Source organism: Ipomoea nil, unplaced genomic scaffold (genome assembly GCF_001879475.1).
Source record: "Ipomoea nil cultivar Tokyo-kokei standard unplaced genomic scaffold, Asagao_1.1 scaffold3100, whole genome shotgun sequence".
Taxonomy (NCBI): Eukaryota; Viridiplantae; Streptophyta; class Magnoliopsida; order Solanales; family Convolvulaceae; genus Ipomoea; species Ipomoea nil.
In genome coordinates, this window is record NW_017619528.1 from 164,685 (window position 1) to 236,773 (window position 72,089).

The 72,089-nt window shown below is 38.6% G+C and overlaps 2 protein-coding genes and 1 pseudogene across 2 annotated transcripts; all 3 read left to right on the plus strand.

Annotated features, from left to right (window-relative positions):
- Positions 1-16,970: 16,970 nt before the first annotated feature.
- Positions 16,971-17,981, plus strand: LOC109166456 (annotated as a pseudogene).
- Positions 17,982-27,794: 9,813 nt separating this feature from the next.
- LOC109166457 lies at positions 27,795-29,799 on the plus strand. The gene is made up of 2 exons (XM_019315410.1): positions 27,795-28,802; positions 29,710-29,799. The coding sequence occupies exons 1-2, from the start codon at positions 27,795-27,797 to the stop codon at positions 29,797-29,799; spliced, it is 1,098 nt and encodes a 365-aa protein (XP_019170955.1).
- A 20,915-nt stretch (positions 29,800-50,714) lies between these two features.
- Positions 50,715-53,779, plus strand: LOC109166528 (pyruvate dehydrogenase E1 component subunit beta-3, chloroplastic-like). The gene is made up of 4 exons (XM_019315469.1): positions 50,715-51,087; positions 51,962-52,065; positions 52,153-52,196; positions 52,640-53,779. Exons 1-4 carry the CDS (start codon positions 50,985-50,987, stop codon positions 53,610-53,612), a joined length of 1,224 nt encoding a protein of 407 aa, XP_019171014.1. The 5' UTR covers positions 50,715-50,984; the 3' UTR covers positions 53,613-53,779.
- Positions 53,780-72,089: the final 18,310 nt, after the last annotated feature.

A 72,089-nucleotide genomic window follows, 5' to 3' on the forward strand; every position in this document is an offset into this window, starting at 1 on the left:
GTGGGGCCACGGGTGGACCTCCACCCGCGATTCCACCTGCGGGTACATACACCCGAGGACACCGGTTCCCCGCGTGTGGGGCGGCGGGTAGGCCTCTGCCCACAGTTCCGCCCGCGGGTACGTACCTGTACTCTAAAATATCCCTTCGGGGATTTTCAACAACAAGGCCAAGTTCAAGTCCAAAACACCCAAAATCTCACACACAACAATAATATGACTTGAACCCAAGAAATAGTTAAGCAATGGCATTCAAGAACCCTAAGAACGACCTCTAAACATGCATCACCACAGGATAATGCAACAAATCTCACAAATCATCACAAGAATCACAAGTAGAAGCCAAGAATCATCATATAAGTAAGAAAATAGGTTTTGTAAAGCATGGGTTACCTCATTCGCTTAACAATCCAAAACCAATGCCAAACTTAGGCTCAACTCAAAAGCCAAACTACCGGGAACTTGTGAATCAAACCGGAACTTCACTAATTAACAAATAAACTAATTAAAACTAAATAAAACTAAATAAGCTCATGAGGGGAATTGAACTCTAATTCTTCCCTAAATCTCCTGTAAGTACAATCATCTAATCTAAGCATCCTATTATTAACTCAATCACAACACTAATGCTCTAGAAGCCAAGCTCATAACCAAGAATTAATAATAAAACTATTAATTAAACTAATAAACAAGGCTTAACTAAATAATGCTAAGGTGAGAGTCAAACCCTAGCCAACAACAATCATAATCACCCCTCTAACCACTACGTTAAATAAACACTTGTTAAATAAACCAACAACAAACCATCTAATACTTAACTAAGCAACAAAGCCAAGACAAAAGCTCACCTTCTTCATTTTCTTCACGTCGCTGCACCCGCGGGGAGTCCATCTTCCACCACCACTACTCGCGGGGTACACCTGAGCCACCATGTCGCCGGAGGATGGGGCTGCTGCGTTAACCGTCCGCCGAACTTGCTGCCTCGCCGGAACAGGGGAGGTCACGGAGCTTAGGCTGGGAAAGCTGATAACTTGCTGCCTACCCTCGCTGGAAGACAGAAGAAGGGAGAGCTGACGTCTACCGTCGGTCAAACCCGCTGATATGAATCTAGTCCAAGGTTCAAATAAAATGGAATATTGTCCCAAGAATGCTCTCAAAACTAAAGATAGAGATGGATCAAAAATACCTTAAACCTCACGAGAAGCACATAGTCCCGAATCCTCAAAGACTTTGAAGAATCCCATGTAGCTTTAAGTACCTCGATGAAGCAATCATCAATCAACTAGAGTCGGATCTAGTTTCCTTCGATTCAAGAACGAGTCCACGAACCTAAATCTAAGGTTGAAGAAAGGAAGATTGATTCGAGTCCACGAATCAATTTGCTAGTCGAGTCCACGACTAGCCACTAATTGAGTCCACAATTAGCCATAAGGTTTCTTACACAAGTGTAAAGAAAAACTTAAGAATTTTATTGAATTAAAGCCTGCTCAAAACTGATATGGATGTGCCCTATTTATAGGTATAGGGCAGCATTGTAATCTAAATACAATGGGAAAAAGAGTCCTAAACCTAATCTAGAAAACAAGTAAATAGAGTTTTATTTAGAAAAGGATTTAAGGAATCCTTTCTAAATACAACTAGTGTTTTCTCTTTTATGCCAAACAATTTAAATTAATGATGACCAAAAATAATAGGGCTGATTTGGGCCTAATTTAATCACCAAAATCAGCACTTAAACAATTATAAAAAAGCCATGAGTTATTCTTCATATTTTGCAAATGGGCTTGACTTGGATTTCCACCATCTTTGCACATCACCAATGAAGAGTTGCCTTAATTGATTAGACTTGGGCCTTGTGATTAGCCCAATTAGTACTCTTATTGGATCTTCATATGTTGGGCCGCATCATCCTCCCCTTCTTGAAAATGATTTGACCTCGAATCTTGTAAGCATTGTCTTCGATCCATGATATCACTTGAAATTGGCCACTATAATATTTTCCTCTATCGAATGGACTTATTATTGGTCTTTGTTGTTTCTTCCACCAATGATGTTTTAAGGTCGTCGTTATGGGCCTTGTGATGAGCCCACTATTTACCCTTTCTGGATTCCATGTGTACTGGTTCCTATTATTCTCCCATTCTTGAAAAGGATTCGTCCTCGAATCCAAATCTTCAGTGAAAGACAAAGTAGCAAGCTCACTTTCTGTTTTATCACGCTCATGGAACTTTTTCTTGGGATGCTTGACATGAGTCGCTCCAATCATCATCCTACAATCAACAAGTAAGGCAATTAAGTCTAATGACACATCAGGGAATTTAAACATTCTGGATGGTAATAATTCAATAAAATGAGACATATTAAATTTATGCATCTTGTTTGAATTGTCAATAAGCACAAAATCTTTCCTCCTAGAGCTTAAGGTAAAATCAAACAGAAAATTCATGGAAATATCAAGTAATGATTTAAATGTATTATGGTGGTAAGTAGCACAATTCTGAACATAAGATTCTACATCTTTTTTCTTCTTTGGCCAATGAAAATATTCATGCAAAACATCATTACTCTTTAGAAAATCAAAATGTCCCTTATGTGAATCAACAATTAAATCATTGCCCAAAACAAAGCAAAAAGTGTCAATCCCATTGACTTTGAACCAAAACCCCTTGTGCAAGTGGTATTTGCCATAAGAAGTTTTCAAATGTGCCTTATAACTTCCAAGTGATTCCTTATCTCTATCAAAGAAAGTTTTAGTAAAATCAAAATTAAGGAATCTTGGATGTATGGAGGCAAACAAATTTCTAATACATCTGGCAAGTAGGTCAATAATAGAAACATGGCAAACAAATCTAGAGAATTTTAATGCATTCTTTTGAAATAAAAGTGAGTAAATAGTTACTCCCTTTCTTTTCTCTTGCTTATTATCCTTTTCTGTTAGCAAGCGAGGCTGCACTTTGATAGCTCTGGCTGGTTCTTTCCACTGTACCACTGATAGCGGTTCCTTTGTTTGGCTACAATCTAAGTTAGAGGACTGGAGTGGTGACTCCAATTCTAAACGTGGAGGTTCCAGTTTGCTCTCTTTGATTTCTTCTTTCTTCAATGCTGGTTTGAGAACTTGCTTCGATCTCAATTGAATTTCTTCTACTTGTTTTGGAAGTAGAGGCTTAAGCACATGTATAAATCTATTATAGGTGACATTGCATGTGTTGTTGAGTGCATTATAATAAAAATGTCTATCATGTTGCCATGACCTTCCAAGTGAAACATGTGCAGTACGCATTGGCACAATATCGCATAGAACCTCATCATAATACTTGCCAATACAAAAAGGAATAAAAACTTGTTTAGTCACTCTCACATCCCCAGAATCAATAAGATTATATGGTTGGGGGTGATTGATAAGAGGTAACTTAAGGTAGTCCACCATGGCTGCACTAGCTAAATTCATACAGCGATCCGAATTGATAACGATAATGCATCCCTTTCCATAAATGTTTCCCCTAGTATAGAGTGGCAGTTGCACTCGCTTAGGGTGTTGCTCTAGATTAGTCATTCGAGTGCTTAAACCTTCCATGGCAAAGGCTAGAGCATCTATTTTCTGCTATAATCTCTTACGTGTGTTTGGAACCTCTTCAGACATCTGTAGATGAGAAACAAAATCTAAAAACAAGAAGATATGTGAGTATTGATATTAGCAAAACCAAAAAGTTGGCTCGCTCCCTCTCTATTCTCAGCTCGCTGGTAAGAGGTAGATTATATGGCTCTGGGGTGCACTACACACTCTTACAAACACACACTCCACTCGTGTATCGCTCAAGGTGGCAGATACTCTCACAAGCCTTTTTCCAAAAAGGAAAATTCTAGTCCGGAACTCAAGTTGATATGGATTCAACCTCAAAGTTCAAGAAAACGTACCTTGGAAAACTTCACAAGCCTTTGAGAGTAAGGTGTATTGTGAGGTAGGTAATAAAATTGAGAGCAAGAAGGAAATAAAAAGGACAATACAAGCAAAGAAACTAAGCAAGATTTGAAAGAAAAAGGGAAGCAAAGAAAGAAGTATGGCAGAAAGATACGCAGGACCAATATCAGTAGATAGACACAAATAGAATGTAATAGGGGTGCAAGTGTACCACAACCAAATAAGAATATATCAAGAACTCCTTCCAACCTTATACTTTTCCCCTTCCTTATTCCTCCAAATTTCTCCTACCAACCAGATTCTTTCCCCAACCTTATTCTTCTTCTTTATTGCTTTCTCCTTTTTTGGTTTTTTTTTTCAACTTTCTTGATTTTTTTGATTTTTTTTTGATAAGTAACCTCCAAAAACTATTGTAAATATCAACAAAAATTTCGGACCAAGAGGATCAACACAACCCCTTCAAAACAGAACCAAGAATTTCAAGAATCACGCAGAAAAACAGAAACGATGCCCTTAATTCGAAGATCAATATCTTAATGACCGTAAGGAATTAGAAAGTTTATAATATATCAATAGAATTCCCCAGAAGAGATATAAATCATATCAAAATTTCAGATAAAACTAACCAGTGGATCTCGAGATATAGGTCATTCATTGAAACTGGTCACAGAACGCGGAAATCTGGACAGGGTATGATTGCGACGTGATTGCGCGTAAATGCGCTTTGGATATAGGTAAGTGTGATATGGGGTTGTTTTATAGACAGAATTTTGGGTAATATGGTGCTTAGGAGGTGTGAGTTCTCGTTGATATTGGATAGGAAAAAGGGAAAACTCTTTCGGGATTGTTTTTCAAGAAACTGGAGAACATGTATCAAGATTCAAGAACACAGTCAAGAATACAAAGGAAATTTTTTTTTTTGGGATTTTTTAATGAATAAGACATGAAAAAAAAGTAGTATGTAAGATAAGAACGAGATAAACCTAGGGAACCAAAGAAACCAAATTTCAAATGATAATGAGACAAACCTAGGCTCTGAATACCAAATTGATATGAATCTAGTCCAAGGTTCAAATAAAATGGAATATTGTCCCAAGAATGCTCTCAAAACTAAAGATAGAGATGGATCAAAAATACCTTAAACCTCACGAGAAACACATAGTCCCGAATCCTCAAAGACTTTGAAGAATCCCATGTAGCTTTAAGTACCTCGATGAAGCAATCATCAATCAACTAGAGTCGGATCTAGTTTCCTTCGATTCAAGAACGAGTCCACGAACCTAAATCTAAGGTTGAAGAAAGGAAGATTGATTCGAGTCCACGAATCAATTTGCTAGTCGAGTCCACGACTAGCCACTAATTGAGTCCACAATTAGCCATAAGGTTTCTTACACAAGTGTAAAGAAAAACTTAAGAATTTTATTGAATTAAAGCCTGCTCGAAACTGATATGGATGTTCTCTATTTATAGGTATAGGGCAGCATTGTAATCTAAATACAATGGGAAAAAGAGTCCTAAACCTAATCTAGAAAACAAGTAAATAGAGTTTTATTTAGAAAAGGATTTAAGGAATCCTTTCTAAATACAACTAGTGTTTTCTCTTTTATGCCAAACAATTTAAATTAATGATGACCAAAAATAATAGGGCTGATTTGGGCCTAATTTAATCACCAAAATCAGCACTTAAACAATTATAAAAAAGCCATGAGTTATTCTTCATATTTTGCAAATGGACTTGACTTGGATTTCCACCATCTTTGAACATCACCAATGAAGAGTTGCCATAATTGTTTGGACTTGGGCCTTGTGATTAGCCCAATTAGTACTCTTAATGGATCTTCATATGTTGGGCCGCATCACCCGCCGCCGGAGCTTCACTCTAGACACCGACGTCTTCTCCACCTTTTATCAATGCTGCTTGGCCGTGAAGAAGGGAAGTCATGGCCTTTCGTCGAAGATGAACGACCGTAGAGAGCTCAGCTTGCCCAGAACAGAGAACAACACCGGAGCTCTACTGGTTGTAGAAGAAAAACTAGGACCACCGCCAACCTCGTCTACGCCGGAAAAATTAAAGGGGAAGAGGCTGAAGGTCCTCGTTCGATCAACACCTTCACCTCCCACCATTGTTGGCCGAGAAGAAGCTAAGAGAAAGGGGTACGGAAAAATGGTGTTTGGTTGTTGATCGAACAGGCAAGGGTGAGGGAGACAGGCGAGGGAGATAGGAAGGAGGCATGGCTGCTAGGTTTAAGGAAAAAAATGTACATACACATATACACTATTGCAAAATATTTCTAGCAAAATATTTAATATCGGGACTTTATTTTTACATTAGGAAAATACGGGGTGTCACACAAAGAGTCAACACCGCCTCTACTGAGGCTCGATCTCATGACATCCCATATAGAAAAATCCTAATATCTTAATTTAACTAATTATTTCTTTTTATACTTAAAGCTAATTCAACATTTAAATATATCAAATACTTTATTCTCAATTAGTTAGCTTATTAACTACTAATTTTTTAACTTTCAGCTAGACGTGTCAAACAGAGCCTTGAGTACATTTATGAAAGCAGCAAGATTGGTGACATTTAGGGTGCGTTTGGAAACCTGGAAAACGGCTTTCGAAAGATGTTTTCTGGAAAATGAGTCATTTTCCAGAAAACATTTTCATTTCTGGAGTTTGGCTACACAACGAAAAACTATCTTTTTGTGTTTGGTTCATTTTCCAGAAAATGAGTAGGTGATGCGGCCCAACATATGAAGATCCATTAAGAATACTAATTGGGCCAATCACAAGGCCCAAGTCCAAACAATTAAGGCAACTCTTCATTGGTGATGTTCAAAGATGGTGGAAATCCAAGTCAAGCCCATTTGCAAAATATGAAGAATAACTCAAGGCTTTTTTATAATTGTTTAAGTGCTGATTTTGGTGATTAAATTAGGCCCAAATCAGTCCTATTATTTTTGGTCATCATTAATTTAAATTGTTTGGCATAAAAGAGAAAACACTAGTTGTATTTAGAAAGGATTCCTTAAATCCTTTTCTAAAAAAAACTCTATTTACTTGTTTTCTAGATTAGGTTTAGGACTCTTTTTCCCATTGTATTTAGATTACAATGCTGCCCTATACCTATAAATAGGGCACATCCATATCAGTTTTAGGAGGCTTTAATTCCATAAAATTCTTAAGTTTTTCTTTACACTTGTGTAAGAAACCTTATGGCTAATTGTGGACTCAATTAGTGGCTAGTCGTGGACTCGACTAGCAAATTGATTCGTGGACTCGAATCAATCTTCCTTTCTTCAGCCTTAGATTTAGGGTCGTGGACTCGTTCTTGAATCGAAGGAAACTAGATCCGACTCTAGTTGATTGAAGATTGCATCATCGAGGTACTTGAAGCTACAATGGGATTCTTCCAAGTCTTTGAGGATTCGAGACAAAGGGTTTCTCGTGAGGTTTAAGGTATTTTGATCCATCTCTATCTTTCACATTGAGAGCAATTCTTGGGACAATACTCATCTTATTTGAATCTTGGACTAGATTCATATCAATTTGGTATTCAGAGCCTAGGTTTGTCTCGTTATCATTAGAAATTTGGTTTCTTTGGTTCCCTAGGTTTATCTCGTTCTTATCTTACATACTACATTTATTCGTGTCTTATTCATTAAAAAAACCCCCAAAAAAAATTTTCTTTTGCGTTCTTGATTGTGTTCTTGAATCTTGATACATGTTCTCCAGTTTCTTGAAAAACAATCCCGAAAGTGTTTTCCCTTTTTCCCGTCCAATATCAATGAGACCTCACACCTCCTAAGCACCATATTACCACATATTCTGTCAAGAAAACAACCCCATCTTACCCTTACCTATATCCAAAGCGCATTTACGCGCAATCACGTCTCAATCACACCCTGTCCAGATTTCCGCGAGCTGTGACCAGTTTCAAAGAATTACCTATATCTCGAGATCCACTGGTTAGTTTTATCTGAAATTTGGATATGTTGTAGATCTCTTCTGGGGAGTTCTTTTGATATATTATACACTGTCTAATTCCTTCTGGTTAGTGAGATATTGATCTTCAAACTCAGGGCGTTGTTTCTGTTTTTCTAGGCGATTCTTGAAATTCTTGATTCTGTTTTGAAGGGGTTGTGTGGATCCTCTTGGTCCGAAATTTTTGTTGATATTTACAGTAATTATTTGGAGGTTATTTATCAAAAAAATCAAAAAAAAATCAAGAAAGTTGAAAAAAAAAAAAGCAAAAAAGAGAAAGCAATAAAGAAGAAGAATAAGGTTGGGGAAAGAATTTGGCTGGTAGGAGAATTTTGGAGGGACAAGGAAGGGGAAAAGTATAAGGTTGGAAGGAGTTTTTTAATGATTCCTAATTGGTTGTGGTACACGTGAACCCATTTTATATTCTATTTGTCTCTATCTTTTGATATTGGTCTTGCATATCTTTCTGCCATACTTCCTTCTTTAGTTTCCTTTTTCTTTCAAATCTTATTTAGTTTCTTTGCTCGTATTGTCCTTTTTCTTTGCTTCTTGCTCTCAATTTTATTATCTATCTCACGATACACCCTTACTCTCAAAGGCTTGTGAAGTCTTCCAAGGTACGTTTTCTTGAACTTTGAGGTTGAATCCATATCAACTTGAGTACCGGACTAGAATTTTCCTTTTTGGAAAAAGGTTTGTGAGAGTATCTGCCACCTTGAGCGATACACGAGTGGAGTGTGTGTTTGTAAGAGTGTGTAGTACACCACCAGAGCCATATAATCCACCTCTTACCTGCGAGCTGAGAATAGTGAGGGAGCGAGCCAACTTTTTGGTTTCACTAACGTGATTACTCACACATCTTTTTTTTTTTTTTAGATATTTTTTTTTCCTATACAGATGGCTGATCAAGTTCTAAACTTTCCCCAGACATTAGAACAAAAGATAGACAGGTTACTCAAACGAATGAATAATTTGGAGCAACGCTCACAGCAAGTGCAACCACCACACAATGATGAGCGACACCTGCTACCAGTAGGAAGAGTGGGTCCTATATGTCAAAGGATCCAGCAGCGTAATGCGGAGTTAGGAAACATTAAACATGAAATTCCTAACTTCACCGGTGAGAAAGGACCTACCGAATACATAGAATGGGAGAATGCTGTTGAAACTCTTTTTTATTTAAAGCAATATTCTGATCTTACAAAAATTAGGATAGTTGCTACATCTTTTAAGGGGTATGCATTATCTTGGTGGCGAAAAAGAAATATAGAAAGAGTTGCTAATTTTATTCCCTATGAATCTTGGGTTCAAGTGAGGGAAGATATGCGCCTAACCTTTCGTCCTAAATCTTTTTTCAATGATCTTGAAAGAAAGTTGCAGGGAACGGTGCAAGGAAATAAGTCAGTTGATGAGTACTACCAAACTATAAGTATTTTGCTTAAACAGGGAGACATACATGAAGAAGAGACAAAAACTGTTGCTCGTTTCGTACATGGATTAAACTTAGAAATTCGGTGTGGAATGAGTATTCAGAGATATGACACCCTTTATGATGCCCTGTATGCTGCACGTGAATCTGAGGCAAAAATCAAAGAGATGAAAATGTACAAGTCCAAAAATGGTGCATCAAGATGGAACAACACTTGTTCCACCCCTCAAAGGCGTGATGAACATCCTCCTCCAAGAGATGATTCACGAGACAAAGGTAAGGAAAAGGTAAGTGAGGCAGTAAGGCCTCAACATGATAGAGAATTGATTTGTTATAGATGTAATGGGAGAGGCCACATAGCTCGTGATTGCCCTAACAAGAGGGTAGTTAAGATAACAACACAATCTGAAAATTTTACGTCTTGTCTTGAATATAAATCTGAGGATGAGGTTTGTGACCATTTTGAAACCCCCAATGAACATGTTGAGATGAGGTTTGTTTGGATTTGAATATAGATGAGGTTTGTTTGGATTTGAGCAATGGTTTAATTATTGATTCACATAAGGGACAATTTTATTTTCCAAAGAGTGATGATGTTTTGCATGGATATTTTCATTGGCCAAAGAAGAAAAAAGATGTAGAATCTTATGTTCATAATTGTGCTACTTACCACCACAATGCATCTAAATCATTACTTGATATTTTCATGGATTTTGTGTTTGGTTTAGCCTTAAGCTCTAGGTGGAAAGATTTTGTGCTTATTGACAATTCAAACAAGATGCATAAATTTAATATGTCTCATTTTGTTGAATTATTACCAACCAGAATGTTTAAATTCCCTGATGTGTCATTAGACTTAATTGCCTTACTTGTTGATTGTAGGATGATTATTGGAGCGACTCATGTCAAGCATCCCAAGAAAAAGTTTCATGAGCGTGATAAAACAGAAAGTGAGCTTGCTACTTTGTCTTTCACTGAAGATTTGGATTCGAGGACGAATCCTTTTCAAGAATGGGAGAATAATAGGAACCAGTACACATGGAATCCAGAAAGGGTAAATAGTGGGCTCATCACAAGGCCCATAACGACGACCTTAAAACATCATTGGTGGAAGAAACAACAAAGACCAATAATAAGTCCATTCGATAGAGGAAAATATTATAGTGGCCAATTTCAAGTGATATCACGGATCGAAGACAATGCTTACAAGATTCGAGGTCGAATCATTTTCAAGAAGGGGAGGATGATGCGGCCCAACATATGAAGATCCATTAAGAATACTAATTGGGCCAATCACAAGGCCCAAGTCCAAACAATTAAGGCAACTCTTCATTGGTGATGTTCAAAGATGGTGGAAATCCAAGTCAAGCCCATTTGCAAAATATGAAGAATAACTCAAGGCTTTTTTATAATTGTTTAAGTGCTGATTTTGGTGATTAAATTAGGCCCAAATCAGTCCTATTATTTTTGGTCATCATTAATTTAAATTGTTTGGCATAAAAGAGAAAACACTAGTTGTATTTAGAAAGGATTCCTTAAATCCTTTTCTAAATAAAACTCTATTTACTTTTTTTCTAGATTAGGTTTAGGGCTCTTTTTCCCATTGTATTTAGATTACAATGCTACCATATACCTATAAATAGGGCACATCCATATCAGTTTTAGGAGGCTTTAATTCAATAAAATTCTTAAGTTTTTCTTTACACTTGTGTAAGAAACCTTATGGCTAATTGTGGACTCAATTAGTGGCTAGTCGTGGACTCGACTAGCAAATTGATTCGTGGACTCGAATCAATCTTCCTTTCTTCAGCCTTAGATTTAGGGTCGTGGACTCGTTCTTGAATCGAAGGAAACTAGATCCGACTCTAGTTGATTGATGATTGCATCATCGAGGTACTTGAAGCTACAATGGGATTCTTCCAAGTCTTTGAGGATTCGAGACAAAGGGTTTCTCGTGAGGTTTAAGGTATTTTGATCCATCTCTATCTTTTACATTGAGAGCAATTCTTGGGACAATACTCATCTTATTTGAATCTTGGACTAGATTCATATCAAAATCTGCGACTTCCTTCTTCATGTTGGGCCACCAAAATGACCTCTTCACCTCTTGGTATAGTTTGTCACCCCCTGGGTGAACAGAGTATGGGGTGTTGTGTCCTTCCTCCAAGATTTTTTGTTTTAAGTAGGGATGCGTCGTGGGCACGCACCGCCTACCTAGGTAGCGGAGGCTGACATCTTCGTGTATTTCGAAGCGTCCTTCTTTCCCTTGGGTTAGGTCGAGGCGGATTTTATCTAGTTCCGGATCCTGCTGTTGTCCTATTTTGATTTCTTCGAAGAGTGTGGGTATGATTTGTGTGTTGAATAGGTGGATCTCGGGGTGGGTTTGATTTTGCTCTATTATTTCCAAGTTCAGCTTCTGGAAGTCTTTGAACAGTTGGTCGGGTAGGATCCAGGTGGCGTTGAGGGAGTGGTTAGCCCTCCTGCTTAGGGCGTCTGCCACAATGTTAGCTTTTCCCTCGTGGTACTGGATGTCTAGGTCATAGTCTTTTATGAGTTCTAGCCACCTTCGTTGTCTCATGTTTAGGTCTTTCTGGGTGAAGATGTACTTTAGGCTTTTATGGTCTGTTTAAATCTTGCATTGCACTCCGTATAGGTAGTGCCTCCAAATTTTCAGTGCGAATACAATGGCGGCTAGCTCGAGGTCATGGGTGGAGTAATTTTCTTCGTGGGTTTTGAGTTGCCTAGATGCGTATGCTATTACCTTGCCGTTTTGCATTAGCACGCACCCCAACCCCTTTTTGGACACGTCACTGAAGACCTCGAACCCTTCCACCCCGGAGGGGATGGCTAGTACGGGTGCCGTGGTTAGTTTATCCTTCAATTCCTGAAAGGCCGTGATGCAGTTGTCGTCCCATCGGAAGGGGGTCTCCTTTTTCATGAGTTTGATGAGAGGTTGAGCTATTTTAGTAAAGTCGGGTACGAACCTCCTGTAGTAACCAGCCAAGCCTAGGAAGCTTCGGACCTCTGTCAGTGAGCTTGGTGTGGTCCATTCCTTAACGGCATGGACCTTGGCGGGGTCCACCTTAATTCCCTCTTTGGTTATCACGTGGCACAGGAAGGCCACGCTGTCTTTCCAGAATTCGCATTTGGAGAACTTGGCGTATAGTTGGTGTTCTCTTAGAGTTTGCAAGGTTATGCGGAGGTGCCTTTCATGTTCTTCCTTGTTTCGGGAGTAGACTAGGATGTCGTCAATGAATACAATGACGAAGTCATCCAGGTGGGGTCGGAATACTCGGTTCATGAGGTCCATGAATATGGCGGGTGCGTTGGTGAGTCCGAAGGCATTACTGTAAATTCGTAGTGGTCGTAGCGTGTCCGGAAGGCCGTTTTCTGAATGTCTGGTTTGGCCACTTGTATTTGGTGATATCCGGACCTTAGGTCAATTTTCGAGAATACCCCTGCCCCTTTAAGCTGATCGAACAAGTCATCGATTTGGGGAAGGGGGTACCTGTTCTTTATTGTGACTTGATTAAGTTCCCTGTAGTCAATGCACAGGCGCATGCTCCCATCTTTCTTTTTAACGAATAGTACTGGTGCTCCCCATGGGGAGGTGCTGGGGCGGATGTAACCTTTATCTAGTAGTTCCTGAAGTTGCGTTTTCAGTTCCTTCATTTCTTTTGGTGCTAGCCTGTATGGTGGTTTAGAGATCGGGGCAGCGCCGGGTACGAGGTCTATTGTGAACTCGACTTCCCTGGCCGGGGGTGCCCCGGGAATCTCGTCTGGGAAGACGTCGGTGAATTCGTTTACTACTGGAATGGTTTGTGGTTTGGGTGTTTTGGCGTTGAGGTCCTCGACCGAGCATAGGAAGGCCTCACTTCCTTGGTTTAGGTATTTCTTTATTTTCACCATGTTTACAAGTTTGATCTCTGGACCCTGGCGGGTTCCACGGTACGACACCCTTTTACCGTTTGGTCCCCGTAGGACCACTTTTTGTTCTCCGCATAGGATTTGTGCTTGGAATTTCCCTAGCCAGTCCTTGCCCAAGATCACTTGCACCCCATCCAGTCTGAATTGTATTAAGTTGCTGGAAAATTTCACTCCTTGGATGGTGATCATTATGTTCTCGTACATGCGGTCGCACTTTATGATTTCGCCGGAGGCCACTTTGACCTGGAGTCGGACTTTGGTGCTGGTGTTAAGGCCGAGTTGAGCGGCGAATTCGGTTGCTATAAATGAGTTGGTAGCCCCCGAATCAAAGAGAATAGTGGCGGGGGTAGCTGGGGAACGGTAGTACTTAGTGCCTAGGCAATTTGGGCAAGGCGTTGCAGATTCTGAGTCAGGAATTCCTGGGTGGGGAGTTTCGGCGCTCCTACCTGTTTCCTTTTTGGCGCCATCCTGGTGTTCATGGGTTGATGTTATTTGCATTCTTACCTTGATGCGATAAGTGGAGGGGACGTTTTCTTTAAATAAGTGAGGGAGGGTTATGTGTAGGTTTCACAGTCTCACCGCGCGTCCTAAGGTTCCTGAGTCCTATGTTCCTAGATACTTAGAGTTCAAGCCTATTGTCTTAAAGTCTAGTCTTAAGAGTCTTATCCTAGGGTCAAACTTAGGCTCTGATACCAACTGTAACACCCCGAAATTTTAAAACTTTTGAAACTTATATAATAACAGTAGAATCTCATTAAATCCCAAAACATGATATAAAAAGTACGGGGTGCTATGCCACACCTGAGCTAGAGAACTCAGGTGCACAGGCTAACTAACTAATATTCTTAATAATGTAAATGCATAAGTGTGGCACGCAGGCCGAAGATGAAACTATCTACTTCTACGCCCCAAGACTCTAGCGCGCTCCAGTGTCTACTCCTCTATACCTGAAAGCTAAATATATCTGTTCAGCGAGAGATGCTGGTAACCCACTCCAACGCGTTGAAATACAATACATATAGATATATACATAGATATATAAAAAAACCATTTTGAAGCATGAAGATATATCCTGAGAGACTCTAGCTTTCAAAACAAGGAATAGACTCGACAGATAGGGATAAGCACAACCAACAGTCATAATCAAGCATGCACAATTCACAAGCGTAGGGAACAGATTCGACAGATAGAGATAAGCACAGCCAATAGTCATAATCAAGCATATACAGTTTACTAGCATGTATCCTATGGTCACACCTTTATAACAATCATAACCTCAAACCATCCATATCTCATCACATAGCACACTTTGTTGGCGCCACAGGACCAATCGCATGCCCATACATGAGGGTCAGCGCATATAACTCTGACACGGCCCCGCAGCACCCTGCCCCGTATCGCAACACGGAGGGGTCGATCGCAACCGACCGATGAACCGCAGCTCATCATAATGTTTGATCGCAACCAAACAGTGGACCGCAGCCCAAGAGTAGTCATCTGACCGCAGCCAGGAATATGAACCGCAGCTCATGTAAAACGTTTGATCGCAACCAAACGGTGGACCGCAGCTCGAGAGTGTAAATCTGACCGCAGCCAGCTTCTGAACCGCAGCTCAGGAATAACCAATTCGATCGCAATCGAATTGGGATATCATGCACACATAACACATAGCAAACACACGCAACTCACATTGACACATTGGGAAGGGGAAGAAATCGTATAACGAAACCTATGCGTGATCATTCACATACTAAGAATAATCCTAAGGGGTTCATATTTCTTACACCTAGGCCAACGGGATACCAATTCAACTAGCATGCGATATATAAGACTTATTCAACCTACGAATGGTACCCGAACATCAAACTAGACATAGGCACGATAGACGGAGTCCGTTGGGACACCACAGGGATCGGGGGAACATCAAACGGGGAAGCCGAAATCCCAAGGTGGGGTAAAATCCAGCGGGTAGCCGGTGGGTGAGGGGTCACCCGCCGGCGTCGTGGTTCCAGGCAGCGGGTGCCCGGCGGGCAGTCGCCTGCCCGCTGCCAGTGACTTCAAAGTTGGCCGCGGGTAGGTGGCGGGTCCCCTACCCCCCACTGACTCTTTCATCACAAAAACTCACCGGGAACCTTAGTGGAACCCGGAACCATGCTTAGACACTTTCAAACGCAATTGATAACAACACGTAGACAATTAATGGATCAGAAGCAGGAACATACGGCACATATCCTATCATGCTTTTCTAAACATAATTAATACCGGAACATGCAAATTCCCACCCAATACATCAAGAATAACACCACACGAATTTCACGGTACAGCCTAGGGCTCTAGACACATCCAATTTAACAAGAACACGATTCCTCTTTAAACATCAAGAACAATCAAGAATGGCACATAATCATCAAGAAACTAGGTTCCATCAAGAATCACACAATCATCAAGAATCCCTTTTCATCAACAAGATTATCAAGATCGCCCATGGAATCATAACACCAATCGTCAAGAACAATATAACGAATCATCAATTGCACAAGAATATGGGGAAATCCTAAGGGGGGAATCATAGCTATGAAAATAGGTTTTGTTGAGACATGGGTTACCTCTTAGCCTTAATTAATTTCCTTGCCTATGAAGGATCTTTCTTTAAGTCTTTCTTCTTTCTTGATTTCTCCTAGGGGAATTCTTGGAGCTCCTTGTGTGGTGAGGGATTATTGTGGTGGGGGTTCTAGGTGCCTCCTATGTTCCCCTATTTATATATTTAAGAGTCCTAATTAGGGCCCAAATACTATAGGCTTGCTAACTCTATTCCTTTTAGGACTAGGGGTTGGGTTTAGAGATGAGGGCCCACGGACTATGGTGGGCCTTTTCCCAATTAATTATTGTAAGGGAAAATGGCACTTCTTCCCCCTAAGTTATATACTTATAGCACTTTCTCCCCCTGAATTATTCAAGTGGCTATTTTTCCCCCTGAAATGTTAAATGGACATACTTACCCTTAAAATAAATATTTCATTTATTTTCCTTCTCCAACAAATTATGACAATAATTTGGTCCAAACCAAACAAACACTATAGCAACCAAACCGAAATATTCCAATTACAATTTAGAATCGAAACTCAATATTTAGAGTTTATTAAAATCGCGAACCGGAACGGACGATTCATGTACCGAATTGAAAAAATAAAATATATTTATTGTTGAATTTATACTATTTAAAATAAAAAATAAAATTTTAAAATAAAGACGGTTCAAAATTGGAAACCGGATCCAGAACCGCCGATTCACGGTTTAAGATCCAATTTTTTTTTATTCATAATTTTAATAAATTGAAATCCAAATATTAGGTTCTAGATCTGAATCATAACCGGAAACTTTTAATTCAATTGCTATAGTGTCCGGTTCAGTTTGATCTGAACCGTGGTCATCCCTACGTATACGCGATAATTTGTTGGAGAAGTAAAATAAATAAAATATTTACTTTAAGGGTAGAAATGTCAATTTAATATATCAGGGGGGAAAAATCACCACTTTTAGAATAATTGAGGGGGCTAATGTGCTTACCTAAATAATTGAGGGGGAAAAATGGCTATAAGTATATAACTTAGGGGGAAAAAGTGTCATTTTCCCTTATTGTAATTTAATTCTTTCTTTAGGTAATTGGTTAAGTGATTAATTGGTTTTAGGGATCGTAACACGGGGTGTTACAACTCTGTTCCCATGGCTACCACAGAGGGTTGCTTGGTGGCCAGCACCAATCGGGACTACAAAGTCATCCTTGCCTCCGGTGGAGCCACCAGCGTGGTTCTCCGAGAAGCCATGACTCGAGCTCCGGTTGTGAGATTCGCCACCGCGAAACAGGCGGGGGAACTCATGCTTTACTTACATGACCCAAAAAGTTTCGAAACCCTTTCCGCGACTTTTAACAAATCCAGCCGCTTCGCAAGGCTCCGGAGCATCAAATGTGCCATCGCCGGCAAGAATCTGTACATGAGATTCTCGTGCTCCACCGGAGACACTATGGGGATGAACATGGTCTCCAAGGGTGTCCAGAATGTATTGGACTTTCTCCAGACCGACTTTCCCGACATGGATATCATCGGCATCTCCGGCAACTACTGCTCTGACAAAAAACCCGCCGCCGTGAACTGGATCGAAGGCCGGGGAAAGTCCGTCGTCTGCGAGGCCGTCATCAAGGAAGACGTCATCAAGAAAGTGCTCAAAACCAGCGCTGCTTCATTAGTAGAACTCAACATGCTTAAAAACCTCACCAGCTCCGCCATGGCCGGAGCTCTGGGCGGCTTCAACGCCCACGCAAGCAACATCATTTCCTCCGTCTATATCGCCACGGGCCAATACCCCGCACAGAACATAGAGAGCTCGCACTGTATGACAATGATGGAAGCCATCAACGAGGGAAAGGACCTCCATGTCTCCGTGACCATGCCGTCGATAGAGGTGGGCACCGTGGGATGTTGAACTTGCTGGGTGTAAAGGGTGCGAACAAGGAGGAGCCGGGGTCGAATTCTCGACGGCTAGCAACCATTGTAGCCGGGGCTGTTCTTGCCGGGGAGCTTTCCCTCATGTCCGCCATTGCAGCTGGGCAGCTTGTCAATAGCCACATGAAATACAATAGATCTAATAAACCTCCGTCCTCAAAAGCATATGCCAACACAGGCTTAGCTCATTGATTTGGTAGACGTATTTTAAAGAAGAGACAAGGTTCAAAACTCTGCACCTATTTCCTGTGCTACTAAAATGTGGTGATTTACATCCTCACAAATGTTTTATCAATTGTGTTGCTTATTTAATTTAATTTGGCAGACCAATTTAATTTGTTATATTTGACAAATATGTTTTATAATAAATTCTCTACCATATATATCCCTTCAAAATGTTTTCTAGCAACTAACTCATTTTTCATAAAATATTTAAATTTTTTATTATTTAGCTAAATGTCAGAAAATATTATTTTCTATTTGACTAAAAGTTATGAAATTGTATTTTTTTTTATTTGGTTCATTTTGTTGGATATCCGTTGGTGAAAAACAAATAATAATCCAATAAAAATAAGATTATTAAACTTGCTACGGTCAATGTTTGAGCACCCAAACAAGGAATCCGACGAAGTAGAGCACAATTATGAACACAGTATGGCTTAAGAAAGGAGTAGAAGCAGAGAGTTTTGAGGCAAAAATGATACTTTCTTGTTGTGTGTAAATCTCTACTGCCCAACTCCTTCTTATATAGGGGTGGGAGATTAAATAGCTTTTAATTAGGCACTTAAGGACATCCCTACAACTCCTGTAACAGCAACCATTAACAAGGATTTTAATTCAAAATTTAAAATTGGAATTAATTTAAAGAATTAGTTCCGTAACAGCTGACATCACTTTCGGCCATATTACATGTAACACCCCAGATTTTCAGGATATTTAAAACTTATAAAATAAAGGTGAAATCTCGTTGAATCCCAAAACATAGTACAAGAGTATGGGGTGCTATGCCACACCTAAGCTAGAGAACTCAGGTGCACATGCTAACTAACTAATATCCTCAACTAGTATCAGTACTAAATCATAGCACGCAGGCCGAAAGGGAAAAACTATCTAAGCTACGTCCAAGCTTCTAGCGCGCTCCAGTGAACTACTCGTCTGTGCCTGAAAGCCAAATATATCTGTTCAGCGAGAGATGCTGGTAACCCACTCCAACGCGTTTGAAATACAATACATATAGAGATATATATAGATATACGAAAACCATTTTAAAGCATGAAGATATATCCTATGAGACTCTAGCTTTTAAAACCGGGAATGACTCGACAGATAAGGCTACACACAAGCAACAGTTATAACAGGCGTATACAATCCTCCACGGCAAGACAGATAGAGCTGAGCACAATTAATAATCATAACCCAATGTAAACAATCCCCAGCATAGATCCCATAGTCACATCCCCCAATATAATCATAAACACACTCATCCATATCTCATCACATAGCACACTTTGTTGGCGCCACAGGACCAATCGCATGCCCATACATGAGGGTCAGCGCATATAGCTCTGACACGGCCCCGCAGCACCCTGCCCCGTCTCACCTTACGGAGGAGCCGATCGCAACCGACTGATGGACCTTTGTCCTACATAATATTTATATACCTGACCGGTCTTTACCAGCCTGGTTAACAGTTGGGATGGTTCTCAGCCCATTCAACTGCCCGTATAGTGGACCTTTGTCCTATATAATATTTATATACCTGACCGGTCTCTACCAGCCTGGTTAACAGCCGGTATGGTTCTCAGCCCATCCGACTGCCCGTATAGTGGAACTTAGTCCTATATAATATTTATATACCTGACCGGTCTCTACCATCCTGGTTAACAGCCGGTATGGTTCTCAGTCCACCCGACTGCCCGTATAGCCCGATTGATCTTGAGTAATTCGGGGTTACATGCACACATAACACATAGAAAGTACATGCAACCCACATTAACACATTGGGAAGGGGGAGAAAACGTATAACAAAACCTATGCGTGATCCTTCACATACTAAGAATGGTCCTAAGGGGTTCATACTCCTTTCACCTAGGTCAACGGGATACCAATTCAACTAGCATGCAATATATAAGACTCATACAACCTACGAACGGTACCCGAAACATCAAACTAGACATAGGCACGATAGACGGAGTCCGTTGGGACACCACGGGGGTCGGGGAAACCTCAAACGGGGAAGCCGAAACCCCGGGTTGGGGTATTTTCCAGCGGGTAGCCGGTGGGTGGGGGTCCACCCGCCGGCTGCCCGCCGGCGTGTACTGTTCCGGGCAGCGGGTGCCCGGCGGGCAGCTGCCCGCTGCCAGGTCTGTCCGACTTGGCCGCGGGTAGGTGGCGGGTCCCCTACCCCCACCTACCCCCCCCCCCCACTGACTCTTTTCATCACAAAAACGCCCCGGGAACCATTGTGGAACCCGAAACCATGCTTAGACACTTTACAACGCAATTAACGATCAACACGTAGTCAATTAACGAATCAAATACGAGGAACGTACGACACATAACCTATGATGCTTTTCTAACATAATCAACACCCTAAACATGCAATTTCCCACCCGATAAACCAAGAATGATATCATACAATACAACCTAGGGTTCTAATCACTTTTATACCCACAAGAATACGATTCGTCCTCCAATTACAAGATTCGGTGCAAATAACACATAAGCATATACAATTATCAAGAATGACATATGAACATCAAGAACTCCACATAATCATCAAGGACATCATAATTATCAAGAATCTCTCAATATCAAGATCACCCATGGAATTATCCCATCAATCATCAATAGCAATATCGTGAATCATCAATACACAATAATATGGGGAAATCCTACGGGGGAAATCATAGCTATGAAAATAGGTTTTGTTGAGACATGGGTTACCTCTTAGCCTTAATTAATTCCTTGGCTATGAAGGGTCTTTCTTTAAGCTTTCTTGCTTTCTTGATTTCTTCTAGGGGGATTCTTGGAGCTCTTTGGGGTGGTGGGCGTTATTCTTGTGGTGGGGGGTTTTTAGGTGCCCCTTAAGTCCCCTATTTATATATTTAGGAGTCCTAGTTAGGAACTAATATTATGGGCTTGCTAATTCTATTTCTTTTGGAACTAAGGATTGGGTTTAGGGATAAGGGCCCATGGATTATGGTGGGCCTTCTTCCCTAATTAATTATTATAATTTATTCTTTCTCTTGGGCTATGGGTTAATTAATTAATTGGTTTTAGGGGCCGTAACACGGGGTGTTACATTACACATTTCGGCCAAGGAAGAAACAATGGCCCACGGCCATTAACAAGGATTTTAATTCAAAATTTAAAATTGGAATTAATTCAAAGAATTAGTTCCGTAACAGCTGACATCACTTTCGGCCATATTACACATTTCGGCCAAGGAAGAAACAATGGCCCAAGGTGAAACCATTATTATATATTGTTTGAGGCAAAAAATGATACTTTCTTGTTGTGTGTAAATCTCTACTACTCAACTCCTTATATAGGGAGGTGAAACCATTATTATATATTGTTTGAGGCAAAAATGAAACTTTCTTGTTGTGTGTAAATCTCTACTGCTCAACTCCTTATATAGGGGTGGAAGATCAAAATTTAAAATTAAAATTAGTTACGTAACAGCTGGCTGAATTGGATTCGATCTCATTTTGAGATTTGATTTGCACCCTCTACGTGCGAGAAAAAACCTCTATACTATACAATTCAATAAGCTTAAAAGGAGCTCTTGTATAAATAGTGGGGCAAATTCTCTTCCCAAATTAATGTGGGACAAAAGCTCACTTTTTCCCTTCATTTTCCAACTCAAATGGGTCTACATTGAGAATCAATATCTCATTCACCCATTATCCATTTTTAGCGTACAATATATCAATCTCTTCGTCTCACTACGAAGAACCCGAATCCACTTTGATCCGATCCAAATCGAAAGTGGACCGCACTGATAATTGTACCAAAAAATAGCCACTTAACATGCCATTTTAATCAATTTTTTCCAGCACATTTTCCTGAAAATGAATATATTATTTGTTATAATAATAATAATAATAATAATAACAATAATAATAATAATAATAATAATAATAATAATAATAATAATAATAATAATAATAATAATAATAATAAGTGGTAGTGGTGGTGGTGGTATGGTGTGGTGGTGATGATAGTGGTGTCGTGGTGGTGGTGGTGTGCTGTGGTGCTAATGGTACTGACGGTGTGATGGTGGTGATGGTGGTGGTGTTAAGAAAATCCATTTTTTTCTTAAGGTGTGGTTGTAACACCCCCTAAAACCAAGCTATTTAAAGCCTTAAAACATGCAGATAACTTAAACCAAAATACCAAACACAGCGGAAGACTGAAAGATAAGATATATATAAAACGAGAAAACGGGGTGTTATGCCACGCTCACCCAAGGGTGAACGCACAGGCTAAATCTGTATTGTTTAAAATCTACAACCATCCAACAGAGTACTACGTCTATATTGGCTCACAGGCCACAAAACACAAAGGGGAAACTATGCTAGCTGGCACTTTGCCGCGCACTCGTCTAAGCATCACCTGAAAGAAGCATATAAAACATGGGACGACGCCCGGTTAGCAAATAATGCTGGTAACCCACCAATACATGTGAAATATCATACATAGGTAAGATATAAGTTTGTAAAACCATTTTCGAAACGGAATACATATATATAAGTCAAAAACCAAGAGTAATAGTTAACACAAAACTCAAACACTCTCAACAAGAACACGGGAACACATCCCAAGACTACAAAGGACAACAACGACTTGCCTTAGGGTGGTGCTCTTGGAGACTTTAACCAAGGTAAACCGTTAAGCTTTAGTTCAGTTAGTAGACTTTACCTAGGTGTTAGTTTTGTTTAGTTCTTTAGTTGTGGTGTGCTACTATCTTTGCAAGCTAATCCTTGCAAATCCTACTATCTTTTTGAAAGCTTCCGTGTTGAGAAAATCTGTCCATTTATCAGAAGTTTCGAGGATGAAATTCTTCTAAGGAGGGTAGAATCTGACAACCCAAAATTTAATTTTCTAAATTCTATTTTCGAAATTCCAAAATAGCTATTTTTTCACCCTTCCAAAATTTATTTCGAAAATGGTGCATGAATTAAATATTTTGAGCTAAGTTTTTAAATAAATTCAACGCTGAAATTTATTTTATTTCAGAAATCCTAAATTTTCGGGTACATTTATGTACCGAGTTGTGACCCGAAAAGCAAATCTGAGTGAAACCGGAAAGAAATCTGATAAAACTGAACCAAGTGTTTAACAAGAAAACATTTTTGGGAAATTTATTTTGACCCCAAAGTTAACCAAAATTCACTTTTAGACTATGGTTCATGATGCAAGGTGGACCATAAGCCTCCAACCTTTGTGTGATCATTTAGAGTTCAAGCAAATTTCCCATTTCACCCACAACCAATCATTTGCCTCTTCACCTAGGGTTTTGCACCCTATAAAAACCAACACTACTCATTCTTGTTTCCTAATCTCATTCCCTTGCATCTCCCAAGTTGTGTCTGCTAAGAAAGAAGAAGCATTACAGTAAGTTTTCTCATCATATCTCCTCAATTCATTTCTATCTTACCTTAAGGTTTCCTTATAGTCTCCAATCTCTAAGATTCCTTAGCCTTAGTTTGTGTTCTTGTTTGGGGTGTTTAGGTGGTGAAGGAAGTGGTGGAAGTTGAGTGGAGAGGAGGCTGAGATCAAAGCAAGGAGGAAGAACAAGAAGAGGTATAAACCATGGACTCCCAAACTACCATTTTCATTCTCTATTAGGTGTTATTTTGAGACTTAGTTGTGTTGAAATGCTAAATAGTTGTTGTGGTCATTTGTGGTGGTTTATAAGTGTTGTTCTGTATTGGTTTTGCATTTACAGGGAAGAAGTTGCTAACTGGTGCACACAGATGGTGCACTAGTGGACTCAACGGAGCTAGGCAACGGACTGCGCCATGGTCCGTAGGATAGCCCAGTTGAGGGACGGTCAATGGCAACGGACCATGGCATGGTCCGTTGCCAGGCACCGCTACTTGGCGGAGACAAGTGGCGGGGCTTCCCAAGCCTCGCCACCAAGCTCCGCCAGGCTATTCTACGTACTGGCTAGGCCCTTTGAAGCTGAGCTACGCGTTGTTCAGACTGGGGCTAGTGGGCCCATGAGGCTTGGAAACTCGGGCCTGTTACAACTCACTCGTAGAAGTTCGTTTCGTTGAATTCAGAGTTGTAAAGCAGGATTTATAGTTGAATTTGCCAAGTTTGAGTATGTTGTTGTTGTTGCTATTGCCATTAAACCATTCCTCTGTGTGTGTCAATGCATCTGATTATATTTTATGAGTTGAGAAGCATGCCTAAAAACTTGTTAGTATTTATTGAGAAGTTTTGCTATGCCTTGAGAATTGTTGCATAAGCAGTACTTGTTTTTGAGAATTACAGTGAATGAGATTTGAGTTGGTTTATAGTGAAGAGTTCGTGTTAGTGCATTTCATTAATTTAAAGTGTATCATTAGCTCTAAATAAACCTAAGTTCACTTTCAAAAACCAATATCTATCTTGGAAAATCATAATCAATTTGCATAAGTAGAGTTTGTGGCATGAGAAAGATGTTGCATGATGCATATCTATATATGTATCTATTGTGAGGCAATTTCGTTTTCGGATGCCCGTTAGGACTATGTCCTTTCGGAAGAAAAGTGAAAGAAAGAAATTTTGAGAATGAAATGGGCATTGCGGTCCGATGTCATTAACGAAAGGCGTATTCCCACGTTACTAGGTTGGATACTACTCGCCGGCCTTGGAATCCCGGTTAGGGGGTGTATACACTGACAAGTACGATACTTGATTTCACCGAGTTTGAGTTTAGAACCCGAGAGAGTGGTTCTGTGAGCGAGATGGTTATTAAGCCGGCTAGATGCCGAGCCCGGATCAGGTCCACTCACAAGTGGTGAAGTTCTTGCCTCGCCCACATTTAAAGATGTGAAAGTGAGTCTGTGTGACTCAAAGAGAAAGTTGAGAAAGTGAGTGTATGTGACTCAAAGGGAAAGAAGAGAAAAATGGATTATTGTGATTCAACAGGAACCTCCAAAGAAAAAGTATACTTTTGCTTTGAGCGTGAGAGTATATATTGTTAAGTTGTATATCTGGTTGACTCATTTGTTTGCATGTGTTGCATTTAGATATTGTTAAGTTGTATATCTGGTTGTTGCTTATTGTTTGACATGATAGCAATGGTTTGTATATTGAGTTATGTTTACTTGTAATTATTGAAGCATGAGTGTTGTGTTAAGTTGAGCACTTGTGAAAGCATGACTATTGTGTTGTTTATATATTCACTAGTTTGCAAGCATATAGATTTGTCTATGAACTGTGGAGTTGTTGTTTAAGTGTTGAAATACTTGTAACTACGTGTGTATGCTAAATGATTTTCAAAACCTATATTCTATAGTACTTTACAGGGTTGAGTGGTTTTATACTTAGCATTATTTTGCTAACGGGTTTATTTTCAAACTGTTTTTGTAACCCCTTTCAGGTGGGCCGAGTTGTTGAGCGTGCACGAGTAGTTGTAGTGCGTAAATGAGTAGTTAGTTGCTAGATATTTTATGTTTTGGTGATTGAGTTTAGACTCTGTTGTTCATTTTCATATACTTGTTGATTTCTGACTTAGTTACTCTTTTGTTGGTGTTGAACACCGGGGTTATACCCCAAACTTTGCAGTTATTTTATTGAAGTGACCTGTTTAGTTTTCCCTTTTTAGCCTGTGCAGTCACCTCGAGTGGTGATTGTGGCGGTAACACCTGTTGGTTGGTTTTTAGTTGGTTTAAGTTATTGAAATATTTCTTTATTTCTTGTTTAGCTTGTCTTATTAAGTTAAGTATTTGGGAATTTTGATTAAAAGAATGGGGTGTTACACTATGTGCTTAGTTCTTTAATGCTTTAATATATTATTATTTGGGTTTTAACTTGTGTTGCAATTGTGTTTCATATTATTGTTGCTAGTAGTTTAGGGCCCAAATAACTTGGTTCATAACTTTGTTTGTGTCACAACGGGAGTTGGGCATAATTTATGGTACACACAATTGCACTTAACTGTTGCACCTTGGGAGAGGACAAATATGTTATGGAGTTTAATTCTTGATTGTTACACATCGGGAGATGGTAGTAATTAGGGACTTATTATGAATGCTTGTTCTTTTATTTTTGTGTGTTTATATCGCGGGAGCGAATATTCACTTAGGTTAGAGATTACGGGAGTAACTCTACACCACCTTTGCATTCTCACACTTGTTAAACCCAGATTTTAATATTGTTCTTAGGATTGGCATTAGGTGATTAAATACTTAAATCCCAAGAATCTCACTCTTTCTCAATTGTTTCCACAAACTTGCATACTTGTTCTTTTATTTAGTTTTGCCATTGCTCAATTAAGTCTTTCGTTAGGATTAGCTTCTCGTACATAAATTAATAGCTAGTGATTAATACTCCACTTCCCTGTGGATCGATAACCTGATACTCCATGTATTATTTGTTTGAGAAATATACTGCAATCAAATTGGCGTCGTTGCCTGGGAAGTGGCGTTAAGTATTAACATTAGTGAAAGTTTTATTCTAGGAGTCTAATCTATTTTTATTTTGTTCTATTTTTGCTAACCCATAATAAGTTGTTTCCATTGAGTTAGCAAAAATAGAACAAAACGGATTATTGCCTTTGAACCTTGGTTTTGTACTGCAATCTAAGAACTTGGTTTTGTATGCGTACACGATCTTTGGGTAAAGAAGGATTATTGCCTTTGAACCTTGAGATTGAGAAAAGAGCCAAGTTCCTTAGAAAGCAGAGAAGAATGACACAAGTACTAGGAAACCAAATCAATCTAAATCCTAATGGATGTGGAGATGACAATGGAGTCAATTAACCACCACCTGTGGGGAGATCCATGTCTAACTACATTGCTCCAGATGTTGAGGAGCATGACAGCATTAATGTGCCGGGTGTGGAGGCCAACAACTTTGAAATCAAGCCAGCCATTCTACACATGGTTGCTTCGGATCAATTTGGAGGGTCACTCATAGAGGATCCCAATGCCCATATCACAAAGTTCCTAAGGGTATGTGGCACCTTCAAAATAAATGGAGTCCCTCAAGAAGCCATTAAGCTACGTCTTTTTCCTTTCTTGGTAAAGGATAAAGCTCGTAGTTGGCTCATCTCACTACCAGACAACCATTTTGCTACATGGGATCAACTACATGGAGAGTTCTTGAAAAAGTTCTGCCCAATTTCCAAGACTCAAAGGATGAGGAGAGCAATTCAAAATTTTAAGCAACTGGCAACTAAATCTTTGACTGAGGGTTGGGAGAGATTTAAAGAGTTGAGGAGGCAGTGTCCACACCATGGCATTCAAAGTTGGGATTTGATGATGGCATTTTATGAAGGTTTGCTTGATAGTTCAAGAGTTCTAGTTGATACTTCTTCGGGTCGATCATTCACAGTTTTGGATCCAACTCCAGCCGATGAATTATTGGAGAAGATTGCTATGAATGGATCAACATGGTACTTGGAGAGATCTTCTCAAAAACCTGTAGGAGGCATTCATGAAGTGAGCCTTGTCAGCCAAGGTAGATAATGTAGCTTCCTTGGTCCAAAAGCTAGCCCAAATCACTCTCAAAAATCAAAATGTGAGTTATGTTTCTACTCCTTTGGGTCAAGTTTTGATGTGTGACCTTTGTGGTGGACATAATTTGGGGGAATGCCTAAATGATTCAAGTTCTCAATCCCTTATGGAACATATTAATTTGGTAGGATATAATAGGCTACCACAACAATCCTTTCAACCTCAAGGAGCCTATAATCCTAACACCGTAAGGAACCACCCAGATTTTTCATGGAGTAACCCAATGAGGCTGCAAATCCCAACACTTTGTTAATAGAGGTCCACCGAGTTTTCAAGGGCAACAATTTCAAGGTATGCAATCTCAATCTCAATTACCCGCTTTGAAGGCTCCACCACCACAAAACTTGGAGGCCATGATGTGTATGTTGCTCAAGTCCCAGCTGCAAAGTGAAGAGAGGATCGATCAAGTGAATGAGAGGTTGGATCAATTGAGTGCCCACAATAACATGCTAGAGAATCAACTTGCCAATCAAGCATCTACATCTTCCACCAAAGTCACTGGAAAGTTGCCCGCTTGCACCGAAAATCCTATAGCACATGTTAATGCAATTGTTACAAGGACTGGGAAGATACTTAGTGAGCTATCTCTTCCAATTGAAACATCAATTCCAAATAAAATTGTTGATGTGGAGATTGAGGAGAAACTTGATGAGGAAGAAGTTGAACCAGCTATCTTGAAGCCAAATCCACAAGTTCGTGATGAGATGGAGAAGCCCGTGAGAAGGTATGAACCACCTTTTCCCTTCCCTCAAAAATTTCAAAAGCAAGTAAAAGAGAGTAGGTGGAAAAAGTTTTTGGAGGTAGTTGAAAGTTTGAAAGTTTCAATGCCCCTACTTGATTTGCTTTCACAAGTTCCATCTTATGGAAAATTTTTAAGGGATATTCTTGCTAAGAAGAGGAAGTATGGGGAGCAAGAAATGATTGCTATGGCACAAGAGTACCGTGCTTTGACACCTGGTATAGGGAAGCCTCTTCGTAAGCATAGAGATCTGGGGAAGTTTACTATCCCTTGTGTGATTGGTGGCCGTCTTATAAAAAGATCCCTTTACGATTTAGGATCCAATGTGAATGTCATGCCTCTATCCCTTTGTCAAAATTTGAATTTGAGGGTTCCACAACCAACCCAACTTACATTGCAATTCGTTGATCAGTCTTCTAGGAGCCCCATTGGAATTATTGAGGATGTTCTAGTCCGTGTGGACAAGTGTTTTGTGCCTTGTGACTTTATTGTGATAGATGTGCAAGAAAATCCCAATGTTCCAATCATTTTGGGGAGACCTTTCTTGGCCACAACTGGAGCTGTAATTGATGCAAGGAAGGGGACAATGATTTTTTTTTTTTTGGGAAAAAAGAGTTGCATTTAATGTTCTTGATGAGCCACAATCTCTTGGAGTTGGAGAACGCAACATGCTCTACACCATGTCTTGGAATGAGGATAACCTCGTGCGGATCAACCGGGATGAGCACTCCATAAAGAGGTTACGTCGAGTTAGCGACGTTAAAGTTAGCGCTTCTTGGGAGGCACCCTATGTTATCTTTCATATTGCATTTTTATTACTTTTCTTTATTTCATCTAGTTAGTCTTTTATTTTGTTTTCTTTAGTTCGTGTTTTTTTATTCTTTTTACCTTTCTCTTTTCTCTTTTCCTTCTTTTCTTTGGTTTTGCATCAGGGACAATGCAAAGTTTTAAGTGTGGGGGAGGAGTTTACAATTTAGGGTAAATTTCAAAATTTTTGCTTAGATGACTCAAATTCTTTTGGTTAATAAGTTACTTGTCTTAGCATGTAGTTACATTTATTCTCTCTTGTTGGTTTGTGTTTTGTTTCGGTGGTACTTGTTACAATTCAATTTGTGATTGATGATTTGAGGTGTAACACGTGATTGATTTATTCTCTTGCCAATAGTCTTGTTAACCACTCATTAATTGAATTAGTTCTTTCTCTTGTGTGTTATACATTGCTAGTGAAGGCTTATGTAAGATTCCGCTCGTGGGTGTTATGCTAGAACTTGCCTCATTTCTCCCTAAGTGAAGTCTAAGTATTGCATGTTTTGAAGTGATTTGGGCCATTTTTGTTTAGCCATAGCCTGTAAGCCTACCCTTATACATGTTATTACCCCTTAGCATGCATTCTTTATTGATGGAAATGTAAAAAGGGAACATTCGTATTTTCCTTTCTTTAGTTGTTATAACTGTTGTTGCTACATAAGGTGGCAGTTTTCCCTTTTCCAGTTAATGAATCAGTTTTACGTACCAAAGGCATTCCAATGAGAAACTCTCTCCCTTCCCTGCTTTCGTAAAGTTCAGTTTACGATATGGTATCAGAGCCTCCGAGGCGGGGTTCGTACGCCGCCCCCATCTCCGGCGAGGCGAGTCAAGAAAGGAATTCAGCTTCACCGATCGCTCGCTTACTAGCTCACACTGCATCGATGACGGTTCCGCAGAGGAACTCCAATCCACAAACACAGAGAAGCTACGGAACAGATGATCTGGAGAATCCGTTCTTCCTCAACGTGAACGAGAATCCCTGTGCGATCCTAATTAATCCTCCCTTAATAGGCAGTTCCAACTACACTTCCTGGTGCATCTCCATGAGGATCGGCTTGGAGGTGAAGAATAAATGGTGGATCATCGATAACAATAACTCATCTCCGAATAGAGAAAGCAATCAGTATGCGGCTTGGAGGCGCTGTAATCTGATAGTGTGCTCCGGGATCTTCAAATCAGTACACACCTCCATTGCTCAAAGCATCATACACTTGGACAAGGCACGAGAAGTCTGAGAGGATTTGAGAAAGAGATTCGCACAATGCGACGCACAGAGGATTTCGACGCTACATAATGAGATTTATAATCTGAAGCAAGGTGTTCTTTCCGTGAGTGACTATTATACAAAATGTAGGACTATGTGGGAGGAGATGAATTCGATGAGGCCTCTCCCAATATGTAAGTGCGATCCGAAGTGCAGTTGCGATCTCATCGACGTAATCAGAAAAGAGCGGGACGTCGATCAAGTGATAAGATTCCTTCAAGGGTTGAACGATGACTATAATGGCAGAAAAGGTGGAATGGCAGATTGGCACAACAAACATCAACATAAGTGGCCTAGAAATTAACCAAGCTAATTCTATTCAGTTTTCTCAGCCACCTGCAGAGGAGGTTATAGCTGCTATTAATTCATACAATGGCAGACAGTATACAAATAATGGAAGCAACAAAGCTAAGTGTGTTTTCTGTGGCATAACGGGGCACACCATTGGCAAGTGTTATAAGAAGCATGGCTACCCCCCAGGTAGGTGCCCAACTACAAGTCCAAGATGAAGCAACAAAATGCTGCACCAGTGGTAAACAACATGGTTGATCTGGGAATTAGTAGTGATCAGTTTCATAAGCTCATGCTAGCTATGCAAAACCAAATGGGACAACCTTCCAATTCCAATACTATTGCTGCAGTCTCCTTATTCCCAGATTCACTGAGGAAAACAGCGAAGGAAAGTATTTCTCATCCCGTATTAATTCCCTTTCAATTTGCAATTCTACTTGGATATTAGATTCGGGTGCTACCGATCACATTACTTGCTCTATTGAATATTTTGATGAATATTCCACTGTTGAAGGGGAAAAAGTTAGTCTACCCACTGGGAACCGTGTTGCTGTGAATCATAAAGGCAGTGTAAAGCTTGGGAACAACTTGTGGTTAAGAGATGTTATGCACATCCCATCCTTCCAATTCAATATAGTATCAGTGAACAAATTGCTTCAAGACACCTCTTATAGCTTGATATTTTCTTCTGGGCAGTGTCTAATTCGGGAACCCCATGGGATGACGGTGGTTTAGCTAAGCAAGAGAGGGGACTATACTTGAAGAGGCCATGAATGAAACCTGCTTCTTACCATAGAAATTTGATCATGCAATGTAATAAAATTGAGATATGGCACCAACGTTTGGGACATTTCCCCTTGAATAAATTGCATTTGTTCAAAGAAATCCCGAGTTTATCTTCTACTAATAAAGCTTGTGATGTGTGTCATTTAGCCAAACATAAACGCTCTCCTTTCCCTTTGAGTATTACAACAACAAAAGCATGTTTTGAGCTCATCCATGCGAATAAATGGGGTCCTTTCCCGGTATGATTGATGAAAGGGGAACAATATTTTCTGACTTTGGTGGACGATTACTCTCAATTCACTTGGCTACACCTAATGAAGAAGAAGTCAGAAGTTAGAGAACTGATAAGGAGGTTTCACAGCATTCACACAGTTTGGGGCCTTAATCAAGACAATCAAAAGTGATAATGGCTTAGAATTTGACATGGCAGATTTCTTTGCCGAGAAAGGAATTATTCACCAAAGATCGTGTGTCAATACTTCGCAACAAAACGCTGTGGTTGAAAGAAAGCACCAAGATATACTTAATGTTGCTAGAACTCTTCGGTTTCAAGCCAATCTACCATTGGAATTTTGGGGGCAGTGTGTTAGGCATTCTGTGTTCATCATCAATCGTCTCCCATCACCTGTGATTGAAGGAGAAAGCCTCTATCTCAGACTACATGGTAAAGATCCTGATCTTAAATTCCTTAAAGTATTTGGTTGCCATTGTTTTGCTTCCACTCTGCCCCATTCAAGAAATAAAATGGAACCTAGGAGCAGAAAGTGCATTTTTATTGGGATGCCAGCTAACATGAAAGGCTACATTTTGTATGACTTGGTTGACAAATCCATTTTTGTGTCACAAGATGTGGTTTTCCACGAATTGGAATTCCCTCTATCTAACAGGTTACAAAGCCAACTGAGTTCAATCCTCCATTGCCAAACATTCCCACATCAACATCCTTGAATTTTGAATATGTGAATACTGGTGAATCAGATGCCAATCAATGGGTTGATGTTGATCGTCATGAGCTTATTTCTGGAGAGTCGCCTGCTAGGCAGTCACCACACGAAATCACTTCCAATAACACACCAGTGCATGATGCTGCTATGAATGGTCAACAGTCACCTAGGCCCATGTCTCTTGAACCACAAGAAGCTGCTGAAAATGATGTTGAAGCAGCCAGTGATACACACCCAGTTTGTATGCGTCGCTCAAACAGAGAAAGACGCATACCTAGCAAACTTCAAGATTACTACTATGATATAATAACAAAACAAGGGACATCTCCTCACGTTCTCTCTAGAGTCATCTCTTATGATAACTTGACAGATTCACACAAGGCCATCACCATGTTTGTCACTTCCATAACAGAGCCCCGCACGTATAATCAGGCTATTAAGCAAGACTATTGGAAAAACTCAATACAGGCAAAAATTAAAGTCCTCCAGGATAACAATACTTGGCAACTAACTGACTTGCCCACTGGTAAAACTCTTATAGGCTGCAAGTCGGTTTACAAGGCTAAGCTCAAGGTTGTTGGCACATTAGAGCGATACAAGGCGAGATCGGTAGCCAAGGGTTATACACAACAACTAGGGGTGGATTACATCCAGACATTTTCCAGGTGGCAAGACTCACTACCATTCGAACCTTCTTGGCTGTGTGGCTGCATCAAAGGCTTGGCATATCCATCAATTGGATATCAACAACGCCTTCCTACATGGAGATTTAAATGAGGAGGTATATATGGTTCTCCCTCCCGGAATTCAAAGTGACAGGCCAAATCAAGTGTGCAAACTGTTAAGGTCACTTTATGGCCTTAAGCAAGCTAGTCGTCAATGGAACGCCAAACTTACTACTGCCCTACTGCAAGAAGGTTTTAAACAATCCAGTGCTGATCCATCTTTATTCACCAAAGGTACTAGCAGCAACTAGGTGAGGATATGTGGTGTAATCCACACCATTCATTTTAAGGATTGCACGTATAATCCACACCATTCATTTTAGAGATTGCACGATCATGATTTAAGCTAAAATTAGTGATTGAGCTTGGACTAGAAACTGCAAAGACTAAAAACTGCCAAATAAATAATATAAATTACAAAAAATAACAACCATTAGATTTGCTAAAATCAAAGGCCAAGAAAGGACCACATGTTCTCACATAACGTAGTGTTTTCACGTGATTAGAAATATATATATATATATATATATATATATATATATATATATATATATATATATATATATATATATATATATATATATATATATATATATAGAGAGAGAGAGAGAGAGAGAGAGAGAGAGGGTTGAGTTCAAATGAGGACAACAATATATAGAGGACTGTGCAGACAAATAATAGGCACACAACAAATTAATATTACCTACACAATTTAATACATAATGACACACAAGAATACATGTAAACATCAGGTTTCGAACACACGCTCTATTAATTAATAAATCTAAGCACGCGACTCACAAACTGTGGTACACGACTTCAACCGGGAGGGGGGAAGGGTTTAGGTACAGGTATAGCTTTTCATGCGATTGTACGGTTGACGCACCTTAAGTACACAAACCACACGCGCCTTAAGCACACAAACAAAGCACCTTAAGAACACAAACCACGCGCACCTAAAGCCTTAGCCCGGCGCACCTTAAGTACACAAACTACTCACCTTAAGTACATAAACCACGCACCTTAAGCACACAAACCACGCACCTTAAGTACACAAACCACGCACCTAAGGTTTTAAAACGGCACACCTTAAGTTTCATCAACTCACACACCTTAAGCATACAAATCACGCACCTTAAGAAGGAAAACAATGCACCTTAAGAATGAAAACCACGCAACTTAAGCTTCAAGTTGACGCACCTTAAGTTTTAACAACTATTCACTTTAAGCACACAAACCACGCATCATAAGCACAAAAACCAAGCACTTACAAAAACCACGCACCTTAAATTTGACCTAGATGCAAAAATTACCAAATTGCCACCACGTTTTTTTTTATTTTGTTAATCATGGACATTGATTTAAACACGATCAATGACTTATATTGAACCGCACAACAACACCTAGGCGCACCAACAACATTTGAACCTTATTATATATATATATATATATATATATATATATATATATATATATATATATATATATATATATATATATATATATATATTGATTGCGGTATAATTTGACAAACAAATAAATACCCGCAGTATCGGGTTATTAATCCACAGAGAAGCGGAGCGTATCAAGCACTAGCTACTAATCTATTCACCAGAAGCTAATCCTAACGAAAAGGGTGATTGATTGATTGTAAAAGTAAAACTAATTAAAAGAGAACAAGGTAGCAGGTTGATGAAAACAATAGAGAAAGAGTGGGATTTCTGGGGTTCAAGTGCTTAATCACCTAGTACTAATCTAAAGTGTAACATTTAATTTGGGTTCAAACAAGTGTGAGAATGCATACAAGGGAAGGAATTACTCCCGTAACTCCAACCTAAAATAATGCGAGTGAATATTCTTTCCCATTATATAAACGCTCTAACAATTCAAGAACAAGCATTCAAGATAAATCCTTAACTAAAATGCCATCTCCCAATGTGCAATAGTTAAGGGCAATTGTGGGTGCTCTAAAATATGTCCCAACTCCCATTAAGACATAAAGATAGCATTGAAACGAGTAATTTGGGCCCTTAGTTACTAGCATCAACAAGATAGAACACAATTGCAACACAAGCTATAAAATTCAAATGTAAATATATTAATGAATTTAAGAACTAGGCACATAGGTTCATAAACACTTTCATCCAAAAATCCCTAAGTTGTTTTAGCCACTCATGACTAGAATAGCATTCATTGCAATAATATAAAAGAGTTTACAAGAAACAAAGAAAGTAAAAGAAAAGGGGAAGAGATTCTCCCGAATCTTCCTAGATTTTCCTCCTTCTTCCAAGGTGGCTTGTAGCTCTTGATATCTTTCCCTCTTTTTGTCTCCAAAAACGCAACTTATGTCTACGGTTTGAGGAAGATGGGCATTTTATAGTGGAGCCAAATAAGGGTAGAATAGGAATTTTTGGACAGTTGATTTCTTACACAGCACGCAATCTCGAAGCGTCGAGCCTTATCTTCTTTCTTCGCACTTCCTACTAGAAAGATTCGATGCGTCGAATGTGGACACTTGCTCAGAAATAGGCTATTGGAAATTTTCGACACGGGCATCACAGGTCCGATTTGTAGGCTGATTTTGACCATTTTCCTTTCAAAATTAGACATTGAGGTCTGCATAAAAGTTGTAGCCCTTCGAGTGTTCTTTCCAATGGCGCAAGAATCACTTGAATCGGACATTTCTACAATGAGATATGATCAAAATTCTAATATGTCGCCAAATTTAGCAAGAATTACAATTCTTTGGTATTTTGCTCCACTTTTCCCTTGTTTTGTTCTTGTTATCAAATCCATTGAAAGTACCACTCTTTTACTCTTTGAAGAATTTTAGCCACCTTGACTCTCATTGACTTGAGATTCGCTCAAAATGCCCCGAAAAGCATACGATTGTTTTCAATTCAATGGTTTATGCACCTAAAGATATAAACAAATGAGCTAAGGCACATTTTGCATAAAACCAAAGTATCTTTCACTCAAAATAGGTCTATATATGGTGTAGAAATATGGACATAAACACACTTATCATAGATATATATATATATATATATATATATATATATATATATATATATATATATATATATATATATATATATATATATATCAGAATTAGGCTTAATGGTCTTCATCAAAGTTGTTTCCCTTTGAGTTGTCTTTCTAATGATGCAAAATCCACTTAATTTGGACATTCCTAGGTTGAGATATGGTTAAAATACCAAACAATAGTCATGTTGAGCGAAAATAGCAAAGACACCATTTTTTTTGTTCTCTAAAGAGTATTGAATTCATCTTTTTGGCATATCATTGGTTACTAATGACTCCAACTATATCCAAAATATTCTAAAAATTATTCATTTCATCTCAATCATCAGGAATTACATCTAAGCACACAAATGAATCAAATAAAGAACATTTTGGGCAAAATTTTAACAAATGGAAAGCAAAATAAGGCTAAATGCAAGGTGAGAAAAAAAAAATTAGGCACTTATCAATGCTAAATCCGGACACGACCCATTAAGATTAACAAGTTAGAGTTCTAAACACAAACACGGTTTCTAAAAGTGTTTATACGATAAACACTTTTGTTAATAGGTTCCGGGTCCACACTACATGATTTGATACAATAACCCATTAGAAATATTAATATAATATTAATTTTTAAAAATAAAACTTTAGAAACAAAAAACATTTTTTATTAAATGTACAATTAAATCAACAAAATAGTAAAGATATCTAATTTTTAACATACCAAATGATGTTTATAAAATGATAAAATAATTTTTAAAAAACATAATTAATGCTAATATTAACTGGTTAAAGAAGTTGACTTGTTAAGATACGAATTTTAATGAGTCCACCCATTAATAACCCGTGACACATTAAGGGTACGGTGAACACTAACCCATTATATTCATGCCGGGTTTTGTATCGTGTTAATGATTGTGTCGCAAATTGCTAGGTCTACTTAAAGCTACTAAACATATATGCCATATTCAATTATAAGATTAAGGAATAAGGGTCAAATTATTTATTGAACCAGAGACGAAAATGTAATTAAGTCACTAAACTAAAAAAAAATATACAATTAAACTATTGAACATTCTAAAATCGTCCAATTCACTCCAAAATGACTGATTGTCACCTAAAAATGTTGGTAAATGTTGACATGGCATATTATGTAAAAACAATTATTTGAAATTTCAAAACAAAAAAATAAAAATTAAAAAAATTATTGTCATGTTAGGAGGTGAATATTAGATGGTAAAATTAAGAGAAAAAGTTAACACTATTCTTATTTTAATTATAGCTAAATATTTCATATGTTTTAATTAGTTATAGTTGTTCAATGCAAATGGATTGTTCATTTATTTGGAAAAAAAAAAAACAAAATAATAAAAATTTGTAGTAGTTTTGCTTTTTTTTTTTTTTGAGTACTACTGTCTCTATTACATTGTAGTATCTGTTCAAATATATTTTTTCAACCTATCAAAAAAAATTTGCAGCAGTTGTGCTTTAGAAGTTAAGAATTAGGCAAAAGCAGTATAGAAAAACAATAGTCTTGTTTGGTATCAATTTTTTAGATTATCTCGAAGTAGTTCTTAATTAATTATTTTTTTCTCAATTTAGTTGTTTAACTTGCTAAAAAAAACAATTAATATAAGTATTTGGTTACTATTTTTTTTTTTTTTGTATCATTTGTTTGCCACTGAACCTCCGATTTTGGAAATGTTGCAATTAGCAGTGGTTCCTTAGCATTTTTGTCAAAATGTTATTTTGTTCCAAGAATGCATTGGGCATTATATATATATATATATATATATATATATATATATATATATATATATATATATATATATATATATATATATATATATTTTTTTTTTTTTTTTTTTTTTTTTTTTTTTTTTTTTTCTACCTGGAAGGGGGAGACCCAAGTACACAATTACACAGATTCACTGGTATTACGCCACAAAGGGACTTCAGCCAAATCATCTTCTAAGATCCCTCTAATTATATCTGGAGGAATCGGTAGTCTATGAAATCCATCTCTGAATTGTCGCGAGAGTTTAGATAGTGCATCTGCCACCAAATTTTATTCCCGGTTGATATGTGATACCTGCCAAAGTTCAAACAGCTGTAGCTCTTTCCTGCATGCTAACAAGACATTATGTGCTGCAATACGTGGGGGTTTATTACTATTGAGAAACTCGACTACTTCGGCCGAATCGCTTTCAAATAAAGCCCGTGTGAAACCCAAAGCTGCTGTCAGTTGGATTCCTTTAAGTAGCGCCCAGGCTTCAGCTTCGAGCGGGGTGCAATTCGCTATGGTAGCCACAAAACCATGCTTCCATTCCCCCATGCTACCTCTAATGACACCCCCACACCCTGCAGAAAAGGACGATGGGATCACCGACCCATCGATGTTTACCTTAACCAGGTTGTCCGGTGGTTTCGTCCAGCTAAGTTTCCTCCACTCTAGAGAACTACTTGAAGGTTTGAATCCCCTAGCTTTATCGAAAGCACAAATTACTTCGTTAACCTGGGCCTTTATAATGGATGTCTTTGATTCGATCGGGATAACCTTGCCATTGAAGATAGCATCCTTTCGCCATTTCCAAATCCACCATGCCGTGATCGCAAAAACGGTGCTATTGTGGCAGGGGTGGTTACTGTTATTGTTCGCAGCAATTCCTTCGTCAACCCAGCTAACAAACGGACTATTTCTGAGCTTTTCATGTAATATAGGCAGAGACAATTTCCAGACTTCTTCCGTCGCAGGGCAGAAACGCATGACATGGTTTGAATCCTCGATGCAATCCTAGCATAACCAGCACTTGTCATTGTTGGATATCCCACGTCTAGACCTGTTAAGGTTAGTCTTTATTTTGCCATGCCTTAACAGCCAAAGGAAGAGGCGAATCCGGTTCGGCACATTAAGTTTCCAGATACTATTCCACTTAGTAGCATCCAAAGACTCACTTGCACCCAGTGCAATGTTGTACGCAGACTTGACAGTGAAGATCCCACTAGATTCAGGTTCCCAGCCGATTAAATCCGGGGCCTCTTGTTCCTCACAGAGGATAAAGGTGGCTAATTTTCTGAGTACAGAGGAGGGTAGAAGATGTTTCACCTGATCCCATTGCCAGCCCTCATTTGTAATCCAATAACTGGACATCGTCCTCCTTAGTTCGGAAGGACGCAACTCAGACGACAGTTCATAAAGAGGGCCATCTATTAGCCATTTATCCATCCAAAACAACGTACTTGACCCATTTCTTACCAACCGTTTGATGCCAGATTGGATTGTGGGGAGAGCCTTGACTATTCCCCTCCACGCATTTGAATTGTTACTTCTGAGCTGCCACGATGACCAGTCAGAGGGTATAATCCCATATTTTTCCATGAATAGCTTAATGCATGGACTGTCCTCATCTTGAATTATTCTCCACCCGAGCTTGGCTAAAAATGCCAAATTCATATGTTTAAGGCTCCGTATACCCATGCCTCCATTAGATTTGCTACGTGTGATGGTATCCCAATTAACAAGATGACATTTCCTTGCTTCAGCTGTACTCCCCCAAAGGAAATCTCTGATTAACCTTTCAAAGGTAGATATAACTCCAGCTGGAATCATCATGGTTTGCATAGTGAAATATGGGATTACCGTTAGGACAGATTGAACAAGGACGTGACGTCCAGCTAGTGAGACAGATCTTGATTTCCAGCCAGCTAGTCGAGATTGTACCTTTTTGAGAATTCCATAAAAGGTTTCATTCTTCACTCTCCCATGAATTGAAGGAACACTAGATATCTGCCCATATCCGTCACACTTGGGATGCCCAATACTTCCAGAATACACTGTTGTTGAGCCAATGTCGTATTTCCAAAGAAGAATAAGGTGGACTTTTGGGTACTGATCTTCTGGCCTGAAGCTGAGCAGAATAGATCGATGCAGCCCTTCATCTCCAATGCTTGAGGGACCGTTGCTTCGCCAAAGAAAATGAGATCATCTGCAAAAAACAGATGCGTCATATTAGGAGCATGTCTACTAATCTTGATTCCTTTCCAACGACCACTTACAACTGAATCATCTATAATGTGGCTGAGTCTTTAAACGCACAAAACAAAGAGTAAGGGTGATATAGGGTTTCCCTGTCTCAATCCCCTTCCCGGTTCGAACCAGTCGGTCTATTGGCCATTCCATAGTACCGCAAGTCTCGAGGCTGTAACACATTCGAGGATATTTCTCCTCCAAGTATTATTAAAGCCAATGTCCTGTAGAGTGTCTTCTAGAAATTCCCAGGATAGCCTATCGTAGGCCTTCTCTAAGTCCACTTTCATTACTACCCAGCCGGTTCTGCCTTTCTTTGTTTTCATCGAGCTAAGGATCTCTTGATAGGCCAATATGTTATCGGAAATTTGTCTACCCAGAACAAAGCTTGTTTGGTGGGGACCTACGATCTTTCTCGCGATGTTTTTGAGTCCTAAGGCCATGATCTTCGTGATTAGTTTATATGTCACGTTGCATAAACCAATAGGGCGAAACTGATTGACGCTGATAGGACTTGAAACCTTAGGGATGAGGGATAGAAATGTATCGTTACTGCCAGGGGGAAAGGAGCCTTGATCAAAGAAAGTCTTGGCAAACTTCACCAGACTTTCACCTGTTGTTTCCCATGTTTTCTGATAAAACCCCACTGTGAACCCGTCGGGACCTGGTGCTTTACAGGGAGCCATCTCAAACAATGTGATAGGAATATTTTTGTAAGTTTTGATGAGCCAAATGTACTTTAAATCCCCTTAGTTTTTAGGTCTTTTAGTATAAGAATCATAAATCAGAATATCGAGTCAAAAGGAATCTACCATAGGAAGAACAAAATTAATTTGGGAAATTAATTTTGGTCCTACGAGTATTCATCCGAGAAAGAAGCATAAAGGAATGGCGTTGCAAGAAATGACTGGATGAGCCTAACGGCGAAATGGTAGAAGTCTTTATTCAAAACGATCATACCCGAGATTGATTCCCCCCCCCCCCCCCCAAGGACTTATTTTTTGCAAGTCAAGAATTCGGACAAGCACAATGTTGCCAAAGGAGCACAATGTTCCAAGGAGCACAATGTCTGAAAGGAGCACGATGCGGTCAAGCACAATGTTCTAAGAAGCACAATGTGAACAAGCACGATGTGTCCAAAGGAGCACAATGTGACTAAATCGGTCAAGCACAATGTTCCAAGGAGCACAATGTGAACAAGCACGATGTGTCCAAAGGAGCACAATGTGACTAAATCAGAAAAGCACAATGTGACTAAATCAGAAAAGCACAATGTGACTAAATCAGAAAAGCACAATGTGACTAAATCAAAAAAGCACAATGTTCAAGTCAAACTAGCAAGAAGTGTCCAATTCAAAGGAGCACAATGTGGCAAAAAAGCAAGATGTTCAGAAAATGTATAAATTTGAAGGAATTTATTTTGGATCAGCCCACATGCCACAAGAATCCAAAATTGCCTGAAGATATTTGATCAGAACGGAAAAATATTTATGAAGACATGAATATAAAAACTTATCCTAGAAATAAATTCTATCAGATGAATTTATTTCAAAGATTCGTTGGATATTCAAATTGACAACAAAAATAATATTTTAAGAAACAACTTGAAAATCAAGTTGAGATAAAATATTATTTTGTCAGGCAAGTTGACAATCAAATCAAAATTGAAGATCTACTATTGTCAACAATATCAGGCTATGAAGATTCAAATTTCAAATATCAAATTATCCCACTCCAACGGATATATATGATTGCCTATAAAAAGCCATGAAGACTTGAAGAAAAGAGATAGAGGTGAATACACACGGATAAACAAGTGCAAAATTCGAAAAGTGCAAGTGCTCACATATTCATTAGAGACTTAGTCTGAATAATCTCAAAACTAGTTGGAGAGAGATACAATTACCTTTGTATTTGTAATTGTAAAAAGAGTATAGTTGTGTGCAAAATACTCTAGTGAGTGTAGTTGTGTGCAAAACACTCGTAGTTGCTAAGTGTAGCTGTGTGCAAGACACTTAGTTGGCATTGAGTATAGCTGTGTGCGAAATACTCGGAGTTGAGTGTAACTGTGTGCGAGACACTCGGAGTTGGGTGTAGCTGTGTGCAAGACATCCGGAAGAAGTGCTTGTGTAGCGCTTATTCACTATTGTAACTGTGTGTGGAAAATAGTGAATTACTCCTAGAAGTGAATGGAGTAAAGTGGACTAGGAAGATTACACCACTTCCGAACCACTATAAATTGCCTCTCTCATTTAGATACCGCACTTACATAATCTGCTCTATTTATCTATCTTATCCGACAAACCCGTTTACTATTCACAGTTAATCTTAATCATCTGGGTTTAGTGTGTTTTCACGTATGCATGTGACTCAAACTTCTCAAGCTTAAATATTGAATCATTCTAAGCAAGTTTGACGTGTTGCATGTAACGTTCGTTACACGGTCGACGTGACACGATATTTATTTACAATCTTGAATATTATTGTTACATATTGAGTGAACCATCTCCTTTAAATATCTCTGTCACTTTACATATCATCTGTACCCATCTTACATGCACATTTTAATTATTGGTTGGGCATAACTCTTTACATACTATTATTCCGCTGTGCAGTTCAAACTTACTCTATTTACTTGTTACTTAGAGTTGAAGTTACCAAAGAGTTATTTATTTTGAAAAAGCTTGAAAGTCTATTCACCCCCCCCCCCCCCCCTCTAGACTTTCACCACCCTATCGGGACCAACACAATGCAATTTTCACAATTTCATCGCTGATGGGTAAGTTAATGGACTGCCAATCCAGACTGTCTAATCGAGGAAACCGGCCCCGAGGTAGATAAATCTTAGCCATGTTGAGTTCTGCTGTGAAGAGGTTCATATAAAATTTACGAACCAGGGCTTTAATTGACTCTTCATCCGTGAGAATATTGCCGTCTTCATCCCTTAAGGACATGATTTTTCGATTGTTACCCTTTATTAGACATGGCAATTCGTGTATACGGGTCCGTTAACGGGTCGACACGATAAGGCTAAACACGGACACGACACGTTATGGTTAATGGGTTCAAATTTTTAACACGAACACGAACACAATTTGTTAACGGGTTAAACGGGTTGACACGATAGACACGTTTTGTTAACAGGTTTCAAGTCGTGTCGACACGATATGACACGAAACCCGTTTAAACTCGCTATTTCTATTAATATATTTTAAAAACTAAAATTTAAAGTTAAGTTCTATAAAAAAGAAATAAAACCTACCGTTCAATCCATCAAACAAACTAAAAAAATATTTAATCCATAACATTCATAAAATGATAAAATAACATCCAAAAATCATAATTAAAGGAGTCCATACTAGTTTTTAGAATCAAATTGAACACAATAAAAATTCAAATTTCAAATTGTTGAATGGTGTAGGATCTTGGACTAATGTAGTAAATTCATCCTTAGTCATGTTCATAATATCTTTTGTAATCTCATTCACTACAATGGTTCTTACCTAAATGACAATGATTCTTAGCAGATTATAAACAGGTTTGGTAAACGGGTTCGTGTTAACGGGTTAACACGATAATATTAACGGGTTCTTAATAGGTTTAACGGGTTGACCCGTTAAGACACGAAACATAACGGGTCCTTAACGGGTAACCCGTTAACGACCCGGGACACGTTAAGGCTAAACACTAACCCGTTATTTTCATGTCTGGTTTCGTGTCGTGTCCATAATTGCCAGGTCTACCCTTTATGGAGGTGGCTGTGTGATAGAATCGAGTATTGAGGTCCCTAGAGGTAATCCATTGCTCTCTAGATCGTTGAAACCAGATAAGTTCTTCTTGGTGCAAGGTAACCTCCAACTCTTTCCGTAGGCGTCGTTCAAGTCTAATGAGATCCGATCTGGCCCCCAGGGATAATCTACGTTATATGAGACCTAGTCTGGCCAGTAGGCATTTCTTTCTATAGAATATGTTCCCAAATGTGTTTTTGTTCCATGACGAAAAGAGCTTTGCCATTTCAGCCATGTTGTGGTCCAAACTTCGGTCAGTTGCCCAGCAGGATCTAACCAGACCTTGGAAAGTCGTGTGGTTCACCCAAGCCATATTGAACCGGAAACTTCTATCCGTTATAGCCGGTGGAGAATCGCATGTATTGACAAGGAGGGGCGAATGGTCAGACTGGGCCATTGGGAGGTGATAGACTGCCGCATTTGGGAAGAGATATCTCCATTCGGTATTGCTCATGGCCGGTCTAAAGGGGCTCCTTTGAATGACGAAGAGTCAATACCCCTCATCCACGTAAATTCCGAACCTATAAAACCCATGTCAATTAACCCTTCTCTAAAAATCCATTGATTGAATTTGGCACATCTTGCCAAAGAGAAAGTCTCTTGGTTATTGACCTCTTCGTGGCAGGTTATTGCATTGAAATCTCCCACGACTAGCCAAGAGCCTGGTGGGTCAAACAGCTGCCCTGAAAGGTCTAAGAAGAGCCACCTCTTTAAACTTCTATTGGGGCTTCCATATACAACTGATAGCAGCCAAGGTTCAGAATCGTTCTCTTGTACCTGCAAAGAAATAAATTGAGGGTGAGTGTATAACACCTCAATGAACACAGAAGACTTCCATAATATCCAAATACCCCCAGAAAAGCCAATGGCTTCAACCCTAACCCAATCATCAAAGCCCAAACTAGTGCAAATCTCGTTGGCTTGAGAGCCCAAGACTTTGGGCTGAAGAAGACAGACAAAGGATGGTTTGTGAACACATAAGTAATGTTTTAGGGCGCGCCTAAAAGATTTGGAGGCCGCACCCTGGCAATTCCAGACGAGAAAAATCATTAAATAAACAGAAAGAGGATAAGGAAAGCGCCTAGTGGCGCATGCGAGAATCCACATCTGGACCAAAATGGTCAACACAACGATCTTCCACACGCATCGCCAAATCGGGAGGGTCGGCCAAAAGCACAGGAGCCCGTGTCATATCGGGTGGCACTTCTTTGAAGTTGTTCCCAAATATAACCATTGGAGAACTAGATTGTGCAGCGGTTGGTTAGGCGGAGCTTGCTCCATATCAGGTGGAACCTCCTTAAAGGTGTTTTCAAAAGCAGCAAGCATTGGGGAGTCTGGATGCATATCAGTATGGTGGACTGTGGTATTTTCAATAATCGCTCCCCTTCTGGATCCTAGAACGACAGTGTGTTCTGTTGCGGCTGCCGCTCGATTGGGTTGAAAGCCCCTCCCCCCTCGACCTCTGTAGGCCTCACGACCAGGCGGCGGAGGCTGCCTATGGGGTGGCGGTTGTCTTCCAGATCCTGGTTCGACCTCCACATTATGGACTATATTCTGCCTCGCCCCCCGATAGTTGGTCCTAATTCTTGGGAGATTAGGCTATTGAGGAGGAGATAGAATGGCCTATTCTTGCTGATTCTGCTCACCTGCTGGATCATCGAGATCATAACAAAGCTCCGAACCGGGAATGAGTTGCTACATTTTCCTGAACTGGTTCACCATTGGGCTGAGCAACCTTCTACCTACCTCTCCCCATATTCACGTTGGATTGGTTCTACAGCTTCTGCTGATTTCTTCTGTTGTTTCTAGTAACCAACATCCAAGCCCCATATTTCTCCTTAGGTTTCTGGCCAGACCTTTCCAATCTCGGCTGAGGTTCAGCATTTCCAGAAGAGGTTTCGATGGGTGTCGTTCCAGTCTGGTCTTTGCCACACATCTCAATTCGATAGCCATAGATTCCACATTTGAAGCAGATTTGATGGATGCCTTCATATTCAATTGGCCATTCCTCAGAAGTCAAGACGAATCTAGATAACAAAGGTTTGGTAATATCAAGTTGAATACAAGCCCTTGCAAATTTCCCCTTTGAAATGAGATTGTCGATAGTCTATCTTTATAGGTCGGCCAATCACTTTCCCAATCTTCTTTATGAAATCGTCGTCAAAGTACTCTATCGACAGGGACGGGAACCTTACCCACGCCAAGATTGAATCGGTTTTATTCTTTCTTGGATTGAAATTGGGTCTCCATTCTTGAGCTATCAAGTAATGGTCCAAGACCATCCATGGACCTCCAAATTTCGCTGTCTCATAGTCGGACAGAGCATCGAATTTTGCCAAGAAGTAATCCTGATCTAGTGCTATCAATTGAAAGCCCGACTCGGGGTTCCACATGCGTTGGAGACGTTGGAGCAAATAAGAATAACTTACCGTTCATCCCAGGAGACGGAGTATTAGGGATCTACGCCATGGACGACGAAGCCTCTCCTTTTCTTCCTTTGTTACCCGAATGACTGGATAATCGTAGGTAACGCTATCTTTCTCCCTATCATCATCAGATGCTTCCACATCTTCCTGGGGTTGGGTAAAGATCCGCCAATTCCACGCTCGGTTGGGAGTTGCCGCCGGTGTCCTCCACTAGCTCGAATCTGGGGTGTTAGCCCCTGCTTCACCCATAGGGGTTTCTTGAACAAAAGATTGAGCCTGGGGTTGATTCGTGAGTTCCATCTGTGTAACACCCCGTGTTACGACCCCTAAAATCAATTAATCATTTGACCAATTATCCAAAGAAAGAATTAAATTACAATACTTAAATTGGAAAATGCCCACCATAGTCCGTGGGCCCCCACCTCTAAAACCCAACCCCTAGCCCTAAAGGGAATAGAATTAGCAAGCCTATAGTATTTAGATCCTAATTAGGACTCCTAGGTATATAAATAGAGGACATAAGAGGCACCTAGAACCCCCACCACAATAATCGCTCACCACACAAGAAGTTCCAAGAATTCCCTTAGGAGAAATCAAGAAAGAAGAAAGCTTAAAGAAAGACCCTTCATAGCCAAGGAATTAATTAAGGCTAAGAGGTAACCCATGTCTCAACAAAACCTATTTTCTTAGCTATGATCTCCCTCTAGGCATCCCTCTACATTCTTGTGTATTGATGATTCGTCTAATTAAGGCTAAACCACCACCCATGCCATTCCGTTCTACGCATAGAAGCCCTTCAAACTCCATGCGTAATTTTATTCGTTCCACTTGCGTCTTCGTAGCTTTCGTTTCCATAAGGAAAACGAAACCGGGTTTCTGGCTGGACACGAGGCCCAGCAATTCCTAAACTGTCTGGTCGCCCCCCAATCCCCGGCAGTTCCAGCTCAAGATGTTCATTGCGCGGGGCGAGCCTGGACTGCCAGACCCGCCGATCCCGAGTTTTTTGAGTAGTCGACCATGACAATATCCTCTCCTTCGCTACCCTCCCTGTGACGCTTCAAATCTCCGTGCAAGCCACTCGATGCTTCAAGTGCCTCCACTTCCTGAACTACCAATCCCGTATTTTGGGTTGGCGCCGGAGGCACTCTCGGGAGGTCTTGTAGTAACCACTTCGCCCCGATCGGACGCACTTGACGGCAAGCTCCGACTCGCATCCATGCCCTGTAGGGGTAAGCGTCCGGTTCCGGTCCCTCATCATAGGCTTTTTTGCAGTACTTCTCGGAATGCCCCAGCACCCCGCCACAGAAACAAAACGTGCCAAGGCGCTCATACTTAAAGTTCACCCAGTGCACCCACCCATCCTTGAGAAGCAGACGCATTCGACGTTTCAAAGGTTGCAGAACATCAATCCGAACCCGGATTCGAAAAAAGCTACGCCAGGTACCCTCGAAGTTGTATGGATCAGCCGCTTTGAAAGAGCCAATGTAATTACCTATGCGGGACATGAAATGTGCAGAGGCAAAAACTGATGGCAAATCGTGTACCTGAATCCAGAAATCCACAAAGCCAAGGTTGACGTCTACTGGATTCGTCCCGATCGGAACCTTGTCGAAGACCAGAGTGTGGTTCTCGAAGGTCCAGGGGCCATCATCAGAGATTCGTTGCAGATCCTTCAGATGCAGAAATTGGAACAGAAACAGGTTCTCTTCAATCGGGAGGATGTGCATGCCCATGACTGGCCTCCAGACCGAGGCTAAAACCTGCTGCATGTGTTCATGCTTGATCGGCCGATCAGTCAAGAACCGCCCCACCATCTCATGATGGTAAATCTGCGGTGGTGTGTTCTGTCCTTCAGGAGCCTCCAATCCGCCTGCTTCCTCCTCCGACAGTTTCATAATCGCACAAGCCTCCTCAATCTCTTGAGTATCCATGGTGGTCCGATGTAGAGCAAACTGGTGACAGACAGGACGATCGGATGAGATGCGAAGGGACCTGGATTTTCGATCAATATAAATACGGCTGGGCGAACCGGGAGAAAGATCTCGATCGTAGCCAACACCGTACGCAATGCGATCGTGAATGGGATCGTAGGCAACACTGTGCGCCAACCGATCGTAAAGGAGATCGTGGACAGCGCTGGTCGCAAATCGATCGTAAATGAGATCGTAGACAACCGTGAACGTAAACCGATCGGAAAGACGATCGTGGAGGATATGAAAGACCAGTATAATGCAGATCGACGGGATGATGCGATCGAAGCCTGGGGCGAGCACATACGTAAATAGCATGCAGAGAAGAACGTGGATGAAGGCATCGTGGGAGAGGAAAGAGCGCCATAATGGGATACAATCAGCCATAGTGGGGTAGGAACCCTAGAAAACTAGGGAGGTACTCTCCAAAGGAAACTTAGAGAGAGACCACAGATTAGATATTATGATAGAACAACAGCGGAGAGTGGATATGTTAATGTCTCTAAAATGTGAAAGAAAACTTGTGCACAACTACAAAGTGGAGCACTATTTGCAAATTATAACTATGGACCATACCATTTAGATGATATGATGATGTGTATGCAGTTAATATATTATGTATTGCAATTAACAAATATGTGCATGTAAATTATAAATTTAAAAAAAAAAAACTTAATTTGTTAACTATATACGTATAATATGTTTACTGCAAATACATAATATATTAGCTACATACATATAATATACTAATTGCAGACATATAATATGCAATTAACATATTATATAATTGCAATTAACATATTATGTATCTTTAGTTAACATATTGTGTGTCTGTAGTTAAAAATGATGTGTATATAATTAACAAATTAAGTGTTTTTAATTTATTTACAGACACATAATTTATTAACAGAAAGTATATAATATGTTAATTATAATCACATAAGTTTTAAATTAGAGTGCATAATGTAAAATGGATCAAGGTCCATGGTATAACAATTGTGGAGCATGCGACCGGGCTATGTAGGCACATGATTTCTTTACTTTTTTTTTTTTTTTTAATAAAATAGTCTCATTTTATAATTATTTACATTAATACTTTATAAATTATTATTGAAAAATAATTAGATAAAATATTTTATAATTAATAATTAACAAATATTTTTATTTGTTTGTTTAAATATCTACATAATTTATTACATCTTATTTTTATAATTAAGATTATTATATAATAAATAAAAGTTTATAAAATATATGCATGTTTATATACATCCTTTGATATGTTAATAACTAATCATAACCAATTTATTTTATCGTACAACTTTCTATAAACGATTAAAACAACTAAATTGTTACACCATGGACCAAAGGTTCACCTTACATTGCAGATCTTGATTCAAAATAACATTCAAATTATATGTCTGCAGTTAATAATTTATGTATTTACTACAATTATATATTATGTATATACAGTTAATATATTATGCGTTTGTAATTAACATATTATAAACAGTTAACATATACCTTTAATTTATTTATATGCACATAATATATTAATTACAAATACATAATAAATTAACTAAATCACATCATTTAAATATCATTTTGTATCAAAAGTTAAAATACAAGATAGACCATAATGTATGATATAATTTACCTAGAACAATTTGTTAGGCAAAATTGCAATTGCAAATTCCCAACTAAAGCGAATAGGATGCATGAGAAATCTTTAAATAGTACATCCAATTATGCTTCTACACGTAAGCAAAGTAAAAAGTCCATGGACAAATATGCCCTCACATTATAATCGATAGTGGGTTTTATGACAGGGACACTCAAATTCTACTCGTCAATTATATTTCTTGATATGATAAGTATGGATGAAATATTTTCATCTTGTGAGTTAAACGTTGTCTATATTTAAGATTTGTAAGAGAGTAAAAGTTGGAGTTAATACCATATGAGATTCTCCGAGTATAGTGATTTTGCCACGTTTAATTCTAAATTTTTAAATTGACAACTCTCATGGTCTTTTGATTTTTAAATTATTAGCATCCGTGATTCAACTTAACCAGTCATGGTCCTTTAACTTTCAAAATTTAACCAATCACGATCCTCCTGGAAAGACCATGAGTGGTTAAAATTTGATAGTTGAAAGATGATGGGTGGTTAACTTGGATCATGGTAACAATTTGAAAGTCAAATGATCACGAGTGAACAATTTAAAAGTTTAAAATTAAATATGATAAAATTACTATACTTAGAGGATCTCAGGTGGTATTACCTCGTAAAAATTGAGAGCATAATTTAGGAGTATTTTTTAATCCAGATGGCGTTACTTACCTCAACTTGAAACGTGTCACAATACAATTGGTTTGGTCAACTCAAGAGAACACGTGGAGTCGTAGACGATGAGCAGCGACGGAAAACATGTGGCTCACCGCTCGCTCTCAAATGAATCGCCGAAACTCAGAACAAAAATGAAAGTTTCTGCCCCGACCTCTCCTACACCTCGCTTTGTCCGCCGCCCTTCCCACTCTTTCTATCTATGAAACCACGCCACTTTCTATCAATCTCTATATACTTTCTTCCCCACACAAAGTCTGCGCTATTTCTTGAATGTAGGTAGTATTGCTGTACTTGGAATTCTTCATCACCAATTCAGGAAGCATAAGAAGAAGAAGAAGAAGAAATGGCTGCTATTATTCAAGCAATTGGGGCCGCTACTACTCTCTCCTCGCCCAATTCCTTAGATTCCAAGAAGTTTCACATCTCTTCTCGCAGATCTTTCCCAGGTAATTGATTGTTTTGGATGGGTTCCAAGTTAATTTTGTTTCTTACATTGAATTTATTATCATCTTTTTGTGTTCAGTCTTTGATTTTCGGCTTTAATCCTGCTTCTTGTACTTAATGTTTCGAACTTTAATTACGTGTTTGATTTGCTTCAGCGTTGGCCTCATTTCATTCCTTTTGCATGAACTCGACATCCACTTTTGTTTAATTCCTTAAAGTTTTCGCCTTTTTGGTGTTCCATTGTAATTTGTGGGTCATTTATTTTTGTTTCTCATACCCTCATATATATTCCCAGAATGTAATCTTAACCCATAGTGTTTGCATTACTTAGGTATAGATTTTGTGTATATTGCTTAAAGCTTTTGCCTTTTTATGTTGTGAGACGGGTTGGGTGGATCTTGATGGAAATGTAATACTTATGTTGTGAAATATATAATACTAATAAAGAAATAAATTGTTTCTTACGGGTACTTTATAAGGAGAAGCACTACTTTTAAATCAAAATTTAATATTTGGGGTTGAATAGTTAGTTATGAGAAAAAATGTAATACTAAAATTGTTTAATTGTTACTTATAAAGTGTAATACTTATGACGGAAAATGTAATACTTTTAAATCAAAATGTAATATTAAGAGTTGAAGGGGATGAAAATTGTAATAACTTATCAAAAACCCAACCTGTCTGTCTGATCCGTGAGATGGTCTCATAGGAGAATTTGGCTTATGTTTAATCGTTGTTGTTTCCTACCTAGAGTCACAGGCTTGCTTGTCTTTGGGTAAGTTGTAGTTACTCATTTCTTTGATCTCTTAGATGATGCTTGATTGGAGGGATTTATAGTTTGGTACTAATGGATTGGATGTTTTTTGGTTTCTCTAGGGAGGAAAGGAACCTTTTTTGTGATTAGATCTGATGGGAGATTAAGCTCTGGTTTGAGCTGGAATGGAAAGAGAGCTGAGCAATTGGTTACTAGTGCTGTTGCGGTTAGTGTTCCTTGTTTCTATGTCACTCTTTGAATGTCTATTCATAATCTCGAAGGTTGATGTGTAACCAACTCTTATATATTGTAGACGAAGGCTGATGGTGCAGCTGCTTCTACATCGTCCAAACCGGGGTGTGCTCACTTCTCTAGCTCTCTCTTCACAATCTATGTTGCGTTTTTATTTGGTTAACCGTTGAATGTTTAGCTCCATTTTGCTCTTAACTGCAATATCTTTAAGAAGATGCAAAATATTTCACTAAATCATTTTTTTTGGGCTGAGTATTTGATCAGTAGTTGCTCATCCAGGAGCTAATTCGATGGAATTGGTGCATTATCTCTTAGTTCATGCTAATTCCCCAGTGTTTGTGTTAATTTACTCTTATCATTCTTTAATGAAAAAATTTCTGGGAATTCTCGATGGAGTATTTGCATCTTATGTACACTCATTAATAGTTTCAAATTAATTTTGTTGTTATCCATACTGCTATTCTTTGAGCTTTATTCATCATACTGCCCTGCCATTCATTATTTGAGTAAACAATTGATGAATTAATCGTTTTTTTTTTTGCATCAAGGCATGAACTTTTGCTTTTTGAAGCCCTTCGGGAAGGGCTTGATGAGGAGATGGAAAGAGATCCGAGTGTGTGTGTGATGGGTGAAGATGTCGGTCATTATGGAGGTTCATACAAGGTCACTAAAGGACTGGCAGAAAAGTACGGTGATTTAAGGGTCCTCGACACTCCAATTGCCGAGAACTCTTTCACTGGAATGGGCATTGGAGCGGCCATGACTGGTCTCCGACCAGTTGTCGAGGGAATGAACATGGGATTTCTTCTTCTAGCCTTCAACCAGATCTCGAACAACTGTGGTATGCTACATTACACATCTGGTGGCCAGTTCAAGATACCAATTGTCATTCGGGGTCCTGGTGGAGTAGGCAGGCAGCTCGGGGCCGAGCACTCACAGCGCCTGGAGTCATATTTCCAATCGATCCCCGGAATCCAAATGGTAGCTTGCTCGACCCCCTACAACGCCAAGGGCTTGATGAAGGCTGCCATCAGAAGTGAGAACCCCGTCATTCTTTTCGAGCACGTCTTGCTCTACAACCTCAAGGAGAGAATCGCCGACGAGGAGTACGTCTTGAACCTCGAAGAAGCCGAGATGGTGAGACCCGGGGAGCACGTCACAATCCTAACCTACTCAAGGATGCGGTACCATGTGATGCAGGCCGCCAAGACCTTGGTAAACAAGGGATACGATCCAGAGGTTATCGATATCAGGTCATTGAAACCCTTTGATCTTTACACCATCGGGCAGTCGGTGAAGAAGACGCACCGCGTGCTCATCGTGGAGGAGTGCATGCGCACCGGAGGGATCGGTGCCAGCTTGATTTCTGCCATAAATGAAAACTTCCATGACTACTTAGATGCCCCAATTGTGTGTTTGTCATCCCAGGATGTTCCAACTCCATATGCAGGAGTACTCGAGAATTGGACCGTGGTTCAACCACCACAAATTGTTACTGCAGTAGAACAGCTATGCCATTAGTGGTAGGAGATCAGAACATACAGCTTGGTAACTATTTTTCTCATCCTCTCATGTTGCCTAATTCTGGTTTATTCTTATTTTGTACTGAACAATAATTTGTTAAGATGTCAATTTTTGTATTATTTGATGACTTGTGATGTATGTATGGTCTTTCCTTTTTATTCATTAATTGCTTATTTGTGTTTCTAGTGCATTAAAAATGAATAAGTCTTATAAGAGACGAATATAATAATATTTTTTTTAGCGGAAATATAATATTTTTCTTAGAGTTCATAGAAAAGTATTACATTTTAATGAAAAAGTATTATAAGTCTAATGTGAAACTGTTTCACACAAGACCTCTTAAAAAAATGTCTGACGAATTCAGTGGGATCGACTAGGGAAGCAAAGTGGTGGGGATCCTAGAGGCATTGAGTTGGCTGAAGGAGATGAATGACTGAGGTGGATGTGGAGATGGATGCACAGGAGGTTTTCCATGCGTTGCATGGAGAGTCGGTGTTTGATGTGAAAGAAGCTGCAGCTAGTGTTAACGGGTTGATATTCTTCTTTGTTAAACGATATGCGAATCGTGTCGCCTATTTGCTTGCTATGGGGATCGGTTCTTAGTCAGATTAGTGTTTGGGTTCATGTTCTGCCATTGTTTATTTTAGATGTTTGAGGTTCGATAATGAATATAATAAAGCTAGTTTTCCTTTCAAAAAAATTGTATATTCATCTGTTAATGAGTATAAATAGATTGTATATTCATTGTCTAAATAGCAATCATAGCATGGAGAAGGGGGAAATAGTCACATCTCAACAAAGGTAGAAAATGAAACATAGGATAAACGTGTAAATATTAAATTTTTTTAGAAAAAGTATTATGGTATATTTATAAATATTTTTTAAAAAATACGCATACATATTAAGTATATATTAGTTTTAGTTTCATGATTGAAAAATATTATACTGATAAGTAAAAGTATTACAGTAAGTTTGGTTCACGGAATGAATTTTGAGATAATAGGAATGTTATTCCATAAGGAATGGAATACTCAAAGAATATAATAGGAATCGTATTCTATTGTTTGGTTCGCAGAAGGAATAGACTTTAAGAATTATATTACCGTGTTTGGTTGGTTTAAGGAATAGAAATGAAATATATTTTAAAAGACATAAATATACTCTTATAAAAATGTGGTGGTGGTGGTGATGGCGGCGTTGGTGGTGGCGGTGACGGTGGCGGCGGTGGTGGTGTTGGTGGTGGCGGCAGCGGTGATGGTGGTGGCAGTGGCGGCGGTGGCAATGGTGGCGGTGGTAGTGGTGAAATAGGAAATAAATTTTATTAGGGGTAAAATAGAAAAAAAAAAAAAAAAAAAAAATATATATATATATATATATATATATATATATATATATATATATATATATATTTGTGACTTCCCGTGCGGATGTGCGGTGGATTAATGTGCGTGAGGTTTATACTTAATGTGCGTGAGATTTGTACTCAATGTGTCTGAGATTTGTACTTAATGTGCGTCATGTTAATATGCGTGAGTTTTGTACTTAATGTGCCTGAGTATTGTGTTTAATGTGCGTGAGATTTGTGTTTAATATGCGTGAGTATTTCATAATTACGAGCTCAAAAGGAAGTAGAACAGAAATTCACGCACATTAACGCCCAAGTTTCTTGTTACTTCTTCCTTCAATTTGGCTATGGATTCTGGATTATCAGCTACCTTCAGTGCAGTTGAATGTTTATATAGATGACGCACGCACAGTAAAATTTGCACAACAGCTAAGTGTGGATTTATGTTGTATTATTCTCATAATTTCTTAACCACCATAGCCCGCCTCCGCATCATCATCATCAGGGAGGAGGCAATGGCTACTGGGGATGGGGAAGAAGCTGACATCAATATTTTCTACTGCATTTTACACATTCACGCACATTAAGTACAAATCCCAAACACATTAAGCACAACACTCACGCACATTGAGTATAAATCTCACGCACATTAATCCACCGCACATCCGCACGGGAACCTTTCACTATATATATATATATATATATATATATATATATATATATATATATATATATATATATATAACCATATATGTAAGGGTATTTTTTATATTTGTAATATAAAAACTATTCTCATAAATATGGAAATAGCTAATATCAAGGTCCCCCCTAAGAATAGTTATTCCTCTTGCAAGTGACGAAACAAACAATGGAATAGATCTATTCTAAAGAATATCATTTCATTCCTGACCTATTTCAAGAACCAATGTCATTATATTCATCCTTTTATAAACATATATATATATATATATATATATATATATATATATATATATATATATATATATATATATATATATAATCGCACTCAGGTGCGAATGCTTCGCCCAGACGCGAAATAGGAATGGATTCTGTCCGTCCACGTGTCCAGATCTAATGGATGAGAAACACTGATTTTTTTTTAAAACACGGTGGCATTTTCGTAAATAATTGAACATCGAAGTGCAAGTAAAATGTATTACAACTGCATGTAAAATGTATTATAGGTGCAAGTAAAAATTTATTCTGACCATCAATACTAAGTGCACCTATAGTTATAAGTAGTTGCACAGATAGTTATAAGTAGTTGCACAGATAGTTATAAGTAGTTGCACCTAGGTGCATGAATGTTTGCGGGTGGTTTTCAGGGGTATTACTACCCGCTGAACACAGATAAATGAATGTTAACAAGGCAAAATTACACGCACTTATAGGTGAAAGTAGGTGCACCTATAGTTATAAATAGTTGCACCTATAGTTATAAGCACACCTAGGTGCATGAATGTTTGTGGGAAGTGAATGCTAACAAGGCAAAATTACATGCACTTATAGGTGAAAGTTGGTGCACTTGTAAGTGATTTTACTTGCACTTCGATGTTCAATTATTTAAAAAATGTCACCGCGTTTTTTTTTAAGTTATTAGATCTAAACACGTGTCGTGCGCTGATTCGTTCGCATATTCCTTCCTGGGCACTTATTCGCACCTGAGTGCATCCCTATATATATATATATATATATACACACACACACTGCTGGAAATCGCCAATTTTCCGACCACCCAAAAGTGGTCGGCACTTTTCCAACCATTTTGAGGATTCGGAAAAACCCTCGTTGGTAATTCCGACCACGACATGAAGTGGTCGAAAAAGCGTCCACTTTTGTGAAGTGGTCGGAAAAAATCGACCACAACAGAATTGGCGAATTTCAGATTTTCCGGCCAAAATTCCGACCACATGTGGTCGGAAATTCACACCCTCTGTAAATCTATGATATTGGCAGTTTCCGACACCACATTTGGTGGTCGGAAAATAATTAAGTGCAAATAAAAAAAAAATTCACTGCTTTGTAAATTTAATTTAAAATACAAATTATCCATTTGCAAATAGCAATTGTAACACCAATAGTAGTTTCATACCAATACAAGTTTATGATAGTAATCGGAATAAACAACACCGAACCATACATTTAATACAATTCACATGCAATCTGTGGCACTAGTTTTTTATCAGTCACAACTCACAAGCATCATACTTTGTAAACTGCATTACTTTGGCACAGCAAAAGAAAAAAGTAGAGTGTAAATAGACCTGATGCTGTTCTTGATAACTTCCAGTGCCTACAGAAGAAAAAATTGTCAAACATTACTTTTGAATTTTTTACATAACACAAAATTTATACAATTGTAAAAAATAGGAAAAATTACACTTTTAATCACTAAGTTATATGGTAATTGAAGAATTCATAATTATTAGTTGTGCTTAATTACTTTTCGTCCCTCAAATATACTCCGTAATTGATGTTGCAAATTTCGTCCCTTTACTACTAACAAAACATTAGGAACGAAGTATAGCTTAAAAAGGAAGAGTGACCACAACCTGTTATTAAAAGGACAAATTTTGCAACGTCAATTATAGCTTAGGGACGAAAAGTGACCACGACCAACAATTATGAACGAATTCTACAATTATTTCATAACTTAGGGACGAAAAGTGTAACTTTCGAGTTCATTTATTAATATACATAATAGATTATTTTTATAAAAAAATAAGAGGGGGGCCAACAGTGTAATTTATCCATATTATAATAATATATACCTATATATTTACTAAAATGGGGAGGTGGGATGGCGAGCCAGGGCCCCCTACCCCATGGGGTGGCTCCGCCCCTGATGACAACGGTTAAATAAAATCATTGTCTTAACAAAAAAAAACACATAAACACAATGATTTAAAAAAAATTGTTGTCTCTGTAGTGTTGTGTATTCATGTACGTTTAAAAACAATACACCAATGACAATAATTAAATAAAATCGTTGTCTTTAACAAAAAAAAAAAAAAAATGTTCCAAGTCAATAGTTTTAAAAAATCGTTTGTCTTTTTAGTGTTGTGTATTCAAATGCGCTTAAAAACAACACATCAATAACAACGGTTCAATGAAACCATTGTTTTTTCAAAAGAAAAAAAATGTACATAGACAACGACTTTTAAAAATCGTTATCGCTATGGTGATACTAACCACAGCACCAGCTGAATCTTATCGCTATCGTGATACTAACTGACAATAGTCAAGAGGATGCCATTAGCTGGGGTAGAGGAAACGTAGGATCGTTCACAGTGAGCTCAGCCTACGAGATGATCACAAACATAGTAGAGGGGGTGGATTCGAAAACATGGAGTAACATTTGGAAGTTAAAAGTGCTAAGTAGAATCCACACCTTTCTCTGGTTGGCTAGGCAGGATCAAATAATGTCAAATATAAATAGAAAGAAGCGTGGGTTCACCTAGTGCAATAGCTGCGAGGCATGTGGCAACGAAGAGGAATCTATTGAGCACATTATTTGCACCTGTCGTGAAGCTAGAGAGGTTTGGGAAGCCGTGTTACCAAGCATGTTACAAAAGACTCAAGGTAGATGATTATTTATGTCCTGGTTCGATGAAGGAATTTGTGGGTTCGCTAAAGGTAACCAGCAACACAGTCAATGAGTTATCTTCGCTGTGGCAAGTGAATTTGAAATTTTTTTTAAAATATGAGTGAAATAATCAAATAATAAAAAGATATATCATGTGACATTCATACCATTAAACCACAACAATAACAAAAATAAAAGCTTTCAAAAAAAATTTAAAAATTTAAAAAGAAAAATACTTTCCGATCACCATTACTTGGTGGTCGGAAAAGCACTAATTTAAAAATTAAATTTTGCGAAAAGTCCGACCACTTAGGAAATGTGGTCGGAATTTCCGACCAATGTAACCCCTCGTCGAAAAAATGGAAAAACGTCACTTTTTGCGACCAATTTTTGGGTGGTTAGAAATGAAGTCGGAAAAACGCTAATTTCCAACAGTTATATATATATATATATATATATATATATATATATATATATATACACGGATAGGTTTGCTACTTAACCCCCCCCCCCCCTCCCCCGTTGAGTCACCAAACATTGATATGTGTCGCTACTTGTTAGAGGCATTAGTCACACATGCAATAGCAACTTTGACGATATATGTATTGGGATTCGAATAAATGAGCAACCCCGTTGATGATGTAGGTTTTAGGAGCAAAAGATAAACTTATCCTAGAAAATGACACCAAGTAATTCTTATACTTAAAATTAGGGATGTTCACAAACCGAACAGTACACGAAGGAACAAAGGTTGTTCGTGTTTATTTGTTAAGATTTTTAGAGTCTCCATGTTTGTTTGTTAAGATTTTTTAAAATTATGTTTGTGTTCTCGTGTTCGTTAACGTTAGCAAACAAGCTCACGAAAATATTGATTACATGTTTACGAACGCTAACAAAACAAACACATGTACATGTTAATGATCATAATTGTTTGTTCCAAAGGCTGAACCCCAACCCTAAGGGCCCCCCACACCCCGGCCCGACAGAGCATTTGGGAGGGTGTAAATCATGGTGACTCAACTGAACATGAACCACAGAAGCTAGACCGGTACTACTGCGCACAAGGAGCCCCCCTCACTTTGAGAGGTTGCTCCCACACTGCCGCTGGTGAGACTCGATCCCTGGTCATAATTGTTTGTGAACGTACAAAAAATAGTCTATGTTCATGAATAGTAATCAAACAAACAACATAAAGACTATATAAAATTAGGCTAAACTAAAGTAGTATCTTAAAATAAAAATAAATAAATAAATGTCACTTAAATGAGCTTGTTAAATGAATACTAAATGATCACGTTCGTGAACATTATTAAATGAATACTAACAGACGCATTCACGAGCTCTTAGCAAACGAGCATACAAATGTTCAGATTATGTTCGTTTATTAAGCGAGCTCTAAAATTTGTTCATTTATGTTTGTTTACCTTAATAAATGAAAGCTTATCTTACACGAACACGAGTAGTCTACCTAAAACTCTATTCACTAATCCTACCTAAAATTTTATCAAGCTAAGAGTTCAATTATTGTGAGCACTCTTTTAATTGAGCCCATTGCACAAAGACCTACTACTCATTAGTGGGATTCCTAATGTTGGTTTACAAACTATTAAACTTGTTTTTTTAGTTAACTACAAAATAATATTAAGAGACGGCATGAAAATGTTTCCGACATGTTTCGAAAGAGTTTCCATGCATAAATTTTACTATCTTGCTGCCCACATTGCTTTTTTCGTAAATTCAAATTACTTTGAGTTCTTTAAATTCATTTGGAATTTGAATTTTTATGATAAAAGAATAACTCTCATGTTCCCAAAAAAAAAAAAAAAATTGTTCTTTTTTTTAGTTTCAAAACATCAATAACAATCTAGTTAAATTAGGTTATATTCATGAAATACCACAAATTATATCAGGGATCAATGTTCACTATACATATTTTGAACCTAGTCCAAATTATGTATATGCAATTAATGTATTATGTACTTTCAATTAATATATTAAGTCGCTCCAAAATACAAGCACTAGAAGAAAGATTACAAAAAACTAAAATAGAACTAGCATAGAAAATTTTCTCCAAGAAAAGAAATATCCTCTTATTTATAGGGAAAGGCGGAAAGCTTTTTCTTTCATATTGGAACTCCAGACTTGAAATGATTTGTTGATCTCCTTGGGTTTTGTTTCCTTGCATGAATTCTAGGCATTCTTATTTTTAGTTCCAAATGATGGTCTAATGCATGTCCTTTTTCGCATTTGATTAAGGCTGTGTAGGACTCAAAAAAAAAAAACCGAAGAACCCGATCGAATCGAAGTCTGGTCTATCCAAACTGTTATAACCGAACTCGACGAAGGAAAATCGAACCGCCCCATAAAACGACGTCATTTAAAGAGGTTTCAGATTGGGGGATGAATTAAGTCACCTGACCGGTCCGAATATCCGATTAAGCGTAGGGTTACCAAGGGTTGTGTTAGATACGTCGTCGTTTAGACCAAGTATATATATGTTGATTAGCCTAATCCATCATATATCTCCTCATTTGCTCATCGCGCAGTCGAAGCTAGGGTTTCTTACTTTCTTTCTCCGTTTCTCTCATTCTCTCATAGACTCATTCTCTCATACTCTCATAGTATCATATGAGATTTCTCTCCCACTCTCTGATACTCCGTTACTCCTAGTCTCTCAATCTCTTAGTTCCACAACCACCCGTTGTGTAGTTCGGTACTCCGGAGGTCTGGTCTCTGAGTGTTGGCGTTGTTGCTGGTGCTGGTGCCTGGTGCTGACTCTACTGGTGATATTGGTAAAAAGAAGCCCTTGTTCTCCGGGGTATCTGTGAGAAACGAAGTAAATCTTCTAACCCTAGTTTTTTAAATTTGATGCATGATGAGTTATGCGATTTTGTGATATGTTATGCCACTTATGTGAATATTTGGTGGAAGCACTGACTTATTGAGTGTTTTTTGCAAACCCTACTTTGACACTGTCAGTTTGTGAATTGTTTTCGCATTTTGTGAGAATTTATGATATGTTATGTCATATATCTGGTGGAAGCACTGACTTATTGAGTGTTTTTTGCAAACCCTACTTTGATACTGTCAGTTTGTGAATTCACTGAATTGTTTTTCGCATTTTGTGAGAATTTATGATATGTTATATCATATATCTGGTGGAAGCACTGACTAATTGAGTATTTATTGCAAATTAAACTCTAGTTTCATACTGTTAGTTTGTGAAATGTTTGAGTCTGAGTCTCTGAAAACTGTGATATACTGATTTGTTGGAAGCCCTTGCCCACTAACGATAATGATGCCTGAATGAACATGAGGTCATGACTGTATAACAGTGTCTGCCTCTCTGGAAAGAGAAATTAAAACCCTAAATCTGGATTTGTTTAAAAATATCAAGTACTCAAGTTTATGGATTTTGCCCTTAAATCCCCCCTTAATGCCCTTAAATCTTAATGACAAAATAAAATAAAATAAAATAAATAATTATGTATTCTTTGAAAATGATGACACACAATGTGTCTGATTCTGGAATCATTTATGCTTATGTGATTCTGTGTAATTGTATGCTGACTATGAGACTATTTATTCTTCTTGAATATGAACCTTACCTATGCTACTGGAGTTACTGATAGTTCACCATTTTTAGATGGAAAATATCAGTATGTCTGGTAGTCAACCTCCCAACTCTTCAATTGATGGACCTTCAGGGGTGAAAGCCCAAACTGTTGAGAATCATCAACAGAATGAGCAACCTCCTACTGATGTTCCTGACAAGAAGAGGAAACAGGTTGATTCCAGATCACCAGTGTGGGATCATTTTGAGAAGATTAAGGACAGTAATGATGTTACTATAAAAGGCAAATGCATTTATTGTGCAAAAATTTATCAGTGTGAGTCAAAAAAAAAAAATGAGACTTCTTCCTTAAGAAATCACATGGTGAGCTGTTTGAAAAATCCTCACTCCAAGGATACTAGGCAGTCCCTGTTAACATTTCAAACAATAAGAGAGAAGATGAGGTTCATGGTATTTAAGTATTTATTCACCTAGTGCCAAATCTTAAGGACCATATTAAAATCTGGGTTTAACAAGTGTGAGGATGCAAGGTGGTATAGAGCTACTCTCGTAGTCACTAACACTAGTGAATTTCCACTCCCGTGGTTTAAACACCCAATAAAACAAGATCAAGCATCATAAATTTCTAACTACTACCATCTCTCGATGCGCAATAATCAAGAATTAAACCCCCCCTAATAAATTCCCCTTTCCCAAGGTCCAACCAATTAGGTGCAATCGTGTGTGCCTAATTTATGCCCCAACTCCCACTAGTGACACAAACATGGCTATGAAACTAGTAACTATGACCATTAATTACAAGCATCAAACAATATTATCATGATTGCAACACAAGACTCCATGATGTGATAAACAATGATATGATACTTTTACGAATGAACCTGCCAGTGTTGGCTTGAGTGTTTCTCTCTCTGACTTCTCTCTAGAGTGCCAACACAAGGATGAGTTCGGACGTCTTCCTTTTCCGATGAACAATGCAAATTGTTTACTGGAATTGGTTGTTTGTTTATTCGATTTTTGACTTCATGATATTTATCGATTTAAGTTTAGATTAAACATTGGTTTTTGTGTTTATTTACAATCAAAGTTGTCCCAGATTTGTCCGATTGTTTGTAGACCAAGCTTCTGTACTGTTCATTGTTTTGGAATTTTCCAAGGAGACAAGGATTTCCGGCAGCTTTGTTTGTCTTCTCCCGTTTGGTTTTTTCGTAAACGACGAAATCTCTTTGGATTTTATGTTAACGAAACACATCTCCGGTGAGTTGCTCGTCAAGACTTTCCGGCGATCTCGTTTCCGATGGTCTCGCTTGGTCAACAGAGTTCCGGCGACTGAGGTTTATGGTGTTCCCGGTGGCTTTTGCGATGGCGATGATCACCCCAACCCCCTTTGGCGACTTGTGCGAGACGGCAACTTTTCACAGTGGTGGTCTCATTCTCGTCGCTCTGTTCCGATTTACGGGGGTTCATGGGGGGAGTTCGCTGACTGTATCACCACCCTTAGATGAAGGTAATTCTCAGTTTTCTTGCTCGGATTGTATGTCATTTTTCCGGTAGTAGGAGCTTCGTCCGGTGTGTATGCCTCTTTTGCTTGACCCCTGTATGTGTATGTGATGCCGTGTTGTGGTGTCTGGAGTTGGACTGTTCCGGTGGTCTTAGATTTTTCCGGCCATGATGGGTGTTGCTGCGTGTTTGGGATTGTGTAGTGCGGTGGATGTTATCCGGAGGGACTCTGTATGTTAGGTTTGGTTTTTCCGGTGTTATGTAGCTGTTCCGGCGAAGTCAATTCGTCTCTGTTGACCATGCATCGTTAGGAGGTGTCTCTGGAGTTGGAAGATTTTCCGGCGGAAGGGAGACAACCGGCGTTTGTTGCACGGCCTGGATGATCACTGAGTTTGGATGACTCTGCTCTATAATGGTGTCTGGAGAATGGATCGTGGTGGGGATGGTTGTGGATGATTTCAATCGTCTTTCCATTATCCTTGGTGTTTCCGGCCATGGTGGGGTGGTCTCCGTTCCGTTTTTGGTGGTTGCAATGGTGGTGTTCTTGGTCTCTATGATGGCTTGACAGTGGATGTATGAATTGGCAGTGATGTTCGTGTGTTTTCCGGTGGAAGTCCGTAGGTGGTGGCGGAGCTCCGATGGTTGACCGTCGCTGGCCTCGGAATGGAAATCGCGATGAATCGGGGATTTGCGAGATTTGTGGGATCATATCTTTATGACTTTGATTTGATTCTCTTTATCTGCAAACCGCGTTTCTGGAGGGGAACGCACATGGTGCATTACTGGACGTGCATGGATTAGAGTTGCTGAGATCGGGTCGACCCGCGTAATGGTGGGTTGACCCGTTTCTTGGTGATATGCCTTAAGTATTTTTCGGATGCATAAATTTAGCAAGATGGACTCCGTGGCTAGATGGGATGAGAGGTTGATAGTGAGCTGCTTGGCGTGGGTTTGTTTCTCTCTTATGGCGGAGGATTTTTATTAATTCTCCCACCCGTTTGTAGACGTTCTGCTTCTGGATTTCATATATTATCTTTGGAGCTTTGGTTCTAGAGGTTGAGTGTGGTGTAGCGGCAGAGTAGGCGTGCTTTGGGGCTTCAAGCCAAGGTTCGAGTCGACCTGCAGTGCTGGTTATGTTTTTTTGGTGCTTTTCTTTAGAGTTTATCGTGCATGAAGTACATGTTTGACACAACATGGTGCAACGGATGTGCTTAGCTTATTTTAATTAATGTTGCTTAGTATAATTCGGGTTAGCCACTGTTGTGCTTAAGTTTTTTCGTGACTAGATATATTTTTTTTATGATTTTATGTAATAATCAGGGGTATGCCCCGGTGTCACATGTATTTGAATTTTAATTTATATTTACATCTCTGATTTGATGATTGCAACACAAGTATTAAACCCAAATAATAATATATTAAAGAAACTGAGAACTCAGGCACATAGGTTCATAAACATTTTTACCCAAGAATCTCTAAAGAATTTAGCCAAGCATGACTAAATTATACATAGCAAATATAAATAAAGAATTACAAATCATCAAAAGAGTACAAGAATTAACCAGATGATTTTCCCAAATCTCCTTAGTCTTCTTCTTGCTTTCCAAGACAACTTGTGGCTCTTGATTTCTCTCATTCTCGTCTCCAATAATCTCTGAATTCTAAACTATGAATTATAAATTGTCTATTCTAATTACTTACTCTAAACTAAAACTAATTTTTAATAGGTTGAGGAATATGGGATTTTATAGTAGGTACAAAGCTGGGACGGAATTAGAATTTTTCTAATTTAATTTGGAAGTTGCCGTCTTTAGCCTTTGGATAATCTCACCTTTAGATTAAGAAATCATTGAAGCCCACTTTAATAAGCTTGGAATCCGCACCATCCAATTTTGGAAAGGAATTGTTGATGTCATATAATTCAGTGTTGCTTGCTTTGGATTTTAGTGCCACCGTTTTATTGCTTTGGTAATTCAGCGCATCAATTGAAATCTTCCGTCGTGTGTTCACTCGACGCGTTGAGACCTCCTGATCGACCGTTTTGTCTTCTGGAAATTTTGGATGCGTCGAGCCTTTGGCTCAACGCATCGAACATGTTGAGTATGCGTCATTTGGTCCATTTTTTACTCCAATTTTGTCCTTGGACTTCCCTTGCTCATAACTTTGACCTACAATGGTCCAAAAACACTAACAAACACCATAAAACATTTAAAACGAGTGTGAACCATAATTAAATGATAATAGCAAGGAAAATATGTATTAAATAAGCAAAATTGAAGAACTTAATTACCGAGATGATTTAAAATAACTATAAAAACAAGCACAGTTGTGATAACATCACTCCTCACACTTAAGCATTTGCTTGTCCTCAAGCAAAACCAAGGAATAAAATCACAAGTCAAAACATACAAATTACTCATGCTCTCTCTTGCACAACTTTTCAAACCACCAACCAACTTGCTACAAAACAACAAGTTTCAAGAATCAAATTAGTTTGACATATAAGAGACCCATTTTCAAGCCAATAACCAAGCACCAAGAATTTAAAATATGTGAGGATCAAGTGTGCACAAGTACTCAATTGAGATTATGCAAGACATGGTTCATGAATGAGATTTCATAGGCATGCCCTTCTTACTCCCCTAGATCAAATCTAAGAATGCATGCTAAAATCAAATTGGACTTTATTAAGCTTGTAATGGGGCTACGGGTGATGGCTAACAAAGAAGTGGTATGGAAAAATTAATCAAAAAGAGAGAATGTCGCAAATTTATCTAAACTTTTCAAAATTTGGAAGAGATGAAATAATCATAATTTCAATGAGCAAATTTCTTTTAAGAACTTAGCAACTATTTGGTAAAATGGGGATCCAAACCCAAAAACTTTCAATCTTTTTTTTTTTCATTCTTTTCTTTGGATTTCTTTTGAATACTGCAAGACAGTTTTAATCCAATCTTTCAATTCCTTCACACTTGAAACATTTGTAATATCAGCTGCTTTTTGGCACAATTCCATAAAACTCTTCTTACAGAAATAATAAGGATAAAAGTTTCATTCTCTTAAAGGTGGAAAGGAAATATTTGGCCAAGGGCTAAGGGTTATAATAATGGGGTAAATCAAAGAAAAACAATCACAAAGAGGAGATAAGTGCTTAGCACTTATTTAAACAAACAAAAGGCACAATGGGGACACAAAGGATGAAAATATATATAGGGACAAGTTTAAAGGCTATGGCTAAACAAAAATGGCCTAAATCACTTCAAAACATGCAAAACTTAGACATCACTTAGGGAGTAATGAGGCAAGTTCTAGCAAAACACCCATGACCGGAATCTCACATAAGCCTTCACTAGCAATGCATAACACACAAGACCAAGAATTAATCCAATTTATTAAGTGGTTAACAAAGCTATTGGAAAAGGAATAGATCGATTATGTGTTACACCTCAAATCACCAATCACAAATTGAGATGCAGCAAGCACCACTAAAACAAACCACAAACCAACAAGAGAGAGTAATTGTAACTGCATGCTGAGACAAGTAACTTATTCACCAAAAATGTCATATGAGTCATTCAAGCAAAAGCAAAAATTTTAAATTTAAAAAAAAAAAAAAATCCCCCCCCCCCCCACACTTTAAAAATTTGCATCGTCCCTTATGCAAAATAAAAGAAAAGGAGAACAAGAGAAAAGAGAAAACTAAGAAGCAATAAAATAATCACGAACTAGAAAGCAATAAAACTAAATAAGACGAAACTAGAAAGCAATAAATAAATATGGAAAGTAATAAAAGATAACATGGGGTGCCTCCCATGAAGCGCTAAATTTAACGTCGTTAGCTCGACGTTACTTCTCTAGCCATCAAGTGATTGGAGAAGAAAACTCCCCTTCTTTCCATCAACTTTCTCTTCCAAGTATTTCTTCAAGTGATGTCCATTTATAAACTCTCTTAAGCTCGAACCCCCACGTCATCATGTAAGGAACCACATTCGCCCGAATCAAGAATTATGCCTCCATTCTCTTTTCCTTCTTTTTTCAACACTCTCTTGTTCAACAAGTAATGAGAGTCTCGGATCGTTCACTTGAACCAGCAAGTATTGGGAATCATTAGATATATAGATAGGCAAATGTGTGCCATCATCCTTAAGAACTCCAATGCCTCCCAAATTCAAAATTTCTCTAAAGTTCTCTCCAAGGGAAGTGTTCTCCATTGGTGAGACATCCTCATTCAAATCATGTGCTCCATTAAAAACTTCCTCATCTAATTGGAAACTCCCCATGTGTTCCTTGCCATCATTACCTTGCAACTCTACATTTTCCTCCCAGCTTGGTGTCTCCATCTCAATGCATTTATCAAATATTTCTTCATCCCCCTCTCTAAGACCCTCATCATCCTTTTTATTTCTCTCAACCTCATGACCTTCATTTGGCAAGAGCAACTCTTCTAGAACCTCTCCATTAGATGAATCTTGAAGTGGCTCTCGAATTATCAAATCTTGCTGTCGAGCCATCATGTGATCAAGTTGAGCATTCATGTGATCACTTTGAGCTTGTAGCTCCAGAAGTATTTGCATTAACTTGTTAGTCTGCATGGGCTTCATATAAATTGTTGGGTTATTAAATGAATCTTGAAATGGCTCTTGAATTGTCAAATCTTGACATTGAGTCATCTCGTGATCATTTCGAGCTTGTTGTTTCAAAAATTGAGAGTACAATTGCTTTAACGTTATGGACTTAATATCCATTGTTGGGGCAGACGGTTGGTATTCTTGTTGAAACTCTTGGTAAGGCAACTCTTAAGCTCGCCCTTGATATTGGTAGTTGGGATCTAAGATGAAGCAATTTTTTGCCTCATGAGGTCCACCACATATCATGCACCATAAATGTTGTGGAGTAGGTGGTGTGCATCTTTGATAAGTGGCTTGACTCATGTTGGCACAAAATCCTTGAGTGGGTTGTCGAGGAACATGGTTGGTGGGGTTGAGCATGTCACAATTTTCCTCAAAGTGATTCCCACCACAAAATGAGCACCATTGGGGTTGTAATGTTTGATATGAACTTTCTTGAAAATATCCTTGACCAAAGTTGGCAAAATTTGAGAAAGGAAATTGTTGTTCCATCCCTCCATATTCCTGATTTGTATTACAACTCATCTCATAACCATGGGGAAGGAGGGTAGAACGATGGCATGGTTCCGTGAAATTCATATCCATCCATAAACTAAATCACACTCAAGAACAATGAACTTGTTATGGGTTAGCAAAAATAATAAAATAAAAAAATAAAAAATAAACTAGTCTCCTAGAATAAAGATTTCACTAATGTTAATACTAGAAACGCCACTTCCCCGGCAACGGCGCCAATTTGATGCATAGTATATTTTCAAACAAATAATTCTCGAAGTACGAGTTATTGATCCACAGGGAAGTGGTTGTATCAAACACTAGTTACTAACTTATTCATTAGAGCTAATCCTAACAATTACTTAGATGATTGATTGGCATAAAATAAATAAAATAAAACAGAGGTTCAGGATTTTGAAAACAATAAGAGAGAACATGAGGTTCATGGGATTTAAGTATTTAATCACCTAGTGCCAAATCTTAAGGACCATATTAAAATCTGGGTTTAATAAGTGTGAGGATGCAAGGTGGTATAGAGCTACTCTCGTAGTCACTAACACTAGTGAATTTCCAATCCCGTGGCTTAAACACCCAATAAAACAAGATCAAGCATCATAAATTCCTAACTACTACCATCTCTCAATGCGCAATAATCAAGAATTAAACCCCCCTAATAAATTCCCCTTTTCCCAAGGTCCAACCATTAGGTGCAATAGTGTGTGCCTTAATTTATGCCCCAACTCCCATTGGTGACACAAACATGGCTATGAAACTAGTAACTATGGCCATTAATTACAAACATCAAACAATATTATTACGATTGCAACACAAGTATTATACCCAAATAATAATATATTAAAGAAACTGAGAGCTCAAGAACATAGGTTCATAAACACTTTTACCCAAGAATCTCTAAAGAATTTAGCCAAGCATGACTAAATTATACATAGAAAATATAAACAAAGAATTACAAATCATCAAAAGAGTACAAGAATTAACCAGACGATTTTTCAAATCTCTCTAGTCTTCTTCTTGCTTTCCAAGACAACTTGTGGCTCTTGATTTCTCTCCTTCTTGTCTCCAATAATCTCTGAATTCTAAACTATGAATTATAAATTGTCTATTCTAATTATTTACTCTAAACTAAAACTAATTTTTAATAGGGTTGAGGAATGTGGGATTTTATAGTAGGTACAAAGTTGGAGCGGAATTGGAATTTTCCTAATTTAATTTGAAAGTTGCCGTCTCTAGCTTTTGGAAAATCTCACCTTTTGATTAAGAAATCATTGAAGCCCACTTTCATAAGCTTGGAATCTGCACCATCCAATTTTGGAAAGGAATTGTTGATGTCATATAATTCAATGTTGCTTGCTTTGGATTTTAGTGCCACCATTTTATTTCTTTGGTAATTCAGCGCAGCAATTGAAATCTTCCGTCCTGTGTTTGCTCGACGCGTTGAGACCTCCTGGTCTCGACTGTTTTGTTTTTTGGAAATTTTGGACGTATCGAGCCTTTGGCTCGACGCGTCGAACGTGCTGAGTATGCGTCATTTGGTCCACTTTTGACTCCAATTTTGTCTTAGGACTTACCTTGCTCATAATTTTGATCTATAATGGTCAAAAAACACTAACAAACACCATAAAACATTCAAAACGAGTGTGAACCATAATTAAATGATAATAGCAAGGAAAACATGTATTAAATAAGCAAAATTAAAGAACTTAATTACCGATATGATTTAAAATAACTATAAAAAAATAAAAAAAAAAAAAAAAAAAAAGCACAGATGTGATAACATCAATCACTTACATCTAGTAAGCCTACTGTGGGAGAAATAGGGACCTGGGTATTTAATCAAGAGTCAATTGGGAGGACCTTGGTTGAAATGATAATCATGGATGAATTGCCCTTTAGATTTGTGGAGGGAATAGGTTTCAGGAGGTTCATAGCTATTGTTTGCCCTATGTTTATAGTTCCATCCAGGTGGGCTATAAGTTGGGACATCCTAGTTGTCTATGATGAGGAGAGACTAAAATTGAGGTCATTTTTTAAGGGAAGCAGTCATAGGGTTAGTATCACTACATATTCTTGGACATCCATCCAAAGAATTAACTACATGGTAGTAACTGCCCATTTCATTGATTCTGAGTGGAAGCTTCATAAGAAATTCCTTGCATTTGTCCTTGTTACCTCTCACAAAGGTGAATATCTAGCCAAAGCCCTAGAAAATTGTTTGCTAGAGTGGGGGCTTAGAGATGTGTTTTTGTGACTGTTGATAATGCCTCATCAAATGACACTGCTATGGGGTTTCTGAAGAAAAAATTGGTGTCTTGGGGATCATCTACTGTGAGGGCAAAGTATCTTCACATGAGATGTATTACCCATATCTTAAACTTGGTAGTTCAAGATGGTCTGAAAGACTGTGAAAGTTCTGTTAAGAAGGTTAGAGAGGTGGTTAGATATGTTAGTAACTCTCCTGCTAGACTTAAGAAGTTCAGGGATTTGGTTGATTGGTTGAGTATTGAACAAAGGTCTTCTTTGTGTTTAGATGTTCCAACCAGATGGAACTCTACCTATTTGATGTTGTAGTCTGCACTAACTTACCAGAAAGTTTTGAATCTTTGGAGTCTGATTGTTCTTTCAAGTCTGATTTGGGTAATTCAATTCCTGATTTTATGGACTGGGAATTTGTTGGCAGTTTGGTTCAGTTACTGAAGTGTTTTTATGACATGACCATTAGAATTTCTGGTTCTTTATATGTCACCTCAAACACATTCTTTACTGAGATTTCTGATCTGTACTGTCTATTGAAAGACATGGTGGAAGCTGGTGGGGCAGTTGGTGATATGGGGGAAAATATGAAGGCAAAATTTGAGAAGTATTGGGGTGATGTTGAAAAAATGAATCTAATGATATATTTTGCAAACATTCTAGACCCTAGAGACAAGTTAGAGTATATGTCTACTCAGTTTAATCATATGTATGGTGGGGAAAAGGGTAAACCATTTTATGACAAAGTAGTTGCTGCTCTTGCTGAGTTATTTGATGATTATTCTACATCTGCCTCTTCTACTATGAGTTATGTCCCTTCTGTGCCTGTCCCTTCTGTGCCTGTCCCTTCTGTTCAGGCTACATCTGCCTCTTCTGTTTCTGTTGGGAAGTCACAACATTTTCTGAAGTCCCAAATTAAAAAATAAAGATTGGAGTCTGTGGTAAGAAACAAACTGAGTTGGATATGTACTTGAGTGAGACAATAGTTGAAGAGGAAGAATCTTTTGATATACTTGGATGGTGGAAGATCAACTCTGCTAGGTTTCCAGTTCTG

Coding starts and splice junctions, on each gene's coding strand:
- LOC109166528 (XM_019315469.1), top strand. CDS start 50,985: ATGGCTGCTATTATTCAAGCAATTGGGGCCGCTACTACTCTCTCCTCG. Junction 51,088..51,961: donor TTCTCGCAGATCTTTCCCAG/GTAATTGATTGT, acceptor TGGTTTCTCTAG/GGAGGAAAGGAACCTTTTTT. Junction 52,066..52,152: donor TGGTTACTAGTGCTGTTGCG/GTTAGTGTTCCT, acceptor TATATATTGTAG/ACGAAGGCTGATGGTGCAGC.
- LOC109166457 (XM_019315410.1), top strand. CDS start 27,795: ATGCAATCTCAATCTCAATTACCCGCTTTGAAGGCTCCACCACCACAA. Junction 28,803..29,709: donor TCTTGGCCACAACTGGAGCT/GTAATTGATGCA, acceptor TTGCTACATAAG/GTGGCAGTTTTCCCTTTTCC.